A 72,089-nucleotide genomic window follows, 5' to 3' on the forward strand; every position below is an offset into this window, starting at 1 on the left:
GATGTGAACCCAGCAGCCCTCCAGTTGTCAGATCAATTCCACTTTTCGGCCACAGGTCAAACTCCTGCATCAGGTACAACTCCTAAGCCGCTAGGCAGCCTTCCGTCAGTACAGTATGGGTTGTTGCAAGACTGGTTGTAGAGAAAAAGGAGCAAAAACATAAATTAATCTTCAGAAATAAGCTTGAGTTAATCTGCCAAAACGAAGACAAAAGTCTATGCAGACATAATTATTAAGATGTAGAAGAACAATTTACAAGCAGTGGCTGTCAGTAGCAGCAGCAGCCGAAAGAGAGATCCTCAGCCTCTGATAGTTCTAAGTTAATGCCAGACAGAGCAGAGGCTATTGAATCACCAAGACTTGTTATACATAATCTATTATAAATAATTTATACATACCTCAGTCTTCTAATGACTTCATGAAACATTTTCATTTCTTACATTTTTTATTTAACCTTTATTTAACTAGGCAAGTCAGTTCAGAACAAATTCTTATTTACAATGACGGCCCAGGAACAGTGGGTTAATTTCCTTGTTCAGGGGCAGAAAGACAGATTTTTACCTTGTCAGTTCAGGGATTCAATCCACCAACCTTTCAGTTACAGGCACAACATTCTAACCACTGCGCTACCTGCCGCACAACATAGTCCCCTCAATGAATTCCACATTGAAATACTGAAATAAAAGTAACAATTGCTAATTGACAATGTCAGGCTGGGCCTGTAGCTTTATTTGGCATATCCCATAATAGCAAATAATGTTTATTTGAAAGAGTTTGCTGGCTAGCTAGTAAAGTGGTGAATTAGCCTAAAGTGGCCTTGCTTTTTCTGTTTAGCTAGCTAAGTTTACAAACATGCTCAAATTCTAATCAAGTTTCAACTTTATTTATCAAGCCTATAGTTTATCATATGACTTTGGCCTCATATATTTGAAATAAATAATAAACTTTTCTTAACACATTGAAAAATAATGTGCTTATTGGTAGGCTACTTCCAAGTTGGTTCAACAATCATCCCCTTGAATGGTCATGCTGGAATGGCAGTGTTTTTTTTAATAGGAATGGCAGTTACATTTTGAATTGACCAAAATGTTCTATAAATATAACCCCTTTTATCTAAGGGTGCCTTCCTAAATTCACTCTGGCTATCTACTCCGATTCCAGAGCACTTAGTGTGCCAGAGAGCAGAATAACTAATGAATTTACGAACAAGCAACACCCGCTAAATATATGACCTGTGTCAGTGAACACAGTAAAAAAAACATAATTAAATTGTTGCCAGCAGCACAGTTACAGTCACCAACTCCAGATAACATGATAACAGCCTAACCAGCTCTTCTATGGCGAGTTAAATGGTCAGAGTGAGGTGTTCTCTCATTTGTGTCTGGAAGTAGCTAGCAAGCTAGCCATCTTTAGCCAGTTAGCTTGGGTGCTTGACTGCCTTTGTGAGGTCAAAATGCTCAGATCAACGCTATTCCTCGGCCAGAGTGTCCAGTGCAGTGTGCGCTCTGAACGCTCCAAGAGCAAACTTAAATCTTACAGCACATTGCTCTGCATTTACGAACAACCCACAGCGCACTTTCGAACACACCCCAAGAGTCTGCTTTTATTAAACAAATGATTTCCTCTTGCTTCTAGCAAGCATTTAGTTTGCAACAGCACATGATTCTATGAACCTTGCTGTTTGCCACTCAGACCTCTGCAACAATGTTGCAAACTATGAATTCCATCTCCCCTTTATGTGACTGGCTTAGCTTTTGTTCTGTTGTTGTCTAAAATCCCCATTACACTCGGGGGTAGGGACATCATCCTCAAGGTTGTTTGCTTTCACTGGGTATACAGCATACACCTTTACTTTATCCACATTTTGTTGGGTTACAGCCTGAATGTAATATGTATCACATTTAGATTGTGACACTGATCTACACACAATACCCCATAATGTCAAAGGGAGGTTTTTCAATGCCCAGCAAAGAAGGGCACCGATTGGTAGATGCTGAATATCCCTTTTGAGCATGGTGAAGTCATTAATTAGGCTTTGGATAGGGTATCAATACACCCAGTCACTGGCAAGACTTGAAAATGGCTGTCTAGCAATGACCATTAATCAACTTGACAGAGCTTGAAGATTTTTTTCATGAATAATGGGCAAGTATTGTACAATCCAGGTGTGCAAAGCTCTTAGAGACTTACCCCAAAAGACTCACAGTTGTAATCACAGCCAAATGTGCTTCTACAAAGTATTGACACAAGGGTGTGAATACTTATGTAAATGAGATATCTGTATTTCATTTTTTATAAATTCAGGCTGTAACACAACAAAATGTGGAATAAGTCAAGGGGTATGAATACTTTCTGGAGATACTGTATGTATAAAGTTTTTCAGTAAAGGGTTCTTTAATCTCGTCCAAAGAATCATAAGGTTCTATATACCCCAAATAACCCTTTTTTGTAATTGTGCATGGCTTATCAATAGTGCATGGCTTTTTGCCCTTTCTCTCTCTCTCTTCCGAGAGGGATTCCAAATGCCAGATTGTTTTCTAGTTTTTGTGAAAGCATGGGTGCCTCGAGGCGAGAAATTAGGTTTTGTTTTTGTTGGGGGATTTTCTTTTCTAATTTGAAGCTTATTCTGCATTTCCCCTGATTGCTAAGAACAATGGATTTGGAATGCATCTGTATGGTTTTAATTTATTTGCTTGAATGAGGAAGAGAATGACTGCCCAGGCAGTTTAGGCAGATTGAACTTCTTTATGCCAATTTCTGTAAGTAGGAAGCTGACCTGCTTTGGTTCAAGATGTCATATTGCAGTTCATCTTTCATGTCATTAATACCTTTCATGCCGTATCTTTGTCCATAGGCTGTGGATGTCAAAATAGATTCAGTACCATAGTGTGTGACAGACATCTCATCAGCATTTTGCTCACACCCCGATACTTTATATTTTTATTGAGTCAATATATCTTAGCATTGGCATTTCCTGAGGAGCCATTAAACATAATATGTTGCCTGTTTTTCGGCGATATCTGTATTCCGTATGAAATGTCAAGTGGATAAGAGAGAGAGATGATTTCATCTGGGGGATTCTGAGCCTATCATTATGTTTGAAAGCATGAAACTGCAAGCAAACCTTGTTATCCTTGGACACTGAACAATATTCAGGCCTTCATTTTAATCGCTACCCTCAATAAATCAGCTAAGCCTGCTCCCTTGCTGTGTAAATTGACTACAGCATATTTAGAGGTGGAAATCAAATCAAAGGTATAGCCTATTGGTAACTATTACATTTCCCCTGGATCAAACATTCCATTCAGTTACAAGGGTATGAATCCTATTCAAGACAGGCTCTGTAGTGTGTGAAACTTAGACTAAAGATGTGATAGTTCATGTCAAGCTGTTAAACATTTACTCACTTTGTTTCATCCACAAAACATTACATATGAATGTTATATTTGATAAGGACTAGGGAGTTTTTTAGGATGAAAAAAATGTGGAATTGAGCTAAGCACAGGCAAAATCCTAGAGGAAAACCTGTTTCAGTCTGCTTTCCAACAGAGACTTGGAGACCAATTCACCTTTCAGCAGGATAATAACCTAAAACACAAGGCAAAATTTACACTGGAATTGCTTACCAAGACAACATTGAGTGTTCCTGATTGGCAAAGTTCCAGTTTTGACTTAAAATCGGCTTGAAAATCTATGGGAAGACTTGAAAATGGTTGTCTAGAAATTATCAACCAAATTGACAGAGCTTGAAGAATTCAAAAAATAATAATGTGCAAATATTGTACAATATAATTGATGCTCCAAATACATCACATAACTGGTAAAGAGGAATAAAGTATGAATATGTTTAAGTCTATAAACAAAGAATATTAAGGAAGCTTAGTAAACGAAAACATTCACCTTCATTGCCTTTAACAATGCAATTAGCAAGAAGCATTTTAATTATCTTTCAACTCTCTAAAGAAATATAAGATATCTCTGATTTCTAAGTAAGCAAATGAACGCATTTTGCTGTGGCTATTCCTTCATGAACATCTCACATTCATTTCAGTCTGATGAAGCTGTCACCTTGACGACACTGGCACCTAAGGCCCACTCATTACCATATAAACAACTCTACAAAACTGAAAACCTAATTGTTAACCCATTATAGCACTAAAGGGATTTTATTGAAATCAAACTTCACTTGAAATATCCCAAATGCACTCCACTGTATGCACCAACATCACTGTACGTTGCAATACTTTCACAAATGTACAATGCAGCACAGCAAATGTCCCCAGGGATTATTTTTCACCTTGAGGAAATAGGATGTGTTCAAAGAAATAAATTAAAATAATAATGGTTTTCCCCCAATTTTTTTATATTGTCTAACTTGCTGCTTCATGTAGATTCAAGTGACAGCACATTATGGATTATGCATTGCACAAATGGCAGTCTGCGATTGCTACATCAATTTTGTTTTATATACACCCATTTATTCTTGAAGAATATAACTTATAAATGCCTCATGAGCTTAGTTCAACTGTCAGAACCCAAAACAATAGCTTGTTTTACTCCATTGTTTGCAAACAATGTAATTTTAAACCAACACTGTATAGCCTCAAACTCATTTTGATACAGTATCATAAATGGCTAGTCCTTACATCCATAGCTCTGCCTATGAATTTGAGAGTGGTTACATTTCTCCAGCCCCAACCCTCAGCTGTTTACTAAAACGGTGGCGGGATGTACGCTCTGTTAATGTGTGAACTTCAGATTACCTGACATTAACGATGGTCCCTCCCTGATCTGAACACTTTTGTGTGATTCTGCATGAGAGCATCCTGACAAGGACATTCAAAGTCAACAGTGACATCATTGTAACGGATGTCGTCGGGAGAAAGAGAGGAGGACCAAAGCGCAGCGTGGTAAGTGTTCATGATGATTTTTAATTAAAACTCAGAACACTAAACAGAAAATAACAACGTGAATTTACAAAACCAAAACAGTACCGTGTGGCCCAAGCACACACACGGAAACAAACACCCACAAACCAAAAGTGAAACCCAGGCTACCTAAGTATAATTCTCAATCAGAGACAACTAACGACACCTGCCTCTGATTGAGAATCATACTAGGCCGAACACAAAAACCAACATAGAAAAACAAACAGACTGCCCTGACCATACTAAAACAAAGAATAAAATAACAGAACTATGGTCAGAACGTGACAATCATCCCCTCAGTCCATCATTTTTACCAATTTTTCAATGACTCACTGAAGGAAAGTTTTGTTCTTTGAATTTACTTGTGTAATTTCAATACTTTCTTTCAGCGATTCTTTCTCTTAGAGCAGCATAATAATTCCGCAGCATTGGGGAGAGTAATATATTTTTTCTGAACACAATGATTAAAAAGGAAAAATAGCTGCTTGCAAACTAAGTAAATGCTGAATATATAATATATAACTAAAAAACTATTCTGAATTTTTATTCTCCTTAATTACAAGTTTCTATTTTGACTAAAGAAGAAAAGTAAGCTCCATTATTAATCGTAATACATTTTTTGTTTACTGAGTGGTGGCCATCATCCCCTATGTTTTAAAGCCAGTCCATAGATTACCTTTTTCGAATAGCATCTATACCAAGTCATCACAACCTTATAGTTTTTACTAATTCGAGGGCACCAGCACTTTGTTTTTCATGTTTATTTATTATTGTGTAGCAAACAAGTTCACTACATGACACCATGACAATGTAGTGAAACACATTTTGCAACCTCCCATTTGCTCCTTTGTGGCGTCATTCGTCCCGAACCTTTTGATCAAATGTTTTTTTACATTTCAGTATGATATGAGATTAAATAACCAAAACTCACTTATGTTTTACTGACACATTTTTATGACAAAAATAAACACTACAATATACTGCGGTAGGCAGTAGCTGGCATTGCAAGAAGCCCCTGGAGTGACGAGGTATCTGCTGTGATTAGTTGAGATTTCACAACACAGTGGACCACTCCCATCCCTTGACCCCTCACCCACCCCTACAGCACCGGTTAGATGTCAATGTGGCATCGTTATGAGTCAGAAACATTTATTCTACTATCAAAATTGACTACTAAGTATAAATTGTACAATTTCGGTCATGCAGTCAGTCTTCTCCAAAACTGAGTTGTGTGAGACTTGTGGTTGTGACTGCATCACAACATAAATGAAGGTTGGGTGTGTTTCAATCCTGCCCACATGCCCACAGCTTGCAACATGCAAGTAAATATCAATTCAGAGTGCAGCTACATGCAACACAATTGTAATGCCTGTGGTAAATTTGGGTTGACTTTGAATATCCCTTTGGGTCTAGTTAGGGACCATTGGCAAATTACACAATGTACATGTTAAAATCCCAATAGCTCTAAATTTAAATTACTTAAAAATCTCAAACCAACTATGAATTGTAGAAATTCATATACAGATATTAAAAGCATTTAATGAGAAAACTTAAAGGTGTGCAACATGAGTATATATCCTGGTAATTCGTCTGGCCCTGCGGCCTTGAGAATGTTCACCGGTTTAAAGGTCTTACTCACATCTTCTACGGAGAGCGTGATCACACAGTTGTCCAGAACACCTGGTGCTTTCATGTATGGTTCAATGTTGTTAGCCTCGAAGCGAGCATAGAAGGCATTTAACTCTTCTGGTAGGCTTGCATTACTGGGCAGCTCATGGCTGGGTTTTTCTTTGTAATCTGTGATAGTTTGCAAGCCCTGACACATCTGATGATTGTCAGAGCCAGTGTAGTAGGATTCTATCTTAGTCCTGTATTGATGCTTTGCCTGTTTGATGGTTCGTTGTGCATAGCGGGATTTCTTATAAGCGTCCGGATTAGTGTTCCACTCCTTGAAAGCGGCAGCTCCAGCCTTTAACTCAGTGACAATGTTGCCTGTAATCCATGGCTTCTGGTTGGGATAGGTACGTACAGTCACTGTGGGGACGATATCGTTGATGCACTTATTAATGAAGCTGGTGACTGATGTGGTAAACTCAATGCCATCAGATGAATCCCTTATGTTGTAGCGAAACAGTCTAGCGAAACAGACCTGTAGCTTAGCATCCGCTTCATTGGACCACTTCCGTATTCAGCGCATCACTGGTACTTCCTGTTTGAGTTTTTGCTTGTAAGCAGGAATCAGGAGGATATCAGTGATTTAAACCTGTATCTCCTCTGCACCACAAGACTGTGTTAGGAGATAAATCCTAGCTTGTGGAGCTAATAATGTAGGTCTTCAGGTCTCAGACAAGGTTACTCATCATACAAGTGTGATTCCAATCTGCCTTCGTTACACTTCACTCTCCTTTGGGTCGTTTGACCCATTCCAGTCACGGCACAAAACTTTTTTAAAGCCAGGATCAACCCCGGTCTCCTGAGCACTGAGCGTTGTTCCAAACCACCGTCGTTATATTTACAAGACAAGGAAAACAATGAACCTATGTTTTCTCGACAGTAGCAACAAATGGTTTTACCCTTCTTGCCGCTTATCCTCCCGTAAATACCATGGGCCTAATAATGATTTGATTATTGTTTGGCTATTGAGAAAGTTAACTTATTTGACAGACTTTCCTGTTTTCAGAAGACAGTACTGTCAGTGAACTATTAACCTTTTCAATGCAAATCATAAGTGGCTTATGGTTCTTGTCTCATTAAAAGGTCATTTCAGGCTATTCCATCAAAGGTCATTTAAGGCCAGTCCAATCAATCAAATCCATTTATTTATGACAATCAGAAACATCATGTGTTGTGCATCGTTCCTAGGGTATCGATTTATTAGTCAGTTACAACATAGAATTAGGAATTATAATACTATTAATTTAATAGGATCTATATGAGCAGCGGTGGAAAAAGTACCCAATTGTCATACTTGAGTAAAAGTAAAGAAACCTTAATAGAAAATAACTCAAGTAAAAGTGAAAGTCACCCAGTAAAATGCTAAAAAGTCTAAAAGTATTTGGTTTTAAAAATACTTAAGTAATCAAAATAAATGTAATTGCTTAAATATACGTAAGTATCAAAAGTATGAATAATAAAACATTTCTTATATTAAGCAAACCAGACGGGACAATTGTAATGTTTTTTTATATTTACGGATAGCCAGGGGCACACTGCAAACACTCAGAAATCATTTACAAATGAAGCGTTTGTGTTTAGTGAGTCCGCCAGATCAGAGGCAGTAGCGATGACCAGGGTTGTTCTCTTGATAAGTGTGTGACTTGGACAATTTTCTGTCCTACTAAGCATTCAAAATGTAACGAGTACCTTTTGTTATCAGGGAAAATGTATGGAGTAAAAAGTACATTATTTTCTTTAGGAATGTAGTGAAGTAAAAGTTGTCAAAATATAAAGAGTAAAGTACAGATACCCCAAAAAAGTACTTACAGTTGAAGTCGGAAGTTTACATACACTTAGGTTGGAGTCATTAAAACTATTTTTCAACCGCTCCACAAACTTTTTGTTAACAAACTATTGTTTTGGCAAGTCGGTTAGGACATCTACTTTGTGCATGACACAAGGCATTTTTCCAAAAGTTGTTTACAGACAGATTATTTCATTTATAATTCACTGTATCACAATTCCAGTGGGTCAGAAGTTTATGTACACTATGTTGACTGTGCCTTTAAAAAGCTTGGAAAATTCCAGAAAATGATGTCATGGCTTTAGAAGCTTCTGATAGGCTAATTGACATCATTTGAGTCAAATGGAGGTTCACCTGTGTAACGGTTGTCTGTGATGGAAGAAGGTGAGGACAAATGCGCAGCGTGGTAAGTGTCCATATTGATTTAATAGAACAATCGAACACTGAAACAAAACAGTAAAGCGACAATGAACGAAACGAAAGAGTCCTGTACGGTGAATACACAAAACACAGAACAGAAAATAATCACCCACAACTCAAAGGTGAAAACAGGCTACCTAAGTATAGTTCTCAATCAGGAACAACGATTGACAGCTGCCTCTGATTGAGAACCATACCAGGCCAAACACAGAAATCGCAAATCATAGAAAAAAGAACAGACTGCACACCCCAACTCACGCCCTGACCATACTAAAACAAAGACAAAACAAAGGAACTAAGGTCAGAATGTGACAACCTGTGGATGTATTTCAAGGCTTACCTTCAATCTCAGTGCCTCTGCTTGACATCATGAGAAAATAAAAATAAATAATTAAAAAATGAATTTAGACCTCCACAAATCTGGTTTATCCTTGGGAGCAATTTCCAAATGCCTGAAGGTACCACATTCATCTGTACTAACAATAGTACACAAGCATAAACACCATGGGACCACTTAGCCATCATACCGCTCAGGAAGGAGACACGTTCTGTCTCCTAGAGATGAACGTACTTTGGTGTGAATAGTGCAAAGCAATCCCAGAACAACAGCAAAGGACCTTGTGAAGATGCTGGAGGAAACAGGTACAAAGGTATCTATATCCACAGTAAAACAAGTCCTATATAGACATAACCTGAAAGGCCACTCAGCAAGGAAGAAGCCACTGCTCCTAAACCGCCATAAAAAAGCCAGACTACGGTTTGCAACTGCACATGGGGACAAAGATCATACTTTTTGGAGAAATGTCCTCTGGTCTAATGAAACAAAAATAGAACTGTTTGGCCATAATGACCATCGTTACGTTTGAAGGAAAAAGGGGGAGGCTTGCAAGCCAAAGAACACCATCCCAACCGTGAAGCACGGGATGGCAGCATCATGTTGTGGGGGTGCTTTGCTGCAGGAGGGACTGGTGCACTTCACAAAATAGATGGCATCATGATGTAGGAAAATTATGTGGATATATTGAAGCAACATCTCAAGACATCAGTCAGGAAGTTAAAGCTTGGTCTCAAATGGGTCTTCCAAATGGACAATGATCCCAAGCATACTTCCAAAGTTGTGGCAAAATGGCTTAAGGACAACCAAGTCAAGGTATTGGAGTGGCCATCACAAAGCCCTGACCTCAGTCCTATAGAAAATTTGTGGGCAGAACTGAAGTGTGTGCAAGCAAGGAGGCCTACAAACCTGACTCAGTTACACCAACTCTGTCAGAGGAATGGTCCAAAATTCACCCAACTTATTGTGGGAAGTGTGTGGAAGGCTACTCGGAACGTTTGACCCAAGTTAAACAATTTAAAGGCAATGCTACCAAATACTAATTGAGTGTATGTAAATGTCTGACCCACTGGGAATGTGATGAAAGAAATAAAAGCTGAAATAAATTGTTCTCGCTACTATTATTCTGACATTTCACATTCTTAAAATGAAGTGATGATCCTAACTGACCTAAGACAGGGATTTTTTACAAAGATTAAATGTCAGGAATTGTGAAAAACTGAGTTTAAATGTATTTGGCTATGGTGTATGTAATCTTCCGACTTCAACTGTAAGTAGTACTTTAAAAAGTATTTTTACTTAAGTATTTTACACCACTGTCTATGAGTTACACCAAAGATGGTGCATAAATTAAGATATTTCACTATTTCACGCATTTACCATTGAAATAAAATTGTCAGTTCCAGTCTACTTAACGGGGTGGGTTTCCCATAGACACCAATACAATAGCAGCTGGGTCTGGTCTACTTAGTTCATTGACTTTCATTGAACCAGAAATAACAGGGAGTGGGGTCTCGCTTCCTCTTCATTCTCTGGTTACACTACACAATGTTTTTGTTGTGAAGGTTTATGTGTTCACCCCAATCTCTGGCCACACCCCTCTCTTGCCACTCACCAGACCAGTTCCGACTCTGCTCATAAGCAGTAGTTTTCACTCCAGCATTTCTTATCCTGTTTTTCCTTCATAGCTTTTTCTCCACCTTTTTAAATAGGGAGCCAATTTGTTATTTTCACTTATTTCAGTCCCTCTGCAGCATGGAATTGCAATAAAATTCCGGTATTGAATCGCAATACACTTACTGCAGAATCATGATCATCGCAATGCAGATCATAGTATCGTAATAATATCATATCATTATGTCCCTAACAATTCCCAGCCCTGGTGAAGACGTTGAATCAACGTGGAAAATATATTGTATTTGAAAAAAAGAGCCGGGCGGAGAAGTCTGGCAGGTTATAGAATATAGCACTTGTGCTGGATCAACAGATGAAATGTTTGATTTAGCTGAACAATACAAGCTCATCATGGAAGCCACACAGGAGTTCAGTTTAACCTTGATAGCCTATGATTTTCAGGAGCCCAACCAGTGTTTCAACATGGAAGATGAAATCATCAAATGCGTGGCTATATCCTGACCTGATAGGTAGAAGGTCCATTGCCTTGATCTCCTTGAAGGTAGGGATCGGCACGAGTACTCGATTCAAGGTTCCATTGCTAATAATTGAATACAAGTACTCTAGTAGGGTGGTTGGATTGGATACACCACATGCTGGGGCACTACAGGCTGAGGATAGGCTGGAGGAGGAGCCTGGGGCAGAGGCTGGATTGGAGGAAACTATATTGGAGGAGTGAGGTGGCAGAGGCAGAGATAATTGATAGGTGGAAGGCTGCGGCTACAGCCCCAGAATGGTGGCCCACTGCTGGTTGTTCCGGTAGTGCCTGAGGTTGATCAGGTGTAGCTAGTGCCAACACTGGGAGGTGTGTTGGTGTGAAGTAGTGTTTTGGACTGGAATATTATTATACGGATGTTTCAAATTACATTGTTATTGTCGAGAAACAGATGTCTGTCGGTCTTTAATATTAATGTCTGTAAGAGTGTCTGTAAGAGCAATACCCACTGGGCACATCTCGTAATTTCAAGGTGGGTAACTTGGTAATATTTGGTTGTGACGTTGATCAATAAGATTACAACCTATTGTCACCCACTCAAAAAGACAGACAAAAGTGAGTTGAATTTATAATGTGTCATCACTATGCTTTTAACCATCTAAAAGCACAACCACATTTCAATGGAAAAACAATGTCTGATGTTTGGTTGTTGTCACCTACCGCAAATGTCTATCACTGCGCACTCAACCATTTAAAAGCACAGACAAGTTCAAAAAGGAATACAAACAGTCAGATATTTTGTTTATTTATACCACAGATTAATGTTATCACTGTGCTTCATCTAATAGCAGAACCAAATGACCTGGTTTTCAGTTGAGATAGCATTAAACATTAAAAGTACATGATGCAAGATTCTGGAATTGTGAAGATCTCAACAGAACTGCAACAACCTATGCACGCTTCATATGATTACATAAGAAGAAATTTATAGTTACACTAACCTATTTACTGTATTACAAAGGTCATGTTGAATTGTGTTTGGTTGACAGCATAACCAAATATCAACATTTAAAGGAGATGTATCTACTGCTTGTAAAGTTCCATCTGAGCCACTGGCTTAATCCCATTCTTTAATTTAGATTTTTTGCTTGAGTTGGAGGCATGAATCCAACACATACAGTGGCAAGAAAAAGTATGTGAACCCTTTGGAATTACCTGGATTTCTGCATAAATTGGTCAGCAAATTTGATCTGAGCTTCATCTAAATCACAACAACAGACAAACATAGTGTGCTTGAACTAATAACACACAAATTATTGTATTTTTATTGTCTATATTGAATACATCATTTAAACATTGGCAGTGTAGGTTGGAAAAAGTATGTGAACCCCTAGGCTAATGACGTCTCCAAAAGCTAATTGGAGTCAGGAGTCAGCTAACCTGGAGTCCAATCAATGAGATGAGATTGGAGATGTTGGTTAGAGCTGCCTTGCCCTATAAAAAACACTCACAAAAAGTGAGTTTGCTATTCACAAGAAGCATTACCTGATGTGAAAAATGCCTCAAACAAAAGAGATCTCAGAAGACCCAAGATTAAGAATTGTTGACTTGCATAAAGCTGGAAAGGGTTACAAAAGTATCTCTAAAAGCCTTGATGTTCATCAGTTCACGGTAAGACAAATTGTCTATAAATGGAGAAAGTTCAGCACTGTTGCTACTCTCCCTAGGAGTAGCTGTCCTGCAAAGATGACAGCACGAGCACAGTGCAGAATGCTCAATGAGGTTAAGAAGAATCCTAGAGTGTCAGCTAAAGACTTACAGAAATCTCTGGTACATGCTAACATCTCTGTTGATGAGTCTATGATACGGAAAACACTAAACAAGAATGGTATTCATTTGAGGACACCACGGAGAAGCCACTGCTGTCCAAAAAAAACATTGCTGCATGTCTGAAATGTACAAAAGTGCACCTGGATGTTCCACAGCACTACTGGCAAAAATATTATGTGGACAGATGAAACTACAGTTGAGTTGTTTGGTAGGAACACACAACACTATGTATGGAGAAAAAAAAGGCACAGCACACCAACATCAAAACCTCCCAACTGTAAAGTATGGTGGAGGGAACATCATGGTTTGGGGCTGTTTTGCTGCCTCAGGGTCTGGACAGCTTGCTATCATCAATTAAAAAAATGAACTCCCAAGTTTATCAAGACATTTTGCAGGAGAATGTTAGGCTATCTGTCCGCCAATTGAAGATCAACAAAAGTTGGTTGATGCAACAGGACAACGACCCAAAACCCATAAGTAAATCAACAGAATGGCTTCAACAGAAGAAAATACGCCTTCTGGAGTGGCCAGTTAGAGTCCTGACCTCAACCCAATTGAGATGCTGTGGCATGACCTCAAGAGAGCAGTTCACACCAGACATCCCAAGAATATTATTGAACTGAAACAGTTTTGTAAAGAGGAATGGTCCAGAATTCCTCCTGACCATGGTGCAGGTCTGATCTGCAACTACAGAAAAAGTTTGGTTGAGGTTATTGCTGCCAAAGGAGGGTCAACCAGTTATTAAATCCAAGGGTTCACATACTTTTCCCACCCTGCACTGTGAATGTTTACATGGTGTGTTCAATAAAGACATGAAAACATAATTGTTTGTGTGTTATTAGTTTAAGCCGACTGTGTTTGTCTATTGTTGTGACCTAGATTAAGATCAGATCAAATTTATGACCAATTTATGTAGAAATCCAGGTTTTTCCAAAGGGTTCACATACCTTTTCTTGCCACTGTAATTTGTTAACTTGCCAATAAGTTAATAGGCTATTTATTGTATTTCAAAAGTGATAATGAATTGTGTTTGGTTGTCAACACAACCAAATATCAACATTTAGATTTAGTTTAAGCTTGGATGGTTCCACCTGTGCTATTGACTTAGTCTGGCTTTAATTCCATTTGCTACAAATTAATAATTGAAATCTAAGTTAAAGAATATGACTAAATCAAATCAAACTTTAATTGCACTTTAATTAAAGTGTTTTTATTTAGTCCTATTCTCTAACTTAGATTTTTGGTTGAGATGGAGACGTGAATCCAACATATCAATTACTAATTTGTAGACAAACTGGATTTAAAGCAGACTAAGTCAGTGGCACAGATTGAACTAACCAAGACATTCTCACTGCTGGGTGTCAATCTGGGGTAGGATATCGGTAAGAGTCCATTCAGTGATAAAGCTCTCAGCTGCTTTCCTCAGAAGAGAGGTTGGTGAGATAGGCCTTCACTGATGGAGGGTGACTTGGTTTTAGGTAAGTGGACCACTATAGCTTCTTTCCATTCAGCAGGAACGATGTCCTCTTGTAGTGGTAAATTAAGAATGTCAGCCAGTGGTCTGTGCTCAGCTCATATGCAAACTCCTTATTAGTCTGCCTGGGATTTCATCTGGGCCTGCTGCCTCATGGGTTTTCACCTTCTGTAGCTTTCTGTAGACTTCCCAGGCTTGGACTGTTGGAGCAGGGCATGCTGGTAAAAAGGAGGGCAGCAGAGCTGGGTGGTAGGGACTGTGCTACTTTTGATGGTGATTTGATCATTTAATTTGCTGTACCATGTTTATCGTCTGGTCTAAGACCCTCTTTGTGGAAGGTTGCCTCAGTTTGGGAGATGTTGGCTAATTCTTTGATGTTCTTATGCCACTGGGCATAATGAAACAACATTCACTGTTACTTAACCCCTGTATTGATTAGCCTACATTAGGCCTTATAAATGTATTCTATAATATGAAAATGTCTCTATAATTTCCTCTTCGAGTTGTACAAAATAAATAGGCTATACTTTTTAATGAGTCACTACTATCACATTATACAGTAACACCATGAATTTTCTGAATATAATTTCTATTGCCCTCCATTTATCAATAGGCATGATTTACCCATTGTAGTCATCGGAATTAGAAGGCAACATGGTTTTGATGCCTCCCAGTGGAGGATTAGAGCAAACATTTGTTGCACTTCCCATCTCTCACAAGGTAAAACTGCAATGTCCACTGGATTTTGTCTAGAAGGGATACAGCTTTTGTCCAAATAGAGCAGGTTAGGAGAACTTACGCAGCAGGTTAGGAAAATTAGGTTAGGGTTAGCAAAAATAAAATAAAAAAAGTACATTTTTACCATCAATTTGACCAAAGCTGTATCCCATCTAGACATGACATGTCCACTGGCACTGAAGCCCTCATACCAAGATAGTAGACTACAACAGCAACCACAATTAGTCAAGTGTGATGGAGGGGCTTGAAAGCACACAGGGCTCTTTTCTATCTCCGGTGAGAACAAACTCTCATTCCCATTTATGTTGGATATTTGTCAGGGTACTTCTATGGTTCTCTTGTTGACCTAAATATGAGAAAAGATCATTACTTTTTCTATAAAAATGTCACTCGTATTATTTAATTTGTGTTAAAAGTCTGCATCCATTTTAAGATAAGATTGTTTAAGATAATGTCGGCGCTTTAATGTGTTCTATAATAATCAGCTGGTGATACAAAATGCCTATTCCTATTGCAATTTATTATCCAAACGATTACAACACAAGATTTAAAAACAACAACAACATTCTGTTAAAGATGGGAATACTTAATATTTTGTTAGAGCCAAACAATTGTTCATCTTGGTTCAGATAAATATTGTATACATTCCATATGCAAACACATGTTTAAGTTTCACATGCTTGAGCAACAACTTGCTGGTGCTTAGATTGACATAAGTATTGAACCAATGGTGTAAACAGGAATTGTAAAAACTTGGGTAAGAATTAAATTAGCAACTGTATTTCAGACTACATTAAGGTGTGCCAAGGAGAGAGGACGGTGGCCATCTATGTGGCTCTGATGTGGCAAAGACACTGGGAAACTTACAGTAAATGTTTCAATATTACTTCTCCATCTTTGAAAAATCTATGTAAGCAACACACCTTCCCGCACCCTGCCTGGCCAGCGTTGAGCTGACAGTGACAGCAGCACGCATGCGCAGTATATCAACTGTTTCGGTGTCGGTGCTGAAGTTGGGCGGATGGAAGAAAAACACCGCCGATGGAGATTATACGGCAGGATGTATCTTTACTGTGCGATCTAACAAGCATCAACATAAAACACATATAAAGTAACCACTATAGACGACTGACAACCAGAATTAAAAGGGTAAGATGATGGATATTCTTATGTTAAATGTCCCACGAGCTAGCACTAGCCATGCTAGTCTCAGTAGCTAGCTGCCGCCTCTTCGCAGCACAGAACATGAGAACGTCTGATGGTGGCTAGCTAGCTATACAGAAAGTGGGTGTTATTCGTAGTTTTGTTGATGCGACAATAAGGCACTATCGTATCTTTGTAGTGGTTTTGCATTATCATTTGGTGTTTTGCCATGCGGAATCAGTTTGTCTTTGCAGCTGACGTTACCTGCAATGATTTAGCTAGCTAGCTAGTTCAGATTCTTCGAATCACAGCTGCAAGACAGTGAGAGTCCATGCAAAACACCCAAGGATGAGCAGCAGGCAACGACCGCTATGTTGCGAATGCTTAAGGAAGTTATGACAAGCATGCATATGCTTTAACATGTATTTGAGTCTAAAATGTACGATTGTGCTACAGTTCATTAGCTAACTATTATTTCTTCATGCATTTAATTAGGCAGCGAGTCAGTTTATTTGTTAATAACGATCTAGGGGTTGTCACAAGTTACCATAGCCACAAAGTACACATTTGCTACTGGTTTATCGTAAAAATTCATGGAAACAAATGTTTTATTTTTGTCTTAATTTAAGGTTAGGCATAAGATTAGAAGTGTGGTTAAGGTTAAAGTGATACTTCGGGATTTTGGCAATGATGCCTTTGTCTACTTCCCCAGAGTCAGATGAAATCGTGGATACAATTTTTATGTCTGTGTCCAGTATGAAGAAAGTTAAGAGATCGTTATGCTAGCAGATAGCCATAGACTTCATCATGCGCTGATTCATGTTAGCAATTGCGCTAGTACTAGTTAGCAGCTTCATTCAAACCGCATGCAGAGACATATAAATGGTAACCACAAGTTAATCTGACTAGGGACGTAGATAAGTGCATCATTGGTAAGGGTTGAATCAGAATCTGTAGTTACAGGAGGCGAAATTTTGTTCCATAGGAAGTGGGGGCAATTTCACAATAGTGTGTGATTGCAGCCGTAGTTCGGGGCGTTCCTGTATCTGCAGGAACAGCCCATTGGTGCACGTGATCTTCATGCTACACTTGATATTATGGATTTGTCTCTGCGATTCAAATGTGGTCAAAAGGGAAATATAAATATTTTCTGTGCTTTTCATGGGCGAAGGACATTGTCTACTGGTGTCCTAGCTAGCTACCTACCTGTGTCGCCCCTGCCTTGTGTGTACCGGAGTCCTAGCTAGCTAACTAGCTACCTGCCCTCACAGTCGTTAACAGAACTGCGGGAAAAAAGTGCCCGACAGGCGGTGGGCGGAGTACACTGTCTACCGGTGTGCTAGCTAGCTACCTATCCTGCCTCCCACCTGCTGTGTACTGGAGTCCTCCTAGCTAGCTAGCAAACAAGTTAGCACAGTGTCCTACGCTTCCACCTTCAAAACACTTGCCCTTGCCATCGTTAACAGAACTGCGGGAAAGCAGTGCTTGAAAGGCAAAGGACACTGTCTACCGTTGGTCTAGCTATTGTTAGCTAGCTAACTACCTATCCTGCCTGCTGTGTACTGGAGTCCTCCTAGCTAGCTAGCAAACAAGTTAGCACACAGTGTCCTACGCTCCCACCTTCCAAACACTTGCCCTTGCCGTCGTTCACAGAACTGTGGGAAAACAGTGCCTGACAGGTGGGGGCGAAGTACTCTTGTCTACCGGTGGCCTAGCTAGCTACCGTTGTCGCCCCTACTCCAGGCTGTATCACATCCGGCCGTGATTGGGAGTCCCATAGGGCGGCGCACAATTGGCCCAGCGTTGTCCGGGTTTGTCTGGGGTAGGTCATCGATGTATACAATAATTTGTTCTTCACTTACTTGCCTAGTTATATAAATAAAATAAACATTTAGTCTCATCTGATAGATAATTTAGTAAAAAGACTCAGGTAAAAAATAATGGAATGAAATTTAGCAATATATCACATTACATCTTACTAATACATTTTAAGTAATTATGGCAAAAATATTTTTGGCTGCTAAAAAATCTGAGTGGCTGGTAGATTTTTTTCATCTACCTACCACAGTGGCTGATGGACCAAAAAGTGCATTTTAGGCCCTGCTCTGAGCCTTTACCAAAATACAAAACATGGCAGACAATTTCTCTTGCCTCGGATCTGAACTTCAATGACAGTTAACATAAAACAAAAATACAAATTTGACATTCCCGCGCCCCAATGACATTGGCGCAGAGGAGGGCTGGCTTGCTAGCTAGCTACAGTCATTTTCAGCCATTTTCTTATAAAACAGCTCAGCTAGCGAAATGCAAATTCGCAACGCTAGCTAGCTAATGTTAGCTAGACTCGGGAGCTCATGGGGCCATAAACAGACTTCAGGGGCCAGTGGGTTAGATATGATTCCACCATGGGCAACAACAACTGGCTACTAGTTTTCAGCCAAATATGTTCAACTCATAGCTAGTTTATCCAGTAACCACCACATTTAGAAGAATAGCTACAGACTGAAATGTAGCTGGCTAGCTGGAATGCTGGCTTACACCGGCCATGCAGTAGCCAAATAGCTAGCTAATCGTAGATGCCAAAAGACACAGATATCTTGCCTTGGGAGCTCATGGGCACACAGGCTACATTAGCCAACTGGTTAGACATGATTACACCACGGGCAACAATAACTGGCGACTAGTTTGTTTTCAGATAAATATTTTCAACTCTTCCAACTTAGTTTATCCAAAGACCACCGCATTTAGGAGGATAGCTAATTACTGAAATGTAGCTAGCTAGATTTTTACATTTACATTTTTTGTAATTTACTAGACTTCCAAGAGCAATTAGGGTTAAGTTCCTTGTTCATGGGCAAAGAAAGATTTTTCACCTAGTCTGCTTGGGGATTTGATCCAGGCAATAGCCACTAACTAATCGTGTACGCATAACCCAAATGTATCAAAGAATAGGTAAATTTGCTCATATCAAGCGACACATACCAGACCATTTGTGGTAAGGTAAAAATAATTAGTGGGCTCGTTTTTCAGACAATGAAACTAAAATAGATTGGTAGCTAGCTGGTGAGGCTTTCATGTATTTCCCAATTCATCTGGTGATCAAGCTGAAGCTGGATTTCCCAAGTCGTTCGGTCAGTGCTAACTGCTCATGCCGGGGCACGAGCTAGCTAAACACACAGCTCTGTAAAGCATCTTTGTGATGTCACACACTAAAGAGGGCTCACCCAATTGGTTATACAGTGCCTTGCGAAAGTATTCGGCCCCCTTGAACTTTGAGACCTTTTGCCACATTTCAGGCTTCAAACATAAAGATATAAAACTGTATTTTTTTGTGAAGAATCAACAACAGGTGGGACACAATCATGAAGTGGAACGACATTTATTGGATATTTCAAACTTTTTTAACAAATCAAAAACTGAAAAATTGGGCGTGCAAAATTATTCAGCCCCCTTAAGTTAATACTTTGTAGCGCCACCTTTTGCTGCGATTACAGCTGTAAGTCACTTGGGATATGTCTCTATCAGTTTTGCACATCGAGAGACTGATATTTTTTCCCATTCCTCCTTGCAAAACAGCTCGAGCTCAGTGAGGTTGGATGGAGAGCATTTGTGAACAGCAGTTTTCAGTTCTTTCCACAGATTCTCGATTGGATTCAGGTCTGGACTTTGACTTGGCCATTCTAACACCTGGATATGTTTATTTTTGAACCATTCCATTGTAGATTTTGCTTTATGTTTTGGATCATTTTCTTGTAGGAAGACAAATCTCCGTCCCAGTCTCAGGTCTTTTGCAGACTCCATCAGGTTTTCTTCCAGAATGGTTCTGTATTTGGCTTACAGCTGTAATCGCAGCAAAAGGTGGCGCTACAAAGTATTAACTTAAGGGGGATGAATAATTTTGCACGCCCAATTTTTCAGTTTTTGATTTGTTAAAAAAGTTTGAAATATCCAATAAATGTCGTTCCACTTCATGATTGTGTCCCACTTGTTGTTGATTCTTCACAAAAAATAGTTTTATATCTTCCCTGTCCCTGCTGAAGAAAAGCAGGCCCAAACGATGATGCTGCCACCACCATGTTTGACAGTGGGGATTGTGTGTTCAGCTGTGTTGCTTTTACGCCAAACATTGCATTGTTGCCAAAAAGTTCAATTTTGGTTTCATCTGACCAGAGCACCTTCTTCCACATGTTTGGTGTGTCTCCCAGGTGGCTTGTGGCAAACTTTAAACAACACTTTTTATGGATATCTTTAAGAAATGGCTTTCTTCTTGCCACTCTTCCATAAAGGCCAGATTTGTGCAATATACGACTGATTGTTGTCCTATGGACAGAGTCTCCCACATCTGTGGGCTGTAGATCTCTGCAGTTCATCCAGAGTGATCATGGGCCTCTTGGCTGCATCTCTGATCAGTCTTCTCCTTGTATGAGCTGAAAGTTTAGAGGGACGGCCAGGTCTTGGTAGATTTGCAGTGGTCTGATACTCCTTCCATTTCAATATTATCGCTTGCACAGTGCTCCTTGGGATGTTTAAAGCTTGGGAAATCTTTTTGTATCCAAATCCGGCTTTAAACTTCTTCACAACAGTATCTCGGACCTGCCTGGTGTGTTCCTTGTTCTTCATGATGCTCTCTGCGCTTTTGACGGACCTCTGAGACTATCACAGTGCAGGTGCATTTATACGGAGACTTGATTACACACAGGTGGATTGTATTTATCATCATTAGTCATTTAGGTCAACATTGGATCATTCAGAGATCCTCACAGAACTTCTGGAGAGAGTTTGCTGCACTGAAAGTAAAGGGGCTGAATAATTTTGCACGCCCAATTTTTCAGTTTTTGATTTGTTAAAAAAGTTTGAAATATCCAATAAATGTCGTTCCACTTCATGATTGTGTCCCACTTGTTGTTGATTCTTCACAAAAAAATACAGTTTTATATCTTTATGTTTGAAGCCTGAAATGTGGCAAAAGGTTGCAAAGTTCAAGGGGGCCGAATACTTTCGCAAGGCACTGTATGTCGAGACTCAAGAAATTGGAGAAGGGTGTAATTGCGGCCCACAATTCCTGCATGTGGGTATTCCTGCATCTGCAGGAACCCTTTATAATTCTATTGGTACATTTTTAAGCTAAGACTCCAGTACACAGGCGGGAGGCAGGGACACTCCAGTAAAATGGGTGGCAGTAATGCGCCATAATGTTGAGTGCCAACCTCCAATAAACCCCACAGAATAATATTTGTTTATTTTTTATTGAACCTTTATTTAACTAGGCAAGTCAGTTAAGAACAAGTTCTTATTTAAAATTACGGCCTACAGGAGGCCTTTTTCCTTTTGGTAGGCCGTCATTGTAAATAAGAATTTGTTTTTAACTGGCTTGTCTATAAAAAAAGGTTAAATTATAAAATTAAAAACCCGGTCAAACCTTAACCTGGATGACACTGGGCCAATTGTGTGCCGCCCTATGGGACTCCCAATCATGAATCATGGCCGGTTGTGATACAGCCTGGTATCGAACCACGGTCTGTAGTGGCGCCTCTAGCACTGAGATGAAGTGCCCAAAAACAGCTATCGCTTTAAGGATGTGAAGTTACCGTGGTAAAGAGGCTACTCAGTTCCTGTCATGTGTGTCTGTGTGTGTGAGATTTTGGATCTGAGTAGTAGTAGACAGAATCTCTTCACTATCATTTGAAGCAGCAAACTCAAATGAACAACAGACCTTGTGAACAAAACAATGTAAATAGCCAAGAAACACGAGGACAGTCTCACTTTGTAGACTTTTGAGTAAATGTGACTAATTTCAGGAAAATAGGCATTTGTCGCGCATCACTACTTTACAGAAGAGGCATTTGAACGTAAACAAGTATTTTATACCTATCGTTTTTGTGTTAATACTTTTTCATAACGACAATGACAAGTTTGATGTCGGACAACAATAGAATGTTCATGATGTCACTGCAACAGCTGTCTACAAACATGTCGATAGACGTAGTATAAACCAGCCTTTAGTCTTGAAATCTGTTGTTTAGTACACTCCTGTACTCACTCTGTATTGCACATGGCCTCACATGTGAAGAGATGGGTGGGGCTAAGGCTTTAGAGTGTGTGAGTGATGCTGAATGTGTGTAGACAAAGAAGAGCTCTTACAGGAGAAGTTGATATGGCGAATCCCCTTAATAAGCCATTCTTATTGGGACAGGCAATGTAACATCCATAACGTTTTGTTTTTTAAACATGCCCCTTACATAGGATGGTCTGATTTGAACATTGCTGTTGATGTTATTTGTTTTGAGGCTGTTCTGCTCAGTGCTCCAGATCCGTACAAGTTTGGAAAATGGACAATGAGAGGTTGTTGGCAAAGTCTAGAGATCTGTGATGATGAAAGATCTATAGATTTATGATGTTGTATGATACCATTGTAATCATTGACCATCAAAACATAGACTAGATGTAGACATCACCTTTTCTGTTGATATCATGTTAGTTTCAGCAGATAGTAAGGAAAATTCATTGTCCATTTATAGTGGAATAGAAAAATGGCCAGCAGAAGTTTTTGCGATGGCTCCATAACTGAAAATATTCCGTGCCCCAAACTTTGCAAATATTCCAAGTTTCATGCTTTTATAAAAAAAAGTTTTTCACATATCGCCTAGACTATTAGGCCTAACTGCCAGCCTATCACTCATACGGTAATGTTAGCTCTAATTCAAACTGTGATTTTAACTTTTAGATTTTGCTAGTTGTTTGTTTCAATAAAGAATTGCAGAGCACCCCAAAACCTCAGCTCTTGATCTACTCAGAATACATTGCTGAATTGGGATGGGGCAGAGTTAAACATTGTGCTTCTTTGCCATATTTCCAGAGTCTGTCTGAACAAAGCGTTAGGGTTGTGTTGCGTGACCATTAACTCTGAGGTTATACAGAAAATGAAACTCCTACGTCCTCCCCGAAACGTATTCCCGCCCTTGGGCCCCTGTGAATACAGTCTATTTGAAAGAAAATTGGTGACACCATGTTAGCCAAGAGCTAAAGGCCGTCCATGGGTTTCTCAAATTAGTATTTTGTAACTGCTCTCAAATATGACACAGGTGATATTTAGCTAATATCTGTTGAAGGCATATAAGGCATTTCTTTGCTCTAGATTGCAGGAAATGCAATTACAGGTGTTTTAGAAAAATGCAAAAGTCTCAGTGTCCCTCCGGGCTAATAACTGAGGGCCTAATTGGTGGAACTTTTAAAACTGTTCTGTATGTAGCCTATGTGGCTATGCTTTAATTTAAGCATTAAATGTACTTGTGGGTCGTTCTATATTAATTCAATCACTTGTTGACCACACCCCTTGAGGAGTACCTGAGGAGGTAGTGTAGCACCAGCCAGTTGAATACCAGCTAATCAATTCATGTTACTTATGTCACCCCTAAAAACGCCCTACAGTCAGTCATACTTCATGTTGCATGCGCTTTGGTTGTGTGGCCACTCAGGGTACATTTAGGTGAGCCTCGGTTTCAAGGTGAAGCGTTCATCAATTCTTGGCTTAAAGGGATAGTTCGGGATTTTGGCAATGAGTCAGGTGAAATCGTGGATACCATTTTTATGCATCTGCTTCCAGAATGAAGGAAGTTAAAAAGTAGTTTCACGAGCCAATGCTAACTAGCGTTAGCGCAGTGACTGGAAGTTGCTGCACACAGAGACATACAAATCCACAAGTTCATCTAACTCTGGGGAAGTAGATAAAGGGCCTCATTGTCAAAATCCCAAACTATCCCTTTGTACAGGAATAGCCATTTGAACGTTAAGCCTGTAGGCTAGGCCTAATAGGCTATATTTTAATTTGGTAGTCAGTCAGGGCCATTCTCTGGGATGTGCTCTCCATTTTCCAGATTTTAATCAAGGTTCATAGTAGCCTAACTAAAGACGTACTGTAAGTCACTTTGAATTATTATCATATTAGCATATTGACATTAGTAAATCATGCCAGATGTGAAAAAAATGTCTGTCCATATTTCTAGACTGAGTTCTTAAGGGTGTGAGGGGTCACCCCTCTTTAAGCAATGAGCACACCTTCACCATTGGCTAAGCTAAATGGTTGAACTGGCTAACTAAGCGGACCCACTCAATTAGGCTAACCACCACAACTTTAAAAAGTTGCTGTTACATCTCACTTATGGAAGAATCTCGTTGTTTAACACTGACTGACTATGCTACCGTAAATCATTCAATTATAATGGAAGAAGGAGACGTACGGAGACATTCAGCGATTTGATCATTGGCGACTGGTTTGAATGCGCAAACTTCGCAATAAAAAATTGGAAGATGGAAGCTGTCGCTAGCCATAGATAGACCACCACCAACTCGCTGTATAGAAAGCAATGACGTGAATCCTCTGTTGGGACTGCGGAGAGTTCGTGGGGATGTGAATCCTCTGTTGGGACTGTGAAGAGTTCGTGGGGATGTGAATCCTCTGTTGGGACTGCAGAGAGGTCCTGGGTATGTGAATCCTCTGTTTGGACTGCGGAGAGGTCGTGGGGATGTGAATCCTCTGTTGGGACCCCGGAGAGTTTGTGGGGATGTGAATCCTCTGTTGGGACTGCAGAGAGGTCCTGGGGATGTGAATCCTCTGTTGGGACCTTGGAGAGTTCGTGGGGATGTGAATAATCTGTTGGGACTGCGGAGAGTTCGTGGGGATGTGACTCCTCTGTTGGGACTGCGGAGAGGTCCTAGGGATGTGAATCCTCTGTTTGGACTGCGGATAGTTCCTGGGGATGTGAATCCTCTGTTGGGACCTTGGAGAGTTCGTGGGGATGTGAATAATCTGTTGGGACTGCGGAGAGTTCGTGGGGATGTGAATCCTCTGTTGGGACTGCGGAGAGGTCCTAGGGATGTGAATCCTCTGTTTGGACTGCGGAGAGGTCCTGGGGATGTGAATCCTCTGTTTGGACTGCGGAGAGGTCCTGGGGATGTGAATCCTCTGTTTGGACTGTGGAGAGGTCCTGGGGATGGGAATCCTCTGTTAGGACTGCGGAGAGGTCCTGGGGATGGGAATCCTCTGTTAGGACTGTGGAGAGGTCCTGGGGATGGGAATCCTCTGTTGGGACTGCGGAGAGGTCCTGGGGATGGGAATCCTCTGTTGGGACTGCGGAGAGGTCCTGGGGATGGGAATCCTCTGTTTGGACTGCTGAGAAGTCCTGGGGATGTGAATCCTCTGTTTGGACTGCGGAGAGGTCCTGGGGATGGGAATCCTCTGTTTGGACTGCGGAGAGTTCCTGGGGATGTGAATCCTCTGTTTGGACTTCGGAGAGGTCCTGGGCATGGGAATCCTCTGTTTGGACTGCGGAGAGGTCCTGGGGATGGGAATCCTCTGTTAGGACTGCGGATAGTTCGTGGGGATGTGAATCCTCTGTTTGGACTGCGGATAGTTCCTGGGGATGTGAATCCTCTGTTAGGACTGCAGATAGTTCCTGGGGATGTGAATCCTCTGTTAGGACTGCGGATAGTTCCTGGGGATGTGAATCCTCTGTTTGGACTGCGGAGAGTTCCTGGGGATGTGAATCCTCTGTTTGGACTGCGGATAGTTCCTGGGGATGTGAATCCTCTGTTAGGACTGCGGAGAGTTCCTGGGGATGTGAATCCTCTGTTTGGACTGCGGATAGTTCCTGGGGATGTGAATCCTCTGTTAGGACTGCGGAGAGTTCCTGGGGATGTGAATCCTCTGTTAGGACTGCGGAGAGGTCCTGGGGATGGGAATCCTCTGTTTGGACTGCGGAGAGTTCCTGGGGATGTGAATCCTCTGTTTGGACTACGGAGAGGTCCTGGGGATGTGAATCCTCTGTTGGGACTGCGGATAGTTCCTGGGGATGTGAATCCTCTGTTTGGACTGCGGAGAGGTCCTGGGGATGTGAATCCTCTGTTTGGACTGCGGATAGTTCCTGGGGATGTGAATCCTCTGTTGGGACTGCGGATAGTTCCTGGGGATGTGAATAATCTGTTTGGACTGCGGAGAGGTCCTGGGGATGTGAATCCTCTGTTGGGACTGCGGATAGTTCCTGGGGATGTGAATCCTCTGTTGGGACTGTGGATAGTTCCTGGGGATGTGAATCCTCTGTTTGGACTGCAGAGAGGTCCTGGGGATGTGAATCCTCTGTTTGGACTGCGGATAGTTCCTGGGGATGTGAATCCTCTGTTGGGACTGCGGATAGTTCCTGGGGATGGGAATCCTCTGTTTGGACTGCGGATAGTTCCTGGGGATGTGAATCCTCTGTTTGGACTGCGGATAGGTCCTGGGGATGTGAATCCTCTGTTTGGACTGCGGATAGTTCCTGGGGATGGGAATCCTCTGTTAGGACTGCGGATAGTTCCTGGGGATGTGAATCCTCTGTTTGGACTGCGGATAGTTCCTGGGGATGTGAATCCTCTGTTTGGACTGCGGATAGTTCCTGGGGATGGGAATCCTCTGTTTGGACTGCGGATGTGTAGCAGCTTGTTTCTGTATTGTAATTTTTAGCAGAGCCTTCACTTCGGCTACCATTTAGGGTTTTATCTTCCTTTTTTAAAAGGAGTGGGGCAGTCCCACACTTCACGTAGGTCTATTTTTTGTTTATTGAATATTAAAGAAGTAGAGAGGAAGGCTAGAGGAGAGGGTTGCTAAAGTTAAGTTCCTCGGGGTACACATCACAGACAAACTGAATCGGTCCACTCACACAGACAGTGTGTGAAGACGCCTCTTCAACTGCAGGAGGCTGAAGAAATTTGGCTTGTCACCCAAATCCCTGACAAACTTTTACAGATGCACAATCTAGAGCATCCTGTTGGGTTGTATCACAGCCTAGTGCGGCAAATGCATCGCCCTCAACCGCAAGTCTCTCCAGAGGGTGGTGCGGTCTGCACAACGCATCACCAGGGGCAAACTACCTGCCCTCCATGACACCTACAGCACCCGATGTCACAGGAATGACAAAAAGATCATCAAGGACATCAACCACCTGAGCCACAGCCTGTTCACACTGCTATCATCCAGAAGGCGAGGTCAGTACAGGGGCATCAAAGCTGGGACCGAGAGACTGAAAAACAGCTTCTCTCTCAAGGCCATCAGACTGCTAAACAGCAATCACTAACTCAGAGAGGCTGCTGCCTACTTTGAGACCCAATCAGTGGCCACTTTAATAAATGGATCACTAGTCACTTCATACAATGCACTCTAAATAATGCCACTTTAATCATGTTTACATGTCTTACATTACTCATATCACGTGTATATACTGTATTTTATACCATCTATTCCACCTTGCCTATGCCGCTCGGTCATCACTCATCCATACACTTACATGTACATACTCTCATTCACCCATTTTGATTTGTGTGTATTAGGTAGTTGTTGGGGAATTGTTAGATTACTTGTTAGATATTACTGCACTGTCGGAACTAGAAGCACAAGCATTTCGCTACACTCGCATTAACATCTGCTAACCATGTATATGTGACAAATAAGATTTGATTTGATTTTAAACCCATGCTGCTGTGGTATAGGCTATGTAATCTGGAGGCAGCGGCCCAGACCACTAAACTTCCCTAGGCTACTAGGCACTGTTTCCTGACCAAGCTAATTTTGACTTGTGGGTATATGTAATGATGTCTTTATTGTGAACCTCCTGAGCCTCTGACACAGATCTTGGCTAGGCAGGGTACTGTACAGTGGCCCTCCCCAGGCCATGTTAGAAACCAGATGAGGAAGTGTCTCTGTTTGTAGTTGTCAAGGAGATGACAATCTAGACCTCTGCAGTCATGTGCTTGCAGTAGTTTTGCAGTCGTACATACTGTAGGCCCATGCTATAGCTAGCCTAAAGGCCTAAAACTGTAGAACACAAACTCACATGTGATATACTGTCCATAAGTCACTTTTGAACACTTTTGGGATATATCCTACATTATGCACAGTGGTAAGAGACAGACTTAGATTTTTGGTGGACTTTACTATTTTGTTTTATATAATAGGCTGCTCCAAATCACCAAAAAGGAGGTGAAAAGTAAGCCTAATTTAGGGGTGTCAAACTACATTCCTGGAGGGCCGTGTGTCTGCTGGTTTTGTTGTTTCCTTTCAATTAGTTTAGAATTAAGACCTAAACAACCTGGTAAGGGAAGTTCCTAATTAATCAATGACCTTAATCAAGTACAGGGGAGGAGTGAAAACCCGTAGACACACGGTCCTCCAGGAATTTATTTTGACACCCCTGGCCTAATGCTTTAGTGGCACAAGATCAAAGGTTAATATAAACCCACTGTCCGTCTGTACAATATTACAATGCACTGTATTTCTCTTTTGTGTTTTTCAGATGGTATATTGTTGCTCCCCTTGCGATCAACACTGCAAATGATCCACCCACTGAGTCCCTGAACTCTGCTGAGACCCAGGCAGAAACCGCTGTCCTCCTTATCCCTCACTTCCTGGCCCTCCGTCAGGGATGGTGAGAACGACAATACTACCCTGTAGACACACCCTAGTGCTTTACTTCTGAACCCACCCAAGTTCAACCAACCACTTACCTCAACGCCATGATTCACCTGCCTGGTCTGTCTGTGGAAGCAACTGACTAATTTTTATGGTAGGTTACTTAGGACAGATGTCCAATACCTTATAGTAGTGAATGTGACTGTTAAGTTTTATCCGTACATCATAGAAAGAAATTCAGTATGTTACGACCGTAAAACTTAAATTAATAGCCCAGGCGTTTATTTGCTTATATCACTGAACACAACAGGCGCTTGCTTATTAGAGACGGCCTTCTACAGTGCCTTCAGAAAGTATTGATACCCCTTGACTTATTCCACATTTCGTTGTGTTACAGCCTGAATTCAAAATGGATTAAGGTCTACACCTGATGTATTCGGTGCACGTGACAAATAAACTTTGATTTGATTTAAGTTTTACAGTATTTGAATTCTCTGAATTCTCTTCAGCTGTATGCATCAGACAGACATAGACTAATTTATTCTGACAGTCACGGCAGAAATGTAGTAGCTCTAATTTAAGGCTTTTTTTGTCATGCACTACCAGTCTTGGCACTAACCGGTCTTGGCACTACCAGTCTTGGTAGTGCATGACATCTCTCTGGGTGGAGACTGGAGAGTGGCAGGCGGAAGAGGATCCTCTTGTGCAGTGGGCCGTAACCCTTGCTCTGCATCACTGGCTGCTGCTTTAGAACGGCTAGGACCATGAGCTGTTAGTATTGAATAAATTAGCCTTACATTTAAAGAGAGTCATATTTGCCATTGACCAACATTATGTGTGCCTCTGCTGTATTTTGTGCCACAGCAAGATCAAAGGACAGTACATTTCCCAAATGGCTAATAGAATAGAATTTCTTCTCACTGCAGTTCGACAATAGAATTAAAATAAGAAATGAATCCTAGCCAAAATGATGGAGATGCAGAATGAAAATTAGGTTCTTTGGCTAAGCCTATATTTGTCTTTCCACATGGAGGGAACCTTTATTTGCATTTCTTTTCAGTGGCTTGGATGTGTCCCCAGCTAGAACAAAGGTGTTTGTCACTGTATTTTGCATCAATGTGCATGTTTTCCACCGGTGGAAGGTGAATAACCGATGGCTGCTCAAGTGGCCAACTCAGGATTTGCATGTTTGGTTTATTGGTCCATATATGATCCCTATCATGGATGTCAAAGTGAAGGCCACAGAGAGAGACATTCTCACTGTTCATTGTTAGTGTCCATAAATACGGAGCAAAAGTTGAATGATGACTTTGCAGGTAAGACGATCCTTTATTTAATAGTTTTGGGATTCAAGAGCAAAGTTTAAAAGTAGTGAAATGAAGTAGGATCACAGGAGAGATTAAATGAGAGCAGAGAAGACATTTATTTTTTAAGGTTAGCCAACATGTACCATCTACAGTACTTGCGGGCCGTGTTCCACACCAGGATTGTGCAGAATGGTATTTATTAACCTGTCATAATTATTATAATTAGATTAATAATGATCTGTTCTTTGGGATTGATTGAAACAAGCATTATTGTACCATTCATTACTAGGATGTTAATAATCGTGGTGATAGTAACCATTCTCTAAAATAATTACCAGAAAGAATCCAATGTTAGCACATATTTTAAAAATTGCGCCTCTTATTTCCTAGGGATGTTCCCAGTAGGCATTTTTTTTGTTTTTTGGGGGGTAGATAGATTGTAGCTCCCATCAATGTAATTGTCCTCATTTCCAATCCCCCATATAATTTTTTGGTAAAATAAAAAATATATACTGTACCAGTCAAAAGTTTGGACACACCTACTCATTCAAGGGTTTCTCTTTATCTTTACTATTTTCTACATTGTAGAATAATGGTGAACACATCAAAACAATGAAATAATGCAATCATGTAGTAACCAACCAAATGTTAAACAAATCAAAGTAGCCACCCTATGCCTTGATGACAGCTTTGCACACTCTTGGCATTCTCTCAACCAGCTTCACCTGGATTGCTTTTCCTCACTCTCAAGTCCAACTCATTCCAAACCATCTCAATTGGGTTGAGGTCAGGTGATTGTGGAGGCCAGGTCATCTGATGCAGAACTTCATCACTCTCCTTCTTGATCAAATAGCCCTTACACAGCCTGGAGGTGTGTTTTGGGTCATTGTCCTTTTGAAAAACAAATGATAGTCCCACTAAGCGCAAACCAGGTGGTATGGCGTATCTCTGCAGAATGCTGTGGTTGCCATGATGGTTAAGTGTGCCTTAAATTCTAAATAAATCACTGACAGTGTCACCAGCAAAGCACCATCACACCCCCTCCTCCATGCTTCACGGTGGGAACCACACATGCGGAGATCATCCGTTCACCTACTCTGCGTCTCACAAAGACACGGCGGTTGGAACCCAAAATCTCAAATTCGGACTCATCAGACCAAAGGTCAGATTTCCACCGGTTTAATGTCCATTGCTTGTGTTTCTTGGCCCAAGCAAGTCTCTTCTTGTTATTGGTGTCCTTTAGTAGTGGTTTCTTTGCAGCAGTTCAAGCATGAAGGCCTGATTGACACAGTCTCCTCTGAACAGTTGATGTTGAGATGTCTGTTACTTGAACTCAGTGAAGCATTTATTTGGGCTGCAATTTATGAGTCTGGTAACTCTAATGAACTTATCCTCTGCAGCAAAGGTAACTCTGGGTCTTCCTTTCCTGTGTCGGTTCTCATGAGAGCCAGTTTCATCATAGCACTTAATGGTTTTTGCGACTGCACTTGAAGAAACTTTCAAAGTTCTTGAAATGTTCCGCATTGACTGACCTTCATGCTTTAAAGTAATGATGGATTGCTGTTTTCTTTTGCTTATTTGATATTTTCTTGCCAAAGTATGGACTTGGTATTATACCAAATAGGGCTATCTTCTATATACCACCCCTACAACTGATTGGCTCAAACACGTTAAGAAGGAAATAAATTTAACAAGGCACACCTGTTAATTGAAATGCATTCCAGGTGACTACCTCATGAAGCTGGTTGAGAGAATGCAAAGCTGTCATCAAGGCAACATCAAGGCAACGGATGGCTACTTTAAAGAATCTCAAATATAAAATAAATGTTGCTTTGTTTAACACTTTTTTTTGGTTACTACATTTTTATTTTTGTATTTATTGTACCTTTATTTAACTACGCAAGTCAGTTAAGAACAAATTCTTATTTTTAATGATGGCCTAGTAACAGTGGGTTAACTGCCTTGTTCAGGGGCAGAACGACAGATTTTTACCTTGTCAGCTCGGGGATTTGATCTTGCAAGTTTTGATGTCTTCACTATTATTCTACAATGTAAAAAATAAAGAAAAACCCTTTAATGAGTGTCCAAACTTTTGACTGCTACTGTACATACATATGCATACGTGTATTATATATACACTACTGTTCAAAAGTTTGAGGTCACTTAGAAATTTCCTAGCTTTTGAAAGAAAAGCATATTTTTTGTCCATTTTAAAATAACATCAAATTGGTCAGAAATACAGTGTAGACTTTGTTAATGTTGTAAATGACTATTAGCTGTAAACGGCTGATTTTATTTTTAATGGAATATCTACAGAGGCCCATTTATCAGCAACCATCACTCCTTTGTTCCAATGGCACATTGTGTTAGCTAATCCAAGTTTGTTTTAAAAGGCTAATTGATCATTAGAAAACCCTTTTGCAATTATGTCAGCACAGCTGAAAACTGTTATTCTGATTAAAGAAGCAATAAAACTGGCCTACTTTGGACTAGTTGAGTATCTGGAGCATCAGCATTTGTGGGTTTGATTACAGGCTCAAAATGTCCAGAAACAAGAAACTTTCTTCTGAAACTCATCAGTCTATTCTTGTTCTGAGAAAAAGCCAAGAATGTGAAGATCTGGTTCAATGCTGGGTACTACTCCCTTCACAGAACAGCGCAAACTGTCTCTAACCAGAATAGAAAGAGGAGTGGGAGGCCCTCTGTGTACAACTGAGCAAGATGACAAGTACATTAGAGTGTCTAGTTTGAGAAACAGACGCCTCACAAGTCCTCAACTGGCAGCTTCATTAAATAGTACCCGCAAAACACCAGTCTCGACGTCAACAGTGAAGAGGTGACTCCAGGATGCTGGCCTTCTTGGCAGAGTTGCAAAGAAAAAGCCATATCTCAGACTGGGCAATAAAAATAAAAGATTAAGATGGGCAAAAGAACACAGACACTGGACAGAGGAACTCTGCCTAGAAGGCCAGCATCCCAGCATCTGTACAGTTTCCTTTGTTAAAATGGACTCTCTTGACCTAAATTGCTTTTGTTTTAGAGATGAGTCCTGAATTGCATGACCTCTAAAGGCACATTTAAGTGTCCCGTACAGTAAGGGGATCTGCTGTACCTATGTTATGTCGGAAAAAGTCAGTTATAAATTATTCTGTCCAAGTTAAAAACAAGTTATCGTCCAAAAGGCTTTGATTAAATTTCCAATATCCTCGCCCCCACGTGGAAATGCTGTAAGAGTAATGTATATGCCAATTATCTGATTGTCCGACCGCATTCTGTCCCCTATCAACACTTTTTAAACTTTTGGTGCCAGAGAGAATGACATAAGAAAGTAGTCAAGTCGACTAGCTTGATTGAGCCTCCACCATGTATATATTACTAGGTCTTCATATGTCCACTTGTTCCAATATATCCATGACATTCGGGATTTCCTTAAGTGGATGAAGGTGATATCCTTTACGGTCCATAGAGGTATTTAAAACTGTATTATAATCTCCCACCATAATAATAGTCTTGTATTGCTTGTAGGGTTGATCAATTATTATATATATTTTCAAAGAAACGTGGATCTTCATTATTTGAACTGTATAGGTTAATGAGCCAAATCTGTTTATGGTCCAATAACATATTTAAAATCTACCTTGTTTGGACAATTTGTACATTCTGATCAAAATGACTGTTAATTAATATCCTCACCCCTTTTTGAGTTTCTTTGCACATAGGAGAAATATATTTCCCCCCCCAGTCCTTTTCCCACACAACTTCATCTAAAATTGTTGATTGAGTTCCCTGTAAACAATAGATATTGTATTCCTTCTCTTTTAGCTGGGTAAATGCTGATCGTCTTTTCTCATTATCTGCTAAGCCATTACAATTATAACTGGCTATCATCTTTTTATTGATTGATTGAGTAGGCTTGATTGTACTGGAGTGTTCATTCACTCAAGAAAGATTTGCCCATATGTCAGTGTCCACTGCCTAAAGTAGGTTAATGCCTTTGTATCCTACTTGTGTTGGGTTTCACAATGGTGGTATTGCACACAGCTATTGCACTGCAACCTTTAGGCTAGCTTATGTCCACTTGTTTACTCCCCTTCACACATGTAGGCCTAGTAGGCTATAGACAGGCCCTTGGTTTGTGCTCCTTGTCATTGGGGACAAACATAATATGTTTCTTTGCTCGGTCACATGCCTTTGCACCTGGATGTAGTTACAATGATATACAGTTGAAGTAGGAAGTTTACGTAGGTTGGAGTCATTGAAACTTGTTTTTCAACCACTACACAAATTTCTTGTTGACAAAGTATAGTTTTGGCAAGTCGGTTAGGACATCTACTTTGTGCATGACAAGTCATTTTTCCAACAATTGTTTACAGACAGATTATTTCACTTATAATTCACTGTATCACAATTCCAGTGGATCAGAAGTTTACGTACGCTAAGTTGACTGTGCCTTTAAACAGCTTGGAAAATTCCAGAAAATGATGTCATGGCTTTAGAAGCTTCTGATTATTATATTATTATTATTATTATATCAAATTATGTCAATTAGCCTATCGGAGGTGTACCTGTTGATGTATTTCAAGCCTTACCGTCAAACTCAGTGCCTCTTTGCTTGACATGGGAAAATCAAAAGGAATCAGCCAAGACCTCAGAAAAATAATTGTAGACCTCCACAAGTCTGGTTCATCCTTGGGAGCAATTTCCAAACACCTGAAGGTACCACGTTCATCTGTGCAAACAATAGTACGCAATTATAAACACCATGGGACCACGCAGCGGTCATACTGCTCAGGAAGGAGACGCGTTCTGTCTCCTAGAGATGAACGTACTTTGATGCGAAAAGTGCAAATCAATCCCAGAACAACAGCAAAGGGCCTTGTGAAGATGCTGGAGGAAACGGTTATAAAAGTATCTATAACCACAGTTAAACGAGTCCTATATCGACATAACCTGAAAGGCCACTCAGCAAGGAAGAAGCCACTGCTCCTAAACCGCCATAAAAAAAAGCCAGACTATGGTTTGCAACTGCACATGGGGACAAAGATCATGCTTTTTGGAGAAATGTCCTCTGGTCTGATTAAACAAAAGTAGAATTGTTTGGTCATAATGACCATTGTTATGTTTGGAGGAAAAAGGGGGAGGTTTGCAAGCCGAAGGACACCATCCCAACCGTGAAGCACGGGATGGCAGCATCATGTTGTGGGGGTGCTTTGCTGCAGGAGGGACTGGTGCACTTCACAGAATAGATGGCATCATGATGTAGGAAAATTATGTGGATATATTGAAGCAACATCTCAAGACATCAGTCAGGAAGTTAAAGCTTGGTCACAAATGAGTCTTCCAAATGGACAATGACCCCAAGCATACTTCCAAAGTTGTGGCTTAAGGACAACAAAGTCAAGGTATTGTAGTGGCCATCACAAAGTCCTGACCTCAGTCCTATAGAAAATTTGTGGTCAGAAATTAAAAAGTGTGTGCGAGCAAGGAGGCCTACAAACCTGACTCAGTTACACCAGCTCTGTCAGGAGGAATTGGCCAAAATTCACCCAACTTATTGTGGGAAGCTTGTGGAAGGCTACCCAAAACGTTTGACCCAAGTTAAACAATTTAAAGGCGATGCTACCAAATACTAATTAAGTGTATGTAAACTTCTGACCCATTGGGAATGTGATGAAAGAAATAAAAGCTGAAATAAATCCTTATCTCTGCTATTATTCTGACATTTTCACATTCTTACAATAAAGTGGTGATCCTAAGACAGGGAATTTTTACAAGGATTATATGTCAGGAATTGTGAAAACTGAGTTTAAATGTATTTGGCTAAGGTCTATGTAAACTTCCGACTTCAACTGTACATATCTGTTTTTTGAGGGGTAAATTGTTATGCTGTTTGTAATGTATGTTTTTTGTTTTGGTATCTATTTAGGCACTCACAGCAGATCCATAATGTAGCACAGACTGAGCATCTTCTGCTCATGTGTGTGTACGGTCTGTGTGTACAGTCTGTGTACGGTTTGTGTGTGTACCAATCTCTTGCTCACACAGCAGAGCAGATTTGTCACGGTGCCAGGCAAGGCCAGCTCCAGGAGGGAATCCTCTGTCTCATTCTTTCACCACCTCTTTCTATCATTCTATTTTTCTCTCTCCATCCTCGTCCTCTATCTTTCTCTCTTTCACTTTGGGCTTGTGCAGCTGAAAATGTTCTACGTTGGCCTCTGAGTTTGAATATCAATATTGTTGAATTTAATTTATTTTCGGTAACAGACATATATAACAAAATGTACAATGTGGACCCAGAGGATATCACTTGAAAGTATTAATTAAATGTCTTGTTTCCAAAGTGGTCCTTGGTTGTTGACATGGTTTGACTGTGATTGCCACACACACAATACCTTGTTTTAAAATTGTATTTTGTTGAAATTATAAAAAGTTGACCGCATGAATGAGTGGCAAAGATAATAGGGGCAAATTTAGAAAACAACCAGTGCAAAAATACCTTTTCACATCTGTATTGATTTCTGTATGAAATTCACCTGGTTCGTGTTCTCTCAATGTTGTGATATTCATACATCTATGAGGAAGATGGCATAGTCCTTAACCAATGTGTTTGGATTTCGTCCACAGCCCCGAAGTTTAAGCGGAGTTGATATGAGAAAACGTCAGCAGCCACACATTGAAGGACCTCCCCAGGCGCCTGGCCATCCAAGGCCCAACAACTGCTGCATGTGCTGGTGTGGTTGTTGTAAATGCCTCTGGTATGTCAATCCTCACTTTCTGTTTACTTTCCCCATGTCTCCTCCATATTCAAAGGGCTATGGCTATCTAAATGCCCTTTAGAATTATGAGAAATTGTGTTTGGATTATCCTGAAATATAGACAGAAAAAAGCACCTGGTCATATTACCTTCAAGACCACATCCCTTTCAATGTTTTTATATTAGTGGGGGAAAGTATTGTAGACTGTAGTTATCAGCACTTTAGGCCAAAATAACCAATACTCGTACATTTGTAATTATTGTCGATATTCACCCAATGTTTAGGCTGATCACATTGTTTAGAAATTAAAGTAATGAATGCTGAAAGACTGTAGGTCACCAGGTAAAACATGACTTGATGCGTGAAGTCTCTTTCCCCCTCATAGTTTTCAGTTCTATGGGTGCATAAACATTGTTTATCAGACCAGTTATCTTGATGCCTGGGAAAAGGGTGAGTTTAGGATAGGAGACCCCCATATACAACTATATGATTACTACTTTTCACGTTTCCGTGGAGAAAACGGCAGGGGCGCATTAGCTTTTAATAATCAGCATTTTCAAAATTCTGACCATCAAAAAAAATTCACCTGCATTTTATATTGAAAGTCAATGTCTGTGTTTGTTTGCTTCAATAGAGTTATCAGGGGCGTGGAACTATAGTTTTTCTTCACACAAAATAAATGAATGCAACACATTTGGTAGAAAATAGCATGGTTTTCATCAGATGACTACAAAAGTGCAACACTATTTGGCTATCAGCCACACATAAGTAAATTAGCTTACAATGAAAAAGTATGGTATTTTTTGCCGTTCAACGTCTAGTTTTGATTTATATTTCATTGAGTTGTCAAGTAACATTATCCAATGTGAAATCAAGAAAGAAATACAACATGTCATTGGATTTTGGTTAAAAGTTGGTAAATAAAGGCTAAATGCCCTTACATGTTGACCACACCGCTAGCGTCGCATGCGCGAGTGTTGCAAAATAAATGTACCCATACATGTTATTCAATCATTTCACCCACACTGATGGTGTGCGTCAACGAGAGTCTGCGTAACCAGGCACTAAAATAGAACTTGGTTCTATGTGTGATGCTTGATGCGCTGCCAGTCCCGTCTCTCCCATTTCCTCATTGTTAAAAAAAAAATCACATACCCACGTGCCATCTCCTCATTGGTTTTAAGGAGCATATACCCACGTGGGTGATTGAAAGGTGAGGTCCACACTCCAGTCCAGTTGGTAGTGGTAATGCACCTTAAAGTTGGTTGCCAACCGCCATGTAAAGTTCAAAGAAGAAGAAGCCTGAAGGAGGAGAGATTACATTACTAGAAACAAACTTTTACCCTTTTATCTGTGGATTAATTTTTGGAGTAGAGAACCTTGTACATTTCAGGTAAAATAACAACCCAATGTTTATATCCTAGGACAGATTAGCTAGCAACAGCAAGCTAGCTAGCTAAATTGCCATACATTTTTTTATGCTTTTCAACCTGTTCCCAAGTTAATATAGTTGGTTCAGAGTTTGTTTTGATATTTAAACCTGCGTGTTCTGATCGCGTCTGGTGTGGGTGGACAAAATCAACATGCACGGTCTGGTCCGCATGTTACATTGACTTTTTGCAAATCCAATCAGTCCACCACTGCTCTGATGTACTTTCTTCCGTGTAGTTTTTCTCCGGGAGGAAGTTAAAATGCAAGATATACTTCAAGTAAAACATTAGGAAATGTAGCTGGCTACATTATTTCAATGATAAACATGAGAAATCTGATGCCCCACCCCCTCGACAAAAACTGGTTGAATCAATAATGTTTCCACATTTCATTGTGAGGATGTTGAATCTAAACTCAGCAAAAAAAGAAATGTCCCCTTTTCAGGACCCTGTTTTTCAAAGATAATTCATAACTCCAAATAACTTCACAGATCTTCATTGTAATGGTTTTAAACACTGTTTCCCATGCTTGTTCAATGAACCATAAACAGTTAATGAACAAGCACCTGTGGAATAGTTGTTAAGACACTAACAGCTTACAGACAGTAGGCAATTAAGGGCACAGTTATGAAAACTTAGGACATTGAAGAGGGCTTTTCTAACACCAAAAGAAAGATGCCCATGGTCCCTGCTCAGCTGCGTGAACGTGCCTTAGGCATGCTGCAAGGAGGCATGAGGACTGCAGTTGTGGCCAGGGAAATAAATTGCCATGTCCGTACTGTGAAATACCTAAGACAGCGCTACAGGGAGACAGGACGGACAGCTGATCATCCTCGCAGTGGCAGACCACGTGTAACAACACCTGCACAGGATCGGTACATCCGAATATCACACCTGCGGGACAGGTACAAGATGGCAACAACAACTGCCAGAGTTACACCAGGAACGCACAATCCCTCCATCAGTGCTCAGACTGTCCGCAATAGGCTGAGAGAGGCTGGACTGAGGGCTTGTAGGCCTGTTGTAACGTACGTCCTCACCAGACATCACCGGCAACAATGTCGTCTATGGGCACAAACCCACTGTCGCTGGCCCAGGCAGGACTGGCAGAAAGTGCTCTTCACTGACGAGCTGTGGTTTTGTCTCACCAGGTGTGATGGTCACCTTTCCTGCAGGCTCATCCTGACATGACCCTCCAGCATGACAATGCCACCAGTCATACTGCTCGTTCTGTGTGTGATTTCCTGCAATACAGAAATGTCAGTGTTCTGCCATGGCCAGCGAAGAGCCCGGATCTCAATCCCATTGAGCATATCTGGGACCTGTTGGATCGGAGGGTGAGGGCTACGGCCATTCTCCCCAGAAATGTCCGGGAACTTGCAGGTGCCTTGGTGGAAGAGTGGGGTAACATCTCACAGCAAGAACTGGCAAATCTGGTGCAGTCCATGAGGAGGAGATGCACTGCAGTACTTAACCCAGCTGGTGGCCACACCAGATACTGACTGTTACTTTTGATTTTGACCCCCCCCCTCCCCCTTTGTTCAGGGACACATTGTTCCATTTCTGTTAGTCACATGTCTGTGGAACTTGTTCAGTTTACGTCCGTTGTTGAATATTATTATGTTCATACAAATATTTACACGTTAAGTTTGCTGAAAATAAACACAGTTGACAGTGAGGTTTCTTTTTTTGCTGAGTTTATGTGGAAACAATGTTGATTCAACCAGTTTTTGTCTAGTGAGTGGACATCAGATTTGTCATGCTTGTCATAGAAAGAATGTACCCTGCTACATTTCCTAATATTTTGTACGTTTTTTTCCCCCCTACATTTTAACTTGCTACCGGAGAGAAACTATGCCAGAGAAAGTATATTAGTCAGAGTGCTGTCTGCTGATCGAATAACCGTTTATGAATGCGGGAATCTGATTCATGAAGACAATAGAAAATATTTATCTTCCAAGTGGAGTGTAACCGGAGCACAAAATTAAGCCGAGCAGAAATTACAATAAGAACATTTTAGGTCTGTGTTATCTTTCTTTTTTCTTTTTTAACACGATCCCTAAATGTGAAAAGAACAATGTAAATATTAACTGATATCATTGGTTGTAGTTTGCATAGTGTATTGATAAGCCATCCTTTGCATTTCCATAAAAGGGGTGAAGTTTGTGATGACAACATGAGCAAACAGTAATTTGCAGTTTAAGAGTAATATATTTACAAACTGATCAAAGGTTATAAGCAAGCTAAAAGATTGTAAGAATAATATGTGACTGACCAGCTCAAATCAGTCTTATGCAGCAAAATTTGAAATGGTCTTTTACATTGGATAAAAGTAGAGACTCAGAGCTACAAAATGGTATATCATACACTGCAATTGAGGAACAATGGGAAAGTCATTCTGCTTTGAAAGTTGATCAACTTGTAAACTCACTTTTGAGAAAATGGCCTTTGAAAGTTTTGGTACCTACTGGATGTTAACTCCATTTTTTTTCTCAAAAAAACAAACATTGTTTCCAAGAAATGTCAGTCTCATCCTATTTATCTGTCTCTGTTCGAAATGACATCCATTCCACTAACGCTCCCAGCCAGGCGGGGATCCGATCTGCTCCGTCTAGTGGAGTATGGCTTCTCCGGCTGCATCTAATGCAACTCCCATGCACGGTTAACCTGGATTTCCCAGGAACAATCAGCAAAATTAGGATTTATCATCCCTTCCTTGTCGTCAAATATTGTGGTGGAAATTCTAACCAAGTGAGAGAGACTTTGTTATTTCTTCAAACAATCAATCTTTATTATTGATTTAAGAATTGCAATAATAAAGCTGGTTAACAACCACCCATCGGTAATCAGATTTGGGTTACAGCTCTTTATAGCAAAGTACGTCCTCCTGAATGTTCATGACAAACAGATGCCTGGAATGGGTCGAAAGGTTAGGATTTGTATGTGAGAAAGGAGTAACCAGTCAGATAGCATTTGCTGTGAAGACTGTTCCAATTGTATAGAAATCAGGGTTTGGCACCTAAGACGAGGTTCCTCCCATCAGTCGTCCTTGTACCTAATAATACACAAACATCAACTCATTCTATGGAATGCAGGCTGTAGGTTCTATCACCAAGCCATCATAATTAAATTGCCAGCGCCAAGCCCCAGAGGCCCAACTCAGTCCCACAGACACAGATGAGAGAGTACTAAGAAATGTTATTCGATGCATAAACAGTATTATAACTTAATCTTGTAAGTTTTCTACCATATTACTCCACAATACTAACCTAATTGACAGAGTGAAAAAAGGGAAGCCTGTACAGAATAAAAATATTCCAAAACACATATCCCTTTTGCAACAAGGCACTAAAGTAATACTGCAAAAAAAGGTGTCAAAGCAATTCACTTTTTGTCCTGAATACAAAGTGTTATGTTTGGGGCAAATACAATACAAAACATTGAGTACCACTCTCCATCTTTTCAAGAATAGTGGTGGCTGCATCATTTTATGGGTTATGTTTGTTATCATTCACAAACATAAAAAATAAAAATAAAACGAATGGAGCTAAGCACAGGCAAAATCCTAGAGGAAAACTTGGTTCAGTATGCTTTCCACCAGACACTGGGAGATTAATTCACCTTTCAGCAGGACAATAACCTAAAACACAAGGCCAAATTACAGTTTTGACTTAAATCCTCTTGAAAATCTATGGCAATGATCAACAACCAATTTGACATAGCTTTTAGAATTTCTAAAAGAATAATGGGCAAATTTTGCACAATCCAGGTGTGGAAAGCTCTTAGAGACTTACCCAGAAAGACTCACAGCTGTAATCGCTGCCAAAGGTGAGTCTAACATGTTTTGATTTAGGGGGTTAAATACGTATCTCTAATCAAAATACATTTGTGGTTTTTGTGTTGTTGTTTTTTATACCAATGTTAGAAATTTCTTCCACTTTGACATTAGAGTATTTTGTGTAAATTGTTGACATTTTTTAAAATCCATTTTAATCCCACTTTGTAACAACAGAATTTGGTAAAAGTCTAGGGCTGTGAACTCTTTCTAAAGTATAGTATCGGTCTCTAAAACTACCATGTAAGTCAATAGTTATTAGCACCACTTAAAATGAAATGGGCCTAACTTTGAACCTACTGTAAGTTTCAGACCAAGGCTGAACAAAGCAAGCTTCAGGACGCCACCATAGCCAAGTCTGTCTTGGACAGTGAACCCACAATATAGGCCTACAAAACAATGGCTTGAAATAATGAAAACATTGAAGAAAGCATAATTGTAAGACCCGTTTCTAAAATGTGGCCTCCACAACCCTTCCCAATTATATGGTGACCTTATCTTCTCTATAAACAGCCAGCCTATTTCCATCTTCACATCACATGCAAAATAGCTGTGAAGAACATGTTTTATATTTAGTCATCTCAGGAGGTGTAGAGCCTGTGGCTAGCCAGCTCAATTATGTCAGGACAAAGGATACTTTGATGAAGATACTAAGAGGAAGCTAATATTCACCACTGTGCGACTCCCAGTATATGACATATAATATATGTAGGAAGAGACATGCCATGTATGGGTACAGATGAAGATTAGGAGGTGTTTTCTGAATCCTTAGCGCTCATTCTGGAACCTAGCTGCATTATCGGCTCAATTCAATTGGGGTACTTTTTTGTGCATTAGCAAAAAATAAATAAAGGGGGAGCGGGATTCTTGTGGTAAACTCCGTCACAGGTAGATGCTTCCTGCTTTCAGAAAAACATAGGTCCACAAAGTACACAGGCGGTAGTTTGTAAACAAAGATACTACATATAGCCTACTTTTATTAGGTTTGATTGGATACGGTAGCCCCATGGCTAAAGAACACTCCCTCAAGTGCTTTTATAACCCAAAGACAAATAGAGCTTTGAGATAAAGAAGAGGAACTTATCATCTCAAGCTCTTCGAGAGATGCTGCTGTGTCAAGAGGCTGTGCCCCTAGGCAGAAGCACATTAAAGCAGCACTTACTAGCACAACACTAGGAATCTGCTGTCAGAGATGCACAAGTAAATCCAATCTGGTTGTGGCGGTGCTCTGTGTCTGTAGCTAGGTTTTCCTTCCAATTTGTGACAGATTTCCTTATGTGACTCGTTTTTAAATCAAAATGCATTTTTTGGGGCAGAAATGCCTTCTGGAACGTGTGAACTTTCATGTGCCTTAATAACAAACTTGTATGCCATCTGTAAATACAATTGTTAAATTACGAGCCTAGTTGGTTTAGCCACATAAAAAGCCTGCAACCTTCCTGCTAGCAATGATTGGCTGAGATAATGATTGCACTGTACATGCCGAGAGATGAGTTCGGATTGGTCTGCCATGTAGCACACTTCTGTCTATTTGAGCTGGTCAGTATGTGTAGGTAATCCTGTTTTAACGCTGCTTAAAAATATATATATTGCGTAGTAGAACTGCATAAGTGCTGATCTCTTTCTGGAGGACTGAGATTTGAAATCAGTGGAATTAGAGTATGATAGCTAATGAGATGGAGATAACCCTGGTCTCTGGATTACATCTTCAAACTAAGGGCAACCATGGAATCTGTGTGACAGAGAGGGAGAAGCGTCCATCCATGTATACGGGTAAAATAGTCTAGCTAGCTACATTTTCAGATATGACACATTTCTAATTTAGTCAAACTCATTTTAATTTCATGGCTGGCTCGCTAGCTAACGTTACATTTATGCTCTGTGTAGTAATATTTTTCGTATCTCAGAGCCATTTGCTTAGCTAGCTATAGCCTAATGTTAGCTAGCTAACATGGCATCTGGTTGGTTAGCTACCTGCAAATTCATGCAGGCTAGTAACGTCATGAGTTGGGATTATGGTTCATTGTTTAGATAGCTAGCTACATGTCTTAACAAAAGACTCCACTATGCAAGTAAGCTTTTCAATAGAATGTTAATGATGTCACTGCGACAACTGTTGTTAGACGTAGCTGGTAAATTTGATCTGGCTATCTACTCTGATTTCAGAGCACTTTCTTCTGAGTTTGCCAGAGCGCAGAATAACTGACGAATTTACGAACGCTCAACACCCGTCAGTAAACGTTGGCAAAAAAACGTAAATTGTTGCCAGCATCACAGTTGCAGTCGCCAACGCTCTGGATAACAGACTGACCAGCTCTGCTAGGGCGTGTAAAATTGTCAGTGAGCTGTTCTCTCATTTGTGTTTGGATTTAGCTAGCAAGCTAGCCAACGTTAGCCAGTTAGCTTGGGTGCTTGACTGCTGCTGTTAGGACAGAATGTTCAGATCAACCTTAACCTCTTGAAGCTAGGGGGCACTATTTTTATGTTTGGAAAAATAACGTTCCCAAAGTAAACTGCCTATTTCTCAGGACCAGATGCTAGAATATGCATATAATTTACAGATTAGGATAGAAAACACTAACGTTTCCAAAACTGTCAAAATATTGTCTGTAAGTATAACAGAACTGATATTGCAGGCCCTGAGAAAAATCAAACCAGGAAGTGGAAAACTCCATGTTCCATAGCCTCCCATTGCTCCATTTAAAGGGATATCAACCAGATTCCTTTTCCTATCGCTTCCTCAATGTGTCAACAGTCTTCAGACATAGTTTCAGGCTTTTATTTTGAAGAATGAGCGTGAACGACCACATTGCGTAAGTGGATAGGTGGGGGCTCTGAGTGAATTGTGCGCAAAAGAGAAAGGTGGCCATTGTTCCTCCCGGTCCCAGTGAAAAGCCAACTGTCCCGGTTGATATATTATCGAATAGATATTTGAAAAACGCCCTGAGGATTGATTATAAAAAAACATCTGACATGTTTCTGTGGACATTATGGATATCATTTGGGATTTTTGTCTGCGTTGTCGTGACCGCTCTTTCCGGTGGATTCCTTTGCATAACGCACCAAACTAACAGAGGTATTTGGATATAAAAAATATCTTTATGGAACAAAAGGAACATTTGTTGTCTAACTGGGAGTCTCGTGAGTGAAAACATCCGAAGATCATCAAAGGTAAACGATTCATTTGATTGCTTTTCTGATTTTCGTGACCAAGTTACCTGATGCTAAGTGTACTTATTGTTTTGTCGAGCGATCGATAAACTTACACAAACGCTTGTATTGCTTTCGCTGTAAAGCATAATTTCAAAATCTGAGATGACAGGTGTGACAAAAGGCTACGCTGTGTTTTGCAATATTGCACTTGTGATTTCATGAATATGAATATTTTCTAGTAATATTATTTGACTGTGGCGCTATGCTATTCTGCGTTGCTGATGACAGTTATCCTGGATCCAGTATGGGTGGTTCAGAGAGGTTAAAGAGATGGGTGGGGATAAAGCTTATGAGGGTGTGAACGATGCTGAATGGGTGTAGACAAAGAAGAGCTCTGCAGTAGGTGTAACAATACATTCAAAGGCCATTTTCTCAAAAGTGAGGTTCCAAGTTTATCAACTTTCAAGGCAGAATTACTTTCCCATTGCTCCTCAACTGTAGTGTATGATATACCATTTTCTAGCTCTGAGTCTTTACTTTTATCCAAAAATTACCATTTTAAATTTTGCTACATAAGATCGAGCCGGTCTGTCATATATTCTAAAGTATGCATAGAGAAAATATATGAATTTTCCTACTAGAGGTGTTTATTTTTATTTTTAGCTCTACTTTTTAGCAGATAAAATGCTGTGCGTGATAACGTAGTGCACATAAAAGCACATTTGTTTTAGTTTTCAAGTACTGAATAATAAAACAGAAGTTTGTGTTTCCATTGCAATTTCAACTCTATGGATGGTTTTGTCACAAAAACTGTTGCCATAAATAGCATACTTGCCCAATTTGGTTTTGCCTCATGCACTATTGACAACAGTTCGCTGATGAATTGGACAGGGTAGATTATATGATGAGATATGGATCAAATGTTTTTATTGGCAGCCATGCACCGATCAAGCACCGATCATCATGTGACCACCATCATCCAAATGAAAGTTACAAGCTTGGCACACCTGTATTTGGGGAGTTCCTCCCATCCTTCTCTTCAGATCCTCTCAAGCTCTGTCAGGTTGGTTGGGGAGCGTCGCTGCACAGCTATTTTCAGGTCTCTCCAGAGATGTTCAAGTCCGGGCTCTGGCTCAAGGACATTTGAAGACTTCTCCCGAAGCCACTCCTGAGTTGTCTTGGCTGTGTGCTTAGGATGGTTGTCCTGAAGTTGAACCTTCGCCCCAGTCTGAGGTCCTGAGTGCTCTAGAGCAGGTTTTCATCAAGGATCTCTCTGTACATTGCGCCGATCATCTTTCCCCTGATCCTGACTAGTCTCCCAGTCCCTGCTGCTGAAAAACCCCAGTCCCTGCTGCCACTACATGCTTCACTGTTGGGATGGTGCCAGGTTTCCTACAGACATGATGCTTGGCTTTCAGGCCAAAGAGTTCAATATTGGTTTCTTCAGACCAGAGATTCTTGTTTCTCATGGTTTGAGAGTCCTTTAGGTGCCTTTTTGGGGAAACTCCAAGTGGGCTGTCATGTACCTTTTACTGAGGAGTGGCTTTCATCTGGCCACACTACCATAAAGGCCTGATTGTTGGAGTGCTGCAGAGATGGTTGTATTTCTGGAAGGTTCTCCCATGTCTACAGAGGAACTGTGGAGCTCTGTCAGATTGACCATCGGGTTCTTAGTCAACTCCCTGACCAAGGCACTTCTCCACCGATTGCTCAATTTGCCCGTTTGGCCAGCTCTAGGAAGGGTCTTGGAAGAGTCTTCCATTTAAGAATGATGGAGGCCACTGTGTTCTCGGGGACCTTCAATGCTGCAGACATTTTTTGGTTTTCTTCCCCAGATCTGTGCCATGACACAATCCTGTCTCAAAGCTCTATGGACAATTCCTTCAACCTCATGGCTTGGTTTTTTTCTCTAACATGCACTGTCAACTGTGGGACCTTTATATAGACAAAGGGAAGGGGTCTGAATACTTTCCGAATGAATTGTACATAAGCTAAATCCTAGTTGGTATGAAACCGAGTGCTGTGATGGCTAAATGAGGCTAAACACGGAATGTTTAGATTTTTAGGCTGCGTTAGTATTGACTGTCTGATTGACAACCATTATCGATGGTGATGACGTTGTGATGTGACAAATGGTGGTTTAGCCTATTTGAACTTAACTGGCGCTGCGCAGTAAAGAACACACAAATGACAGAGTGATTTGCCTATTCCTTTTTGCTTTAGCCTATTTCAATATATATACAGAACGCAAGAGAGGAATGTAGGCTAGACAGTGTGGAGAATTCCACCAAAGCAGTCCAGTCAAAAAATATTGTTTCTCTCTCTCTGATGCATGGGCCTTATAGCCTAAACCTATTCATTTTTTCTACATAACGGACACTCCATAGTTCACTCAAATTACAAAATGACATATTGGTTTCATTACCCTGTAAGCAGTCTATGGACACTGGTAGAGCTGGGCGATACGAACAAAAATCCATATAACGATAACAAATTATGATAAAACATTTTTGGGGGGAGGTGCTAGAGCTGGGCGTTATGAACAAAAAGTAATATTGTAATAAATGTAACTTTTTGTTTTGCTCGATAAAACAAATAACACTACATATTTTGTTTTTCAAACAGTTACTTTATATTAGCTGCAGGGTTCTAGACACATTTTCCCAGACAATTAAAATGGTAGCCTATGATTCAAAAAGTAAGCTGTTTCATCTAACATATGCAGGAAATGCATTATTGATATTTTGATAGGATCCAGAATGATCAGATTTATATTTTGATCCTCAGAGAATTTTCTGACATCTTTGTGCATATTGGCCTAAAAGCTATATTATTGTTATTAGGTAGTGGGAACTCAAAACACTTAGCTAGATTGATAACAATTATTGTTCCTATAAAGCCATGTGGGCTAATTGATTAATCAATCAGTAAATCTAGGCTAATGTCCTAAAAGAAAATCCCGTGCTTGGCCTAGACTACTTGATGTAGACCTATTCACTGCAAATGGCGCGCTCTGGCTCAACTCCTCAGGCGCATCAAAACCATACTACACAGATTACTCCTGGTTGTGAATTGGTGCCATGAACTCAATATTAAGAGGTAAGAAATATATTATATACTCACAGAAAGCTGTGACTCTCCTCTCTAACTAGAACAACAGTAGTTGCTTTGAAAACTGTAATTTTCCCCAGTAGCATTTTGAGCAATGGTCATATGCTTGTGCTTCTCAGAATGCATCTCTCCCTCCTCTGTGCGCACAGTGAGCAGAGGGAGTAAGAGTCAGCAGCTGACAGCGAAACAGGGACAGGCTCTGTCGTAACCGGTCGCGACCGGGAGGTCCGTGGGGCGACGCACAATTGGCCTAGCGTCGCCCGGGTTAGGGAGGGCTTGGTCGGTAGGGGTGTCCTTGTCTCATCGCGCACCAGCGACTCCTGTGGCGGGCTGGGCGCAGTGTGCGCTAACCAAGGTGGCCAGGTGCACGGTGTTTCCTCCGGCGCATTGGTGCGGCTGGCTTCCGGGTTGGATGCGTGCTGTGTTAAGAAGCAGTGCGGCTTGGTTGGGTTGTGTATCGGAGGACGCATGACTTTCAACCTTCGTCTCTCCCGAGCCCGTACGGGAGTTGTAGCGATGAGACAACAATTGGATACCACGAAATTGGGGAGAAAAAAAAGGGTAAAATTCAAAAAAAATAAAATAAAAAATCACCTAAAATTACTGACGAGCAATTGTCGGTGTCTAGTGTTTGGTTTATCGTCAGCTCTAGGAAAAGGTATAAACCATGCTTTGGTTTAGATTCCGTGGCACTGTTTCCACATGTTAACATTTTAGCATTAGCGGCACAAATCCCATTCAAGTCATGGGTCCGTTTATTAGCATTTTTCGCACATCACGTTCAAATCATCTATATTGGACTTTGTTGAGCTTCACAATCAATTTGAGATATTTTCGGATGATTTTGGACATGATTGTATATGTAGGTGTTTAGTGTGAAAGTAATGATCATATGACACAGGCTGAACCAATAGGCCTAAACTAGGCTACATCCAAGCGCAATTCAGTCAAATCTGCATAGCAGTATTTACACAGTGGCATATAAACGTGCCTTTTCTCCAATACATCCCTACTTGAAATTTCACACAGAATTAACACATTCCGTTTGCATGGCAGTTGAAATTTCTTGATAACCTCTTTCCAATGCATTTGGAATGTATTTAGGAACAAAACATGCACCTCAAACTAGCTTTTCAGGTGTTTGTGAAAGGACAGACAGCTGGAATGTATTGTTAATGTGTTACAATTCAATTTGTGTTACAATATAATTTTTTATTGTGTATCCAACATGTGTTTAACATGTACATTTCCGGTATAGCGATTTTGTAAAGGTTTTGAGTAATGTAAATAGCAGGGAGTCTCACTCCACTCACAGGTTGTTTCCACGTCTAGTTTTCAGAAGAATACATACCTGTTCTCAGGCAGTAGTTTAACAAAGATACTACATGAACATCCAACCTTGAGACTGCCATATGAATAAGTATGTTTGAATATGGAAATATGTTTGAAAACAATAGTAATGTTTGATCTCCCTCCGCTTCTCCTTTTCCAGGAATGAGGACCGCATGGAGCATTCCGAACGGGCATGCACTAAAATGGATAGTATTGAAGCCACGGAGGAGCAGTAAGTTGCCAGCTATGCCTTTTTCCATAGGTTGTCTGAGAAAATACCAAACTGTTTTGATATGATGTCACATTTTGGTAATTTAGCAGATGCTCTTATCCAGAGCAACTTACAGTAGATAAGACGACCACATGACAGTCAGAGTAAAACGTTCCTCAACAAAGCAGCTATTAGCGAAATCAGTCTTAGTAAGAAAAGACAAGTGCAAGTGTTAGTGCAAGAAAGGGAAGTACAACAGTGAGGTGTAATTTTTGTTTTCATGTTGTCAGATAAACTGATGGCCTTTGGTCACGTCTGTTCATCCCTGTCTTTTGAAGGCATTATACAGTACATAGACATTATACATTTGGACTGTCAACCTCAAGAAAGGATGCCAGAAAATGTCATTATTGCATACAAGAAATTAGCCAGAATGCATGCCAGAAATTAATTGCATGCCAGAAATCTAATTGTTTTGCCTGTTTCGTTTTACTGCTTTGGCCCATTCATTTTCTCTCTTTACATTGCTGCTGTGTCAATATCTATTCCTGTGTGTTGCTCACTCATTTGCTGTATTAGCCAATTAGAGCATGAGTTTTATTTTCTCTCCACCTCTCTCACAATGTCAGTTATTTGACTGAAACATATCTTAACTGAGGACACACAATGACATCATTTTCATCCACCCCAAAGGAGCAGGTCCATTATAGGGTATAGGGCTCAGCTCTACGGTATATTGTGTGCTTATTATTTGCGTTATATGTAATATTGTCAGATTTCAGCATTCAGCTGCATTTACACGATGTGGCCTGTCTGGCTGCCCAAACAATTGTCAGCCCAATACTGTTCTCACATGGCTGTGGCCATGACACAGGGTTCAACCTGAGGCTCTACCTTGGAACACCCATTCTTCATGTTGTTGTTGTAATAAGTGAGATGGATTTTTCTCCTTATCACCCAGTCCTAATTGTAATAATGGTAACACTTTAGCATGTTTTGTCGATTGAGACATGAAAATAGCAGGAAGTCCCGCACACTGAATGCCCCTAATTACCACCTTTTTAATGACAACATTTCAATCGGTCCCTGTAGCCATGACTCTTAGGCCTCAGACACACCAATAGCGTTTTGCTGGCCGAGATTACTTAGCACCTGTGAACATAATTTGCGAACCGAGTGACCACCGATTTTACATGTAGAATCGAGTGAAAAATATTGTCAGTCAGACGTTTGCAGTGGGTGGTTCCTAAACACAGCGTGCTGAACGATCGGCAGATGAACGCTAGATCTACATTCGGTGCGATGTGTGCAACCCTTTAGGTCAAAAGGGCTCTTAGGGAGATGCTCTGGTTCAAAGTGTTGAAGTCATTGAAGGTGGTGATTAGGATCATACCAAAGTGTTCCACTAGTATATGCACAAGTCAGCCAAATGGAATGGTTGGTTGGTTACAGTGGCTAACCAAGGTATGGATTGCAGTCTCTTCATGTCTTCTTATACTGCTTCGAGGTAAGCGGTCTACATTATAAGGTGGGTCAACTATCGCTTTAAAAATAAGGCTTGAATAAAATAGTTTTCCATAAGGGCCACACCCCTGATCTATGTTTCCCAAGTTCTAGCTGTTTGAAAATGTTCAAGCTATAACATATACTTTCTCCAAATCACTCTACCTGGCTATAAATCTTCAGGTGGTTGAGGCTGACTACTTGCAGAAATGTGTCATCATATAACAGTATATAGGCAAGATCTTTGTCGTTGAGTCCCCCTACCATATCTGCCTATAGCAGTTTGTGCACAAGCTGCTAATTACATTATTCTAAAATGACAAAACAGGATATTTGAGGTATGGGTCATTTCAATATAGCCTATTCTCATTTGTATGACTTATAATCAACACTGTCCTTGACATAGTATCTATATGAATGCCTACAAAAATGCATAGCCTCATTTAATTTATTTTCAAAGACACACGTAGGTAAATCAGATTTCAAATAAGTAATTACACTGTCAAAATTATGAAGAAGTTCAATAATAAAATAAGTAATTACACTGTCAAAATTATGAAGAAGTTCAATAATAAAATAAGTCTGGGGAATAATAGTAGTGTTCTGACAAGCACATTCATTACCTGCGTACCCTTTTCCCTTGTGCCATCTTCAACCAAATGTGTGCCTGTCAAGTTACCAGGTTGTTACCACCTAGTAATTATTAGGCTAGTTAGCGCCCCAGCGCCTATCAAATGTGTCCTGCGATTAAAAAAACAAATTAAAAAAACATATCTCCAGTAATATGGATCATAAATAGAACCGGGAGGCTTGAGGATTAGGGAACGCTGGCATACAGTGTGCAGGCCTTTGTTCTTTTCATGTTTATCATGAGCCCAGGACCTACGTTTTTCAAGGATGTGTGTATGACATATGACCGCTACTATTTCTATTGCTAATTGAAACAGCCTGTGGAAACCATGTTATTGCATCTCTAGAGAAAAAATAATGAATCTGTTTGTCTTGTGTATTGTGAGAGTCCAGACTGCTAACACTGGGTTCCTGGTATCCTGTGTTTAGGCAACCCACTCTAGACGAGGTAGTTGCCTGGGCCCGTAGCTTCGAGCTGGTGATGCGCTCCTCAGAAGGCAGGGAGATTTTCCGAGAATTTCTGCGCTCTGAGTACAGCGAAGAGAACCTGTTGTTCTGGCTGGCCTGTGAGGAGCTGAAGAAGGAGACGGACCCGACTGCGATCGATGAGAAAGCCAGGATCATCTACGAGGACTACGTCTCCATTCTATCGCCGAAAGAGGTAGGAGGCATCACGTTGGAAACAGGAGTTTGACACCTAGTATCACTCGGCTGATATTGACTTTGCTTTCAGGACTATTCCATTGGTTTCATTGTGGGAAATTAAAGCACGTACAGCTGAAGTATTTGACAATGTTTGGAATACATGTATTTGACCCAGGTCTGATTCCAAGACATATTGAAACCCCAATCTCAAAGTGGTTGTGTGTGATGGCAATGTCACTGTTCTCTCCCGCTCCTCTGCCTCCAGGTGAGCCTGGATTCACGGGTGAGGGAAGGCATCAACCTGAGCCTGACAGAGCCCAGCAACTTGATGTACGAGGAGGCCCAGCTGCAGATCTACACCCTGATGCACAGAGACTCCTACCCCCGTTTCCTCAACTCCTCCGTTTACAGGGACCTTCTGGACAGCAAGAGAAGCTCCTGCCTAGACACCTAAAGTAATCCCCACCCTCCCAAAAAACAAGAAGACAATAAGGTGCCAGAACTGGGTTTGATATTTTCCTTTTTTGAAAAAGAAACAAGAAAATAATGAATAGTTTAAGCAATTTCAATTGTCTGCTCGCAGGCAGCCCTGAGGTTTAGTTCCTGGTTTAACTGCAGATAAGAGCTCCTCGGGCTACTGTGACAAAGAGAAACAAAAGGAAGGACAGACCCATTGTTTCTGTACTGTACTTTTGAGAGTTCTCCTCCTTTCGCTCCCTCTTTCTCTATCTTGCTCTGTATTTTTCTCTCTCAAATTCTGTCCCATGCCTCAGCCATTTTTACAGTCCAAAAACAATGTCTTTTTTACGATGGCTGTAGAGCTTGACCGTGGTGAGCAAGAAAATCAGACTTTGCATGTAACAAGGTAATGGAATTCGCTCTACAGTAGCTTGGTATTTTAGCAGTGGACTGCAAAGGTTCTTGAATATGAGATGTATTTTCTTCTGTTCTTGGGATATACCCTGTCAAGCTCTTGATGTGAAGGGAATATTGATATTTGCCAATTAGCTTGCAGTCGTTGATTTTGAGAAGGTTGAAAGTTTTACAGCAGTGTTAATATCCAAGCACTTGCCTTCTTTACAACTCTAAAACTGGGAGAAGGGCTAGAATTGTGGTCGGGCAGCTAAATGTCTTATGAACATTACTTTCCACGGGAAATCACAATGCCTTTATGTGAAAAGGGCAGCACAAGAGCTGCTTGTTATGGCAACAACACAGTTTAGTAAACACAGAGTCCTTTCTATCCTTCCCACACCATCTCACCCTGAGAGAAGCACAGGTTATGTCAAAGGTCGGAATCATTGTTGGAGAAAAAAAGAAATCAAAACATTCAATTCAGTCATACAATAAATCATGAACACTTTACAGCTCTCGAGAATGAAAGAGAACCATTTACTTATTAGTTTTTCTACCGCCTATAATATAAATAGTAGTAATCACGATGCCTTGGTTTGGAAGGTCAATTATAACACAGTGGTATGTCTAATGCTTCACCATGAGGTCTAAGAGTGGTATGCAATGCTGACACATGAAATTATGAAGTAGGCCTATATGGCTTCTTGTTTTAAAGCTGTAGCTAGTCCTAGACTGAAGGGGGTCAGTACCAGCTAAGTAACAGCCCAGTCGGGGGCAGAAGAGGTGGAATCAGACGTATTTATATATAGGTTGTTTGGAGGTTTGCAGTCCTGTTCACCAGATGTGCGTCTGTCTTTAAGACTGGTTATTGAGGCTCCAATAAGGTGCTTGGATCTCCGGTGAGCCCCATGCCTTTAAGTCTCTCTGCTTTACAGAGGTGGGCAGATATATATAGAATAGATATTGAATAGATATTTTTGAGACGGGTCGTTGTTTTTTTTCCTAAAATTGCCAGCACGCATTATTGTGTGTACCTGCCGTCCAGATACATACTTATCAAAACATTTTAAAGAGTTAAAGTCCCATGAACATATAGGCCTAAAATATATGTTAAATGATTTTTTGTTGTTGTTGCAAGTGTGACATTTAAACATGGAGAAATTATTGCAGGCCTTTGTCACCTGTTGATGTGTAAAGGTCAGTGCATGAGTAAAGTACATTGTGAGAGGGAGAGTTGTGTGTATTGTCACCACAGGTGGGTAATGATATTCAAGTGTCATTGAAGCAGTGCCACTCTTCTGTTTGAACATACTACCTGAAGTTCATGTGCCAAGGCCAGTCATTATTTAATTCAATTAAGGGTTTTAATAAAGCCCATATACTGTAGGTTATTGAAGTGCAATTGGATCAGTTATAGGCTTTCTGTTTGTATTCATTCACAAAAATGAACATATAGCATAGCCTAATGATATCAGCCATTTTGAACATCCAACAATATTCTAACGTTCCCTAAATTTCGTTCACATTCAGCCACCTTTCTAGATAGTTTGTTGCAATAGTGTTTGCATACTCTTTAATGAAGAGTGATACAGTGAAAGTGATACAGTATGCATGCACCACAGTGGTTAGGTAGAGGATACCTTTTTATGTAGCTCTATTAATGACAAAATAAATGACTTGCTCATTTTAGATATTATTTCAGCTGTAACTTCTGAATGTTTGACCAACCAGACAGTGAAATTATGCTTCAATCAAACCAAGTTTACATTCACGCGGTGAGCAATCATCCTGGAAACGCAAGAGAAGCCAATTGCAAAAAAAATGTAGGTAGGAAAATGGTTCTGAATGATTCACAATTAGCATTTTACACTGGGTGAAGAGTAGTATTGCAGGTTTGTACGACGTGTTCTCTGGTGTCTCGGAGTAATTGATTATTTTCACTCCATGGAAAGAAATGGTTGTTCATTTTACTGACATTTCAACAAGGATTTAGCTATTAATGACATGAGGTGGTATCATAGGCATAGTGTCATGCTCAAATGTTGACTTTCAGTTCAGAATGAATGGCTTTGAAAGGTGGCAGAGGTTTGTTGGCAGAATAAGATTTTTATCTAAAGTGTCAGAATTGATGTGATTTAAGAGAAGCATTGGCCTTATCTACTGTGTTTCTCCTTTAACTTTCATTAGGGATTTCACTACCTCTCATATTGGTTAATTTATTTCACATCTAGTTGTCAATGTACACTTTGTTTTTAGATCTACTTGAAGCCTAACACTGTAAACAAAATGTGCACAGAAAATATATGTATTAAGCGTTAAAGGACGATTAGCCTAGTTAACTTTTTTGTTTGTTTAATTGTGTTCAACTGGAAAAAGATTTTTAGACATATAAATAATTCAGGAAATTCACTGTTTAAAGGGCTAATCTCATTTTGCCTATGCAAAGATGTTACTGTTGAAATATGGGAAAGGATAGGTTAAGTTTGATGGAACATGGTTTACATTGCCCTTTGCTGATATTCATATCTTATTCAGCAAAAATGTACCCTTAGTTTTGTTTCTATATAAATATATAACAAGTAATATTCAGAGAAAATAGTATATGCCTTCGTGTTGAAAAAAACCCAACACTTGATAAATACAAATAAATATGTGTGTTGTCTGACCTGTGGCTGTGTTATGACATCTTGGTGAGATGACAGTTCACTGCAAAATACACCTGTTGACTGATTGACTAGTCCGAGACTCCTTCATCCATAGAGGCTTTATTATCCATTCAGTGTTTTCTTTCAGGCCAATGAGCATCTCTTTATCCAAGGAGCTATTCAATGTCATTATTGCTGTACGTAACCCATATTGTCATTTGCAATCCTACCATTTCGAATTTCAAAACATTTCTACTGTACAATCAAGGGACAGTCTTGTTTATTGTTGTTTCCAAGGGTGCTTCGTAGTCACATTCACAAAGGTTGAAGGGCTATTTTAGTCACTTAAACAAAGATGTTAAATCCACAAGAACAGAAACATCTACCTCTTGGTTGCTTTCCCAATCCTCCAAACCTGTAGGCTACTTTGGTACTTGGCCTTTTTTGTCAGACCACCGGAATGTAATAAGACTGAAATAGCTGTACAAGAGCCATGATGTCGTGGTAAAATTCTGTAGATATAAGGGTGCAGTTTTTCTTCGACTGCACACAACGCATTAATAACTCATTAATGACAATACATTGAACTAATAACTAATATTACTACTGACTGGCTGAATTAACATTTTCAATAAGTACGTTCGCTAATGACATCACATTTCAGTTGTCTTGTTAATGTTCCCTTTTAAGATTTAATGTGGTACTACATTATTATGTCCAAGCGGGGTTTTAATGGTCACTAGACCCATAAGTATTTTTCTGTATATCTAATCATACCCCTTGAGCTGTCGGTGTCTTCCTGACTGGTGGCTCTTTTAAAATAAAATAAATATGCTTCTCTGCTGAAATCTGGGTAAAAGATTGAAAGGAATGAGAATCTTAATCAGTACTTTTAGTTATTGCTTGCTTTTCTAAAGTCTACCAACTTTGCCAGCAGGCATGCCAGCTAAGATAGATAGACAAGCTAGCTACTCTAACTTGATTGATAGCCTGAAATGGCTTCTTGGTAGCTAGTTATGAGGTTGGGAGATTGGTTTCCAATCTGGGCTAGCTAAAGACAACTTCGTAAAATTGCAAGGTGGCTAGTAGTATTACAGAGAAAATAATATATATATATATATACACACACTACCGTTCAAAAGTTTGGGGTCACTTAGAAATGTTCTTGATTTTGAAAGAAAAGCAAAGAAAATTGTCCATTAAAATAACATCAAATTGATCAGAAATACTTTTATAGACATTGTTAATGTTGTAAATGACTATTGTAGCTGGAAACGGCTGATTTTATATGGAATATCTACATATGCGTACAGAGGCCCATTATCAGCAACCATCACTCCTGTGTTCCAATGGCATGTTGTGTTAGCTAATCCAAGTTGATCATTTGAAAAGGCTAATAGATCATTGGAAAACCCTTTTGCAATTATGTTAGCACAGCTGAAAACTGTTGTTCTGATTTAAAGAAGCAATAAAACTGGTCTTCTTTAGACAAGATGAGTATCTGGAGCGTAAGCATTTGTGGGTCCGATTACAGGCTCAAATTGGCCAGAAACAAAGAACTTTCTCCCTAAACTTGTCTATTCTTGTTCTGAGAAATGAAGGCTATTCCATGCGGGAAGATCTCGTACAATGCTGGGTACTACTCCCTTCACGGAACAGCGCAAACTATCTCTAACCAGAATAGAAAGAGTAGTGGGAGGCCCCAATGCACAACTGAGCAAGAGGACAAATACATTTAGTTTAAGAAACCGACGCCTCACAAGTCCTCAATTGGCAGCTTCATTAAATAGTACCCGCAAAACACCAGTCTCAACATCAACAGTGAAGAGGCAACTCCGAGATGTTGGCCTTCTAGGTAGTTGCAAAGAAAAAGCCTTATCTCAGACTGGCCAATAAAAATAAAAGATTTAAGATGGGCAAAAGAACACAGACACTGGACAGAGGAACTCTGTCTAGAAGGCCAGCATCCTGGAGTGTGCTTTTCTTTCAAAAACGAGGACATTTGTAAGTGACCCCAAACTTTTGAATGGTAGTGTGTATATATATTTTTTTACACAAGACAAGCCCCCTATGGGCAAGCCGCCTCTGGTCCGATGTACATTTTTTTGTCCACTGGGTTAGCTTTATGTTCAGATACTGAGAGAGCTTGGGTACTTGCTTTCAAAGGGTCATGCCTATAAACACCTGTCTTATTCATTTGTTTAATTGTTAATTTTTTTTTCTCTAAGCGCTAAACATGTTTTAATTATTCTCTTTCCTCTAACTCCATTAGAAACCATTTGTAATGTCCACGAAGGGACATTAGTGGTGACTCACTGTCACCCTACCACACAAACATTGATTGAAATAATGCTATGATAATAAATATTATGAGTGAACTTGTCTTGCTGGGTTTTGTCTAATAGTATACATTACATAGATTTTGTTGTAATATAAATTGTAGAATGATTTTGGGAATTGGCAATACCAGATAGTTTTCTGTCACAGGTACCTTTTTATATGCGTCCATATTTGAGAATGGGGAAGTATAGCTGTGCAAACAAAGATACTGGCTTTTCATGAAATTACATACAATTGACTTACTTCAGCTTTGGGTTTCTATAGTCTGTCACCTACCATGCCTTCAGAAATGCTGCCTCCAATGCATTGTCCACAACAATTAAAAACCATTAAGAATTCTTATGTAAAACTGTCACAAGACCTAAACATTACAGTGTAATCAAGTTGACAAAATGATATTGAAAGAATGTGGGGAACAGCATTAGATTCCACCTGTTTTGTCTGTTGGCCACACCGATTTTGTCCTCTGTTAAGTGTCATCCATACCTTACTCCCATCTCATCTCTCAACTGATTTCCAATGTCCAATCATCTACAAAGATACAGTACATTGATGAGGCTTTTCAGGAATTACCAAAGAAAGAAGGCTATTTTCAACAACAAAATATCATTGGTCAATATTACCACCACAGGTGTCCGTCAGTGATTCAGGCCATGATCTCAAGAGCACTAACTGCTAGACTAGTTCCTCGGATATTGTACTATTCTGATTATTCACTGTCTGCTTAAAACTGAGCACCGTTTGTTTAACATGATCCTGTAGGCCTAATTCTTGTTCCTTGTTACAAATGGCTATATACAGTCCTTTGGCTCCCATCCAAACTATTATTTTGCGGCAGGGAATGTGTAACCAGTCCTGAAGCTCTGTCTAAATGTCGATAATCCCTACTTCTGATATGGTTTTGGAAACCTTTTGGAACTTTACTTTTATATCAAGTTTTTTTTATACAAATACCAAAGAAACACTTACACTGTTTTAACACAGTTGCAGCTGACAGTATATTTCAGTTAAACACTTCTTCTGTTATAAAAAGGTTTTCGGAATGCTGGGTAGCTAATTAATCCATAAACAATCCATAGAATTTGTGTAACATTGCAGTGGATTCATGTTAAAAATGGGTATAGTAAATTTAACTTATTTTTTTTTATATTATTTTTTTAGAATTTTACCCCTTTTTCTCCCCAATTTCGTGGTATCCAATTGTTGTAGTAGCTACTATCTTGTCTCATCGCTACAACTCCCGTACGGGCTCGGGAGAGACGAAGGCTGAATGTCATGTGTCCTCCGATACACAACCCAACCAACCCGGAAGCCAGCCGCACCAATGTGTCGGAGCCGTACATCCAACCCGGAAGCCAGCCGCACCAATGTGTCGGAGGCTACACCGTGCACCTGGCAACCTTGGTTAGCGCGCACTGCGCCCGGCCCGCCACAGGAGTCGCTGGTGCGCGATGAGACAAGGATATCCCTACCGACCAATCCCTCCCTAACCCGGACGATGCTAGGCCAATTGTGCGTCGCCCCACGGACCTCCCGGTCGCGGCCGGTTACGACAGAGCCTGGGCGCGAACCCAGGGACTCTGATGGCAGAGCTGGCTCTGCAGTACAGCGCTTAACCACTGCGCCACCCAGGAGGCCAATTTACCTTATTTTTTAACATTTAGATAGAGCGTTGGAACTGGTTACCTCTTCACCACAAGCTAAATAATAGTTTGGATTGCTTCCTAATGGCTGAATAATAACACTTTGAGACTGGGAGAAAGCTTAAATCATGAGATTAGATACATGTATGATGTGGGCTGTTGGGAGGCAGCATGTCTGTAAACTGTAAGTGGCAGGTTTTCTCCATAGTTTAATGTTCTCCGTAATGTTTTTGCCCTTTTGTCCTTGCTCTTCAACATAATGTCCCTTATCTCACTTTATGGAACTGGCTGTGACCAGACTCAGAAACCGGCATCGATATAGAACGTTGCTGTATTGTTTATGTAAACCGGTCTCACTCCAGATAGCGATAGCAAAAGAGTAGGAAGGAGAATCCTCAAACACACATTTTACCTCGATCAGAGGCATTCATGACAATTGTGTCTTGCTTTGGGATGATAGGGATCGCTTTGTACAGGTATTTCTCTTCAACATACACAACTGGTGAGGCAATCAGAGCATGTTTATTGATTTAGAATGCCAGAACCTTCTTTTCGCAATGCCTTTGTAGATACCATCAATGATCTGGAATTAAAATAACTCTTTTAAAGGTCACTCAAGTAATTGAAAGTTCTATTTTATATTCAGCATGCTTTTGCTAAATAAAATAATAATTCAGTTATTTACCATAAACAATACTGTATGAGTATGTATTAAAGTATTGCATTATGCAGACAGTTAGTAACGTTAGAACTCTTTTGAGAGATTATTTGACTTCTAGTATGTTTCACTAATATTGACAATATAAATATCTAAGTCTTTTTTTAGTATATTCTTGTCAATTGCCTGAATGACTTTAATCCTATTCATATGAATGAGATTAGATTATTGTAGTGTTACGAAACCAGCTAGCTGGCCTACTGATATTGCTACACTCGCTAAGTCTAGGGGTCCTAGGCCTAGCTAAATGGTCTGTAACCTGATTTTAATGTGTTTGTTAACCTGAGAAGTCAAGAGTATGTGGACCGTGTTGTATGCACTTGCCCCAGGAGACAGCCCATTTTTTCTGGGTCCAGGGATGGCTCTGTTTTCACTCTGGTCAGCCAGCCCAAGCAGATGATTGTGTGTTCAGTTTATGTTGATGAAAATAAATACAAACAAAAAGGAAACTGCAAAAAGGCATGTCCAAAACTAAAGAGACAAAACACTGTCCGGCCGAGAATCTCATGTCCACCTCTCTCTGTCGATCCCTGATTGCCCCCACCTGTTTGCTTATCAAGGCTTGGCACAGCATATGGCCCGATTGCTGCTGCCACCAGGGGATGTGGAGTGGAAATGGTAGTGTGCTGTTTATCTATGCGCTAACAAAAAACTACCCCCCCATATGATAACAGTAGGTTGCTTCAGATGATTTGACAGAATGCAGTTGCATGACTCTATAACTTTTATCTAAAGGCCATTTAACACGTGTTTGGGAACGCTCAATTGAACTCTCAAGGGCATCAAGAGGGATTGTTGTACGACAACCATTGATGATTGTGAACGCTATAGCTATCTCTTGAGAGTGTTGCCAGGGCAAGTCAATAATGACTTCTACAAGTCACATTTGCTGTTAATTTCCATGTAACAATTTATTGAGCAGGCTGTTATGTGACTTTTTATTTTGTCTTGTTGAGCTGTTAAAAGATCTTGCTATGGAAATGTAATGAAAGCAAACATTTGAGATATGTAATGTAAATATTTAGGTGCTTCATATATTCAAGAAAGACAGTGACATTCAAGCTACGAAGTGGCATATGAAAGTGACTCCAGTAATTTAGTGGACACCCTTTACTGACCCCTAAGTTTGACATTATCTGTGCTATTGTAGCTGCCCTCTTTCACAGTGACAAATATCTTCTTTAAAAGGGGCATAGCCTACTGTAATTGGAGGGGTTGTGTTTAGGAAGTCATGGATTGGTGAGCATTGAGACGTTCTACGCATCAAGTATCTTGTCAGTCACTATTTTCCTTTCTCAGCATGACAGTATTAATATGACAATCTATGACAAAATCACACCGGGCTATTGGTTTAAATAAGCACTGGGTTTCCTGATTCTAGGTGGTTGTTATAGGCTGTCATTCTACCTGATATAATTTGGTCATGTAAATCTAATTTTATCTACGGAGTGCATGTGAAGTTGCCAAACGTTCTCCTGTTGCTTATAGTTGCTTTCTCTGCTAGAATGTGCCAAAACATTTACCGAAGGCTGAAATGGTCCTCTCGGTCCATTTCTAGACATGTAGGGAAGGAATATCTTTGTTGGGTTTTGATGGTGTTGTTTCTTGCGGTTTGTTTGTAACAAACACAGAATAGCCTGTCATAAACCCACCCTCTTCACTTCACTGTCGTAGGCCCATGTGGAAAAAAAGGAAAACGTATTTCACTTTTCCTCCTCAAAATTCATTTTCACACACAACCTTGACATTAGTCAACTCATTTGTCATTTGAGATAAAACATTCAAGTTATGCATTCAAGTTATACGTTTATATAATTAACAAGTACTGAACAATTATTGGGGCTTTGTTTGAATCTTTGTCAAGCAGGTCAACATTTTGTAATATTTCAGAGAACCTGTGCTCCCACCCTAAACAGAATTGGAAAAATAGATTTTTAAAAGACTTATGTGGTGTATATATCCGGTAATGATGAAATTGTAACATTTTTGTTGAATAATGCCATTCACATTTGCTGTTTTGTTGTTTTGTTTTATTTATTTTAACTGGTCTATATTTCATTTGTTTTCTAACTCAAAAGACAGTGTTTCTTAATGTTTACTTATTTTTTAACATATGGAACATCTTTGTTAGAAATTGTCAAATTGTGGTAAGCATATGATGTAAAGTTCAGTTTTTTTTTCTTTGTTTACAAAGCAACACCTTGCAAAAGAAAAAAATGCCAATCTTGTAACTGACCTTGAATATCTGTGTCATTTAAATAGTGCTGCTAGAGAAATAAATACATTCTAAATGTAACATCTTACAATAAACACTTTTTAGACTTTTTGCCATATGTGATGTTATTTTGAACTAAAGTTTTCTTCCCATTATGTATCACTTACTAGGACTGAGCACTAATATACTGTCTGTGTTACATCCTAGTTTAATAATTAACAAATCTGAGTAAATGTAACAAGTACTATACAGTAGGAATATTCTACAATTACTAAATATGTGTACAGTATGTCTGCTTTCCAGCCCCCTCTTCCCCTGGAAATGACACAGAGAAGGTGTCCCCCTCCTCAAAGGCCCCATACCTCCCAAAATGCAGTGACTCTTCTGCATGTTCACTTGGCCAAGAAGTTCATTTTCATGGATTTGAGAGATACTTTTGTATATATAGTGTCATATGGACATCCCTTTAAATGAGTGGATTCGGCTATTTCAGCCACACCCGTTGCTGACCGGTGTATTCAATTGAGCACACAGCCATGCAACTTCCATAGACAAACATTTGAGTAGAATGGTCTGTCTTATTGAAGAGCTCAGTGACTTTCAACATGGTACCGTCATAGGATGCCACCGAGTTCCAAACTGCCTCTGGAAGCGACATCAGCACAATAACTTTGTTGGGAGCTTCATGAAATGGGTTTCCATGGCTGAGCAGCCACGCACAAGCCTAAGATCACCATTTATTTTTATTGGTCGCATACACATTTAAGATATGTTTTTGCGGGTGTAGTGAAATGCTTGTGTTCCTACCTCCAACAGTGCAGTAGTATCTAACAATTCACACATCTAAAAGTAAAATAATGGAATTAAGAAACATATAAACATTACGACCAGCAATGTCGCAGTGGCATTGACTAGAATACAGTATGTAAACATTACGGTGACTAGTGTTCCATTATTAAAGTGACCAGTGATTCCATGTCTATGTCCATAGGGCAGCAGGTTTGAGTAACTGGGGGGGTAGCCGGCTAGTGACAGTGGCTAAGTTCAGGACAGGGTACTGGGTAGAGGTCGACCGATTAATCGGGATGGGTGATTAATTGGGGCTGATTTCAAGTTTTCATAACAATTGGAAATCGGTATTTTTGGACGCCAATTTAAAAATACACTTTTTTTTTTTTAATTACAACTTTATTTAACGAGGCAAGTCAGTTAAGAACACATTCTTATTTTCAATGACGGCCTAGGAACGGTGGGTTAACTGCCTTGTTCAGGGGCAGAACGACAGATTTTTTTCACCTTGTCAGCTCAGGGATTCAATCTTGCAACCTTACGGTTAACTAGTCCAACGCTCTAACCACCTGCTTCACGACGGAGCCTGCCTGTTACGCGAATGCAGTAAGAAGCCAAGGTAAGTTGCTAGCTAGCATTTTAAACTTATCTTATTAAAAACAATCAATCATAATCACTAGTTATGGTTACACCCCTCCAGCCGATGCTTGGCGGAATGGTGCCAGGAAGATAACCTTTCCCTCAACAAAACAAAGGAGCTACAACTACACATGGTTGATGATATTACGAAAAAGGACTGTTGTTGCTCCAACGTGTACCTAACCATAAACATCAATGCCTTTCTTAATCAATACACAGAAGTATATATTTTTAAACCTGCATATTTAGCTAAAAGAAAGCAGGCAATATTAGCCAGGTGAAATTGTGTCACTTCTCGTGTTCATTGCAGTCAGGGTATATGCAACAGTTTGGGCCGCCTGGCTCATTGCAAACTAATTTGCCAGAATTTTACGTAATTATGACATAACATTGAAGGTTGTGCAATATCACAGCAATATTTAGACTTAGGGATGCCATCCGTTAGAAAAATTATACGGAACGGTTCCGTATTTCACTGAAGAAAGAAACGTTTTATTTTCGAAATTATAGTTTCCGAATTCAACCATATTAATGACCTAAGGCTCGTATTTCTGTGTGTTATTATGTTATAATTAAGTCTATGATTTGATAGAGCAGTCTGACTGAGCGATGGTAGGCACCAGCAGGCTCGTAAGCATTCATTCAAACAGCACTTTCGTGCATTTTGCCAGCAGCTCTTCACAATGCTTCAAGCGTTGCGCTGTTTATGACTTCAAGCCTATCAACTCCCGAGATTAGGCTGGTGTAACCAATGTGAAATGGCTAGCTAGTTAGCGGGGTGCGCGCTAATAGTAAAATGTATATGAAATACAAATCGTATAGAGATAAATAGTCCTATAATAACTACAACCTAAAACTTCTTACCTGGGAATATTGAAGACTCATGTTAAAAGGAACCACCAGCTTTCATATGTTCTCATGTTCTGAGCTTAAACGTTAGCTTAACTTAAACGTTAGCTTTCTTACATGGCACATATTGCACTTTTACTTTCTTCTCCAACACTTTGTTTTTGCATTATTTATTATTTGAGGCTAAATTGATTTTATTGATGTATTATATTGCGTTAAAATAAGTGTTCATTCAGTATTGTTGTAATTGTCATTATTACAAATAAAAAATATTAAAAAATCGGCCGATTTAATCGGTATCAGCTTTTTTTGGTCCTCCAATAATCGGTATCGGCGTTAAAAAATCATCATCGGTCGACCTCAAGTACTGGGTGGAGGCTGGCTAGTGATAGATATTTAACAGTTTGATGGCCTGTTTTTCAGTCTCTTGGTCCCAGCTTTAATGCAGCTGTACTGACCTCACCTTCTGGATGATAGCGGGGTGAACAGGCTGTGGCTCGGGTGGTTGATGTCCTTGATCTTTTTGGCCTTCATGTGATATCAGGTGCTTTAAGTGTCCTGGAGGGGAGGCAGTGTTCCCCCAGGGATGCGTTGGGCAGACTGCACCACCTTCTGGAGAGCCCTGCGGTTGCGGGCAGAGCAGTTGCAGTACCAGGCGATGGATGATGCAGCACAGGATGCTCTCAATTATGCATCTGTAAAAGTTTGTGAGGGTCTTAGGGGCCAATACGAATTTCTTCAGCTTCCTGAGGTTGAATAGGCATTGTTGCGCCTCCTTCACCACACTGTCTGTGTGTGTGGACCATTTCAGATTGTCAGTGATGTGTACACTGAGGATCTTGAAGCTTTTCACCTTCTCCACTGCGTTCCCGTCGACGTGGATGGGGGCGTGCTCCCTCTGCTGTCTCCTGAAGTCCATGATCAGCTCCTTTGTTTTGTTGAGGGAAAGGTTATCTTCCTGGCACCATTCCGCCAAGCATCGGCTGGAGGGGTGTAAGCTTGCCGCCATTGAACTCTAGAGCAGTGGAAACGCGTTCTCTGGAATGATGAATCACGCTTCACCATCTGGCAGTCCGATGGACAAATCTGGGTTTTGAGGATGCCAGAAGAACACTACCTGCCTGAATGCATACTGTCAACTGTAAAGTTTGGTGGAGGAGGAATAATGGTCTGGGGATCTTTTTCATGGTTCGGGCTAGGCCACTTAGTTCCAGTGAAGGGAAATCTTAACGCTACAGCATACTTTGTGGCAACAGTTTAAGGAAGGCCCTTACCTGGTCCAGCATGACAATTCCCCTGTGCACAAAGCCCAAAAATGGTTTGTTGAGATCGGTGTGGAAGAACGACTGGCCTGCACGGAGTCCTGACCTCAACTCCATCGAACATCTTTGGGATAAATTGGAACGGCGACTGCGAGCCAGGCCTAATCGCCAAACATCAGTGCCCGACCTCACTAATGCTTTTGTGGCTGAATGGAAGCAATTCCCCGCCTCAATGTTCCAACATCTAGTGGAAAGTCTTCCCAGAAGAGAAGAGGCTGTTATAGCAGCAAAATGGGGACCAACTCCACATTAATCCCATGACTTTGGAATGAGATTTTGGACGAGCAGGTATCCACATACTTTTGCTCATGTAGTGTATATGACATATTAAAAAAAAAAAAAAAAAAGATACTTAACTGTGGCCTGGAGTAGTCCAATGGTCTAAGTCCCTGCCTCTGTGTACGCTGCAAGTATGGGTTGAAATCCGACCCACTGCTCTAGCACTATCTCTCCTCCTATCATGTTGTCTCTGTTCAATAATCACAAAAACTACGAAAGGAGTGGTGCGGAGCCGGCTCTTGCCACCAAGTGACCGCTTAGGGCTCAGCGGCTGCTATGGGGTCCCTGACCCAAATTTTGTTTGATTTGTTATACATTTTTTAGGAACTCAGTCGGAGTCTCAACTTACTGTTGAGAGTAAGAACAGTAGAATACACCAATTTAAAATCGCACACAGAATAAGTTCATTTAGTTGCTAATGGCAGCCTGTAGTACCCCGGTCGGCCTTCAACTTGATTTACTCAATGAGAGGGGACAGCATTGAGCGAGCAATGTCGGAGTGGCATAGATAAAAATACAATAGAATAGAATACAGTATATACAGTGCCTTGCGAAAGTATTCGGCCCCCTTGAACTTTGCGACCTTTTGCCACATTTCAGGCTTCAAACATAAAGATATAAAACTGTATTTTTTTGTGAAGAATCAACAACAAGTGGGACACAATCATGAAGTGGAACGACATTTTTTGGATATTTCAAACTTTTTTCAAAAACTGAAAAATTGGGCGTGCAAAATTATTCAGCCCCTTTACTTTCAGTGCAGCAAACTCTCTCCAGAAGTTCAGTGAGGATCTCTGAATGATCCAATGTTGACCTAAATGACTAATGATGATAAATACAATCCACCTGTGTGTCATCAAGTCTCCGTATAAATGCACCTGCACTGTGATAGTCTCAGAGGTCCGTTAAAAGCGCAGAGAGCATCATGAAGAACAAGGAACACACCAGGCAGGTCCGAGATACTGTTGTGAATAAGTTTAAAGCCGGATTTGGATACAAACAGATTTCCCAAGCTTTAAACATCCCAAGGAACACTGTGCAAGCGATAGTATTGAAATGGAAGGAGTATCAGACCACTGCAAATCTACCAAGACCTGGCCGTCCCTCTAAACTTTCAGCTCATACAAGGAGAAGACTGATCAGAGAGCCCATGATCACTCTGGATGAACTGCAGAGATCTACAGCTGAGGTGGGAGACTCTGTCCATAGGACAACAATCAGTCGTATATTGCACAAATCTGGCCTTTATGGAAGAGTGGCAAGAAGAAAGCCATTTCTTAAAGATATCCATAAAAAGTGTTGTTTAAAGTTTGCCACAAGCCACCTGGGAGACACACCAAACATGTGGAAGAAGGTGCTCTGGTCAGATGAAACCAAAATTGAACTTTTTGGCAACAATGCAAAACGTTATGTTTGGCGTAAAAGCAACACAGCTGAACACACCATCCCCACTGTCAAACATGGTGGTGGCAGCATCATGGTTTGGGCCTGCTTTTCTTCAGCAGGGACAGGGAAGATGGTTAAAATTGATGGGAAGATGGATGGAGCCAAATACAGGACCATTCTGGAAGAAAACCTGATGGAGTCTGCAAAAGACCTGAGACTGGGACGGAGATTTGTCTTCCAACAAGACAATGATCCAAAACATAAAGCAAAATCTACAATGGAATGGTTCAAAAATAAACATATCCAGGTGTTAGAATGGCCAAGTCAAAGTCCAGACCTGAATCCAATCGAGAATCTGTGGAAAGAACTGAAAACTGCTGTTCACAAATGCTCTCCATCCAACCTCACTGAGCTCGAGCTGTTTTGCAAGGAGGAATGGGAAAAAATGTCAGTCTCTCGATCTGCAAAACTGATAGAGACATACCCCAAGTGACTTACAGCTGTAATCGCAGCAAAAGGTGGCGCTACAAAGTATTAACTTAAGGGGGCTGAATAATTTTGCACGCCCAATTTTTCAGTTTTTGATTTGTTAAAAAAGTTTGAAATATCCAATAAATGTCGTTCCACTTCATGATTGTGTCCCACTTGTTGTTGATTCTTCACAAAAAAATACAGTTTTATATCTTTATGTTTGAAGCCTGAAATGTGGCAAAAGGTCGCAAAGTTCAAGGGGGCCGAATACTTTCGCAAGGCACTGTACATATGAGATGGGTAAAGAAAGATATGTAGGCATTATTAATGACTAGTGTTCCATTATTAAAGTGGCCAGTGATTTCAAGTCTATGTATATAGAGCAGCAGCCTCTATCTAAGGTGCAGGAATATGTAACTGGGTGGAATAGTCTGATGGCCTTAAGAATAGAAGCTGTTTTTCAGTCTCTCTGTTTCTCCATTGGAGCACTGTGATTAGTTGCCCAAAATTCTGGGGTGGGGCTTAGTGAAATGTCAATTCAAGAACGATCCAACTAGCTAAAATACGAGTGTTGTCTGCATCAGATTTTCTTACACCCTTGATGGCATCCCAATCTCTTCTGCCCGATGAAGGTGAATGGAAGATGGCTTCCAGTCTGTGTTGGAAAGTACAAAACATATCGCCTGTTAGAGCAGTAGGCATCGCTTCTTTTCAACCTTGGTGGTCTGTGGACAGACACACTTATCCAGAGCGACTTACAGTAGTGAGTGCATACATTTTCATACTGGTCTACCAACTGAGCTACAAGGGGCAACCTTGGTAGAGCACATTACTCCTCTCCCCTCTCTCCTGCCCCTTTTTCTCTCCCTCCCTCCTCATCTCTTTCCCTCCATTTTCCTCTCTCCCTCCCATTTCTCTCCATCCCTCCCTCTGTCCCCCTCCCCTTTCTCATGCTCCCTCCCTCTTTCTCTCTCACAAGTTAGAGCAGTAGACATCCCTTCTTTTCAACCTTGGTAGGCTGTGGGCAGTGCACGTTCCTCCTTCTCCCTTCCTCTTTTCCTCCTCCCTGTAATTGCTGTCAACTGAGTAAATTATGTGGCTAGTTACTGTTCTCCCCTTCAAGTAGATTTAGCCTACTTGGATTTACTATTTTTCACTCTCCTTCAGCCCGGTGTAGCATTTGCCTCCCTTCCGGCTTCCACCGGCCTGTACTGAAAACTACATTACTGAGGATAGACGATATTGACACTCCTATTTGTCATATCTTCAATTTAAGCCTACTAGAAAGTGTGTGACCTCAGGCCTGGAGAGAAGCATAAGTCATTCCCCTACCTAAGATTAGTAAAGCCCCCTTTACTGGCTCAAATAGCCAACCAATCAGCCTGTTACCAACCCTTAGTAAACTTCTGGAAAAGTTGTATTTGACCAGATACAATGCTATTTCACAGTAAACAAATTGACAACAGACTTTCAGCACCCTTATAGGGAAGGACACTCAACAAGCACAGCACTTACACAAATGACTGATGATTGGCTGAGAGAGATTTATGATTAAAAGTTTGGGGGGGCTGTTTTATTAGACTTAAGTGCAGCTTTTGCCATTATCGATCATAGTCTGCTGCTGGAAAAATGTATGTGTTCTGGCTTTACACCCCCTGCTATATTGTGGATAAAGAGTTACCTATATAACAGAACACAGAGGGTGTTCTTTAATGGAATTCCCCATGGCAGCTGCCTAGGCTCCTTACTTGTTTCAATCTTTACTTTAATTAAAGCCAGTGTGTCTATGTATGCGGATGACTCAACACTATAGATGTCAGCTACTACAGTGACTGAAATGACTGCAACACTTAACAAGTGCTGCAGTTAGTTTCAGAATGGGTAGCAAATAATAAATTAGTCCTAGATATTTCAAAAAGCGTTGTATTTGAGACAAATCATTCAATAAACCTCAACTAAATCTTATAATGAATAATGTGGAAATTGAGCAAGTTGAGGTGACTAAACTGCTTGGAGTAACCCTTGCAAACTGTCATGGTCAAAACATGTTGATACAACAGTAGCAAAGATGGGGAGAAGTCTGTCAATAATAAAGCGCTGTTCTGCCTTCTTAACAGCACTATCAACAAGCCAGGTCCTACAGGCCCTCTTTTTGTCGCACCTGGACTACTGTTCAGTCGTGTGGTCAGATGCCACAAAGAGGGACTTTGCAGGAAAATTGCAGTTGTCTCAGAAAAGGGCAGCACGGCTGGTCCTTAGATATACACAGAGAGCTAGCAATCATATGCATTGACTTCATCACTACTTGTATTTGTGAGATATTGACATGTTGAATGCACCGAGCTGTCTGTTTGAACTACTGACACACAGCTCAGACACCCATGCATACCCCACAAGACATGCCACCAGAGGTCTCTTCACAGTCCCCAAGTCCAGAACAGACTATGGGAGGCGCACAGTACAACTTCGAGCCACGACTACATGGAACTCTATTTCACATCAAGTAACTCATGCAAGCAGTAAAATCTGATTTAAAAAAAAAACATAAAAATACACCTTATGGAACAGAGGGGACTGTGAAGCAACACAAACACAGACACATGCATACAAACACACAATAATAGACGCACACGTACACATGGATTTTGTGTTGTTGATTTGTGGTGGTAGAGTAGGGGCCTGAGCACACACACTTAATATTTTGTGAAATCTGTTGTTGAATGTATTGTAATGTTTTTATAATTATATAATTGCATTAATTTTGCTGGACCCAAGGAAGAGTAATGGGGATCCATAATAAAAACAGATATAAAATACACCCCCTCCAAGGTGCTTCTCTCCTGGCTATCATACTGTAAAATGGCCTCCGTTGCGTTGCTGTTTTGATGAGCCCCAGCATTTAATCACATGCTATTGTTTTGCTGGCGAGTTTTGTGCCTTGGTTGTGTTTATTGTGGGTCCTAGTGCTGGCTGGTTTCTAGTCTGTGGTTGGGTTCTGGCTTGCTGCCTATAACTGTGGTGATCCTACAAACGGTGTGATTCAATCTAACTAACTATCACACTGTGTGGATTGATTGACTTTTAGCTGATTCCTCGCAAACCAATTTTATTTGTGTGTATTTTAACAAATCTTTTTCATAATTGCGTCTACCA

At 40.4% G+C, this 72,089-nt stretch overlaps 1 protein-coding gene across 2 annotated transcripts; it reads left to right on the plus strand.

Annotated features, from left to right (window-relative positions):
- The first annotated feature begins 16,245 nt into the window (after nt 1–16,245).
- Nucleotides 16,246–56,302, plus strand: rgs17 (regulator of G protein signaling 17). 2 transcript variants are annotated; one of them, XM_021576320.2, is made up of 6 exons: nt 16,246–16,443; nt 28,758–29,027; nt 36,805–36,935; nt 49,957–50,028; nt 52,570–52,801; nt 53,051–56,302. In XM_021576320.2, the coding sequence occupies exons 2-6, from the start codon at nt 29,025–29,027 to the stop codon at nt 53,237–53,239; spliced, it is 627 nt and encodes a 208-aa protein (XP_021431995.1). In that variant the 5' UTR covers nt 16,246–16,443; nt 28,758–29,024; the 3' UTR covers nt 53,240–56,302. The 2 variants fall into 2 exon arrangements, with proteins under 2 accessions (XP_021431995.1, XP_036811999.1); XM_036956104.1 differs by having other exon boundaries at nt 28,758–28,889.
- The last annotated feature ends 15,787 nt before the right edge of the window (nt 56,303–72,089 follow it).

Source organism: Oncorhynchus mykiss, chromosome 20 (assembly GCF_013265735.2).
Source record: "Oncorhynchus mykiss isolate Arlee chromosome 20, USDA_OmykA_1.1, whole genome shotgun sequence".
NCBI classification, from domain to species: Eukaryota; Metazoa; Chordata; class Actinopteri; order Salmoniformes; family Salmonidae; genus Oncorhynchus; species Oncorhynchus mykiss.

What these genes read in the sequence shown, in the direction of transcription:
- rgs17 (XM_021576320.2), top strand. An exon ending in GGTTGTTGTAAATGCCTCTG is followed by an intron (nt 36,936 to 49,956) that starts GTATGTCAATCC and finishes CTCCTTTTCCAG; the next exon opens with GAATGAGGACCGCATGGAGC. An exon ending in CCATTCTATCGCCGAAAGAG is followed by an intron (nt 52,802 to 53,050) that starts GTAGGAGGCATC and finishes CTCTGCCTCCAG; the next exon opens with GTGAGCCTGGATTCACGGGT.